The sequence below is a fragment of the Glycine max genome, chromosome 6 (assembly GCF_000004515.6).
Source record: "Glycine max cultivar Williams 82 chromosome 6, Glycine_max_v4.0, whole genome shotgun sequence".
NCBI classification, from domain to species: Eukaryota; Viridiplantae; Streptophyta; class Magnoliopsida; order Fabales; family Fabaceae; genus Glycine; species Glycine max.
The window spans coordinates 25,567,035-25,639,123 of record NC_038242.2 but is presented as its reverse complement, the minus strand read 5'-3'; the positions used below and the strand labels follow the sequence as shown (position 1 = coordinate 25,639,123).

The 72,089-nt window shown below is 35.8% G+C and overlaps 3 protein-coding genes and 1 long non-coding RNA gene across 11 annotated transcripts; 2 read left to right on the top strand and 2 right to left on the bottom strand.

Annotated features, from left to right (window-relative positions):
- Positions 1–36,350: 36,350 nt before the first annotated feature.
- LOC102665746 (uncharacterized) lies at positions 36,351–37,871 on the bottom strand. The gene has a single exon (XM_006582552.1). It carries the CDS (start codon positions 37,869–37,871, stop codon positions 36,351–36,353), a length of 1,521 nt encoding a protein of 506 aa, XP_006582615.1.
- A 1,531-nt stretch (positions 37,872–39,402) lies between these two features.
- On the top strand, positions 39,403–43,083 carry LOC100804564 (transmembrane 9 superfamily member 10). Its single transcript, XM_003527129.5, has 7 exons — positions 39,403–39,660; positions 40,347–40,511; positions 40,596–40,705; positions 40,778–40,886; positions 40,965–41,077; positions 41,331–41,481; positions 41,576–43,083. Exons 1-7 carry the CDS (start codon positions 39,532–39,534, stop codon positions 42,731–42,733), a joined length of 1,935 nt encoding a protein of 644 aa, XP_003527177.1. The 5' UTR covers positions 39,403–39,531; the 3' UTR covers positions 42,734–43,083.
- Positions 43,084–44,546: 1,463 nt separating this feature from the next.
- On the top strand, positions 44,547–49,739 carry LOC102668957 (uncharacterized). 8 transcript variants are annotated; one of them, XR_414818.4, is made up of 12 exons: positions 44,550–44,893; positions 44,968–44,999; positions 45,400–45,437; positions 45,920–46,082; positions 46,397–46,448; positions 46,657–46,732; positions 47,024–47,146; positions 47,262–47,331; positions 47,412–47,556; positions 48,118–48,169; positions 48,723–48,849; positions 49,266–49,739. It is a non-coding gene; the product is annotated as an uncharacterized lncRNA (long non-coding RNA). The 8 variants fall into 8 exon arrangements; XR_001388734.3 differs by having other exon boundaries at positions 44,548–44,893; positions 45,400–46,082; XR_005891879.1 differs by having other exon boundaries at positions 44,548–44,893; positions 44,968–45,437; positions 47,424–47,556.
- Positions 49,740–54,816: 5,077 nt separating this feature from the next.
- LOC102669356 (uncharacterized) lies at positions 54,817–60,025 on the bottom strand. The gene is made up of 5 exons (XM_041016147.1): positions 59,969–60,025; positions 58,549–58,608; positions 58,008–58,121; positions 55,085–57,173; positions 54,817–54,827 (listed from the first exon to the last, which is right to left on the bottom strand). Exons 1-5 carry the CDS (start codon positions 60,023–60,025, stop codon positions 54,817–54,819), a joined length of 2,331 nt encoding a protein of 776 aa, XP_040872081.1.
- Positions 60,026–72,089: the final 12,064 nt, after the last annotated feature.

The window sequence follows — 72,089 nt, the reverse complement described above, 5'->3', positions numbered from 1 at the left end:
GGGGACGTGAGCATTTTCTTGCTACACCCCATTGCCACATCATATAGTCACACTTTATCCATGTCCTTCATGCTTTACATGCCTCATGACACCTAAGCACACTTAGTAGAGAATCTTGGACTTGATCTTGGATTAGTGGGCTGAACCATAGCTAAAATTCACTAATCATAATTAGTGAAATTTTGGCTCCAAAATTTGGCTCCACAAATTCAATTTCAAATTCAAGTGAAATTTTAATAGAAATTCAAATTTCCCTCCAATTTTCTGCGACACTTAGGCTATAAATAGAGGCCATGTGTGTGCATTTTTTTCAACTTTGATCATTTGAAAATTAAAATTCAAAGTTCAGAGCTCTCTTAGAGCACAAAATTTCGTGTTCTTCTCTCCCTCTCCCTTCATTCATCTCCTTCTTCCTCCATGCTCTTATCCATGGCCTCCTATGGTGGTGAGCTTCTTCTAGATTCATCTTCTCCTTGAAGTGGTGTCTCCTCTCAACTTTGATTCTTCTCCATTCCGCTGCCATTCATCTTCCAAGAAGCAAAGGAATCCATTGATGAAGAAGATCCAAGGCAAACAAGCTCCAATGGAGCTTACATCATAATGTCTGAAGAAGTTGATATGAATGAACAAAATGAAGACAAAGCTAGTGTGAATGAAGAACATGTTGATTGTTCTGATGTGTTCAATACTTCTCAGGTATTAATATGATTTATTGTTATTAAAGTAAGTAAATGAATATCCCTTAAAGACTAAACTTGTATGGATTGCATTGTGGGTGTTTGCTACCTGTGATGATGTTCTACATTGGGTCAATCTATTGCTTTGGTTTTGTGGCGGTGATTATGAGGTCAGACACAAATAATGATATTAGAGGAAGGATCTCATTTGTTTTATTTGGTTGTAAAAGGAGTGGTTAGTATATGGCCAAAAAGAAAGATTTGGTAAGAACAGTTACTGGCAGTAGAAAATGTGGGTGTCCGTTTAAGCTGCATGTAAAACCAATGGTGGGAGGCAAAGGATGGATGGTGAAGTTAATGAGTGTGAGTCACAATCATAAATTGGTCAAGTCATTAGTTGTACATCCTTATGTTGGTCGACTAACTAAGGATGAGAAGATCATTGTTGTTGATATGAAAAAGTCAATGGTGAAACCCATAAATATTCTTGTAACATTGAAGGAGCGCAATGCCAATAGTTATACAACAGTCAAGCAAATATACAATGTAAGAAATGCTTACCATTCTTCCATAAGAGGCGGTAATACTGAAATACAATAACTAATGAAGCTTCCTGAACGGGATCAGTATATTCATTGGCATACATTAAAGGATGAAGATGTTGTATATGACATATCTTGGAGTCATCCTGATGCAGTCAAATTAACCAATGCCTGTAATTTGGTATTTTTAATAGATAGTACCTACAAAACAAACAGGTACAGGCTACCGTTACTTGATATTGTTGGTGTGACATCAACAGAGATGACATTCTCTGCTGCTTTTGCCTATTTGGAGGGAGAACGTCTAAATAATGTTGTTTGGGCTCTACAATGGTTTCGAGGTTTTTCCTCAGACGTGATGCACTCCCTGGAGTTATTGTTACTAACAGAGATCTAGCATTGATGAATGCAGTGAAAACTGTATTCCCTGAGGCTACCAATTTGTTGTGTTGGTTTCACATTGATAAGAATGTCAAGGCAAAATGTAAAACCCTGGTTGGTAAAAAAAATGCATGGGATTATGCATGGAAGCCTAGGGGAGTTTGGTGGATTGTCCTTCTGAGCAAGACTTTGATGAGTGCCTTAAGAAGTTTGAAATTGCTTGCTTACCATGGCCAATGATTGTTGACTATGTAAACCAAACATTGATGATACAGTCCTACCCCGCAAGGGCATTGGATAGAAGACTCCAAGAAGATTGGGCCAGAGATGTAGAAGCAAAGCTTCATGGTGAATCAAAAGTGATTCAAAGATGTTTTGATGATAACAATGATGATAACAAAAGATGATGACAAAGGTGATGACAAAAAGCTCAAAGGTCAATCAAAGGATGAGTTCAAGATGTTCAAGAAGGAATCAAGAACAATTCAAGACTCAAGAGGAAAGATTGAAGGACACTTCAAGATTCAAGAGGAAAGTTGAATTCAAGAATCAAGATTCAAGGATCAAGCTTCAAGAATCAAGATCAATATTCAAGATTCAAGGTTCAAGAACTCAAGAGAAGACTTAATCAAGATAAGTATGAAAAGGATTTTTCAAAAACTGAGTAGCAAATGGATTTTTTACAAAACATGTTTACCAAAGAGTTTTTACTCTCTGGTAATCGATTACCAGTAGCAAAATGTTTTTGAAAAAGTTTTCAAATTGAATTTGCAACATTCCAATTAATTTCAAAAAGCTGTAATCGATTACAATGTTTTGGTAATCAATTACCAGTGCATTTGAATGTTGAAATTCAAATTTAAATGTGAAGAGTCACATCGTTTCACATAAAAGCCTTGTGTAATCGATTACACTAATTTGGTAATCAATTACCAGTGACTATTTCTGAATAAATCAAAAGATGTAACTCTTCAAATAGTTTTTTTACTTTTTCAAATTGGTTTTTAAGATTTTCTAAAAGCCACAACTCTTCTAATGGTTGTCTTGACCAGACATGAAGAGTCTATAAAAGCAAGGCTTTGTTTTGCATTTCAAGTATCTTGAACACTTATTCAATCAATCTTTTACAAGCCCTGAATCTCTTTGAACTTCTTCTTCTTCTTTGTACCAAAATCTTTCCAAAGTCTTCTGGTTTTCTAAACCTTGAAAACTTGTGCTATTCATCTTTTCATTCTCTTCTCCCTTTGCCAAAAATAATTCGCCAAGGACTAACCGCCTGAATTCTTTTTGTGTCTCTCTTCTCCCTTTTCCAAAATAACAAAGGACTAACCGCCTAAATTCTTTTGTGTCTCCCTTCTCCCTTGTCAAAGAATTCAAAATGACACAGTCTGAGAATTCTTTTGATTCTTCCCATTCCCTAATACAAAAGTGTTCAAAGGACTAACCGCCTGAGAATTCTTTTGTATCACCATTCACAAAGTATAAATGGTTTAACAGCCTGAGATCTTTGTCTTAACACATTGGAGGGTACATCCTTTGTGGTACAAGTAGAGGGTACATCTACTTGGGTTTGACTGAGAACAAGAGAGGGTACATCTCTTGTGGATCAGTTCTAGTGGAGAGTACATCCACTAGGGTTTCAAAGAGAACAAGGGAGGGTACATCCCTTGTGGATCTTTGCTTGTAAAAGGATTTTTACAAGGTTGAAAGAAATCTCAAGGACCGCAAGTCGCTTGGGGACTAGATGTAGGCACAGGTTGTTGTCAAACCAGTATAAAAACTCTTGTGTGTTTGTCTCCTTCTTCCCTACTCTTTTACTTTCTGTTGTGCATTTTAATTTTCGCTTTTACTTTCTATTAAGTTTCTCTTCTACTCCTTATTCTCTTAACAACTTAGTAAAAGCCTTAGAAGAGTAATTTTTTAATTAGTAAAGGTTTAGGAATAATTAATTCAACCCCCCCTTCTTAATTATTCTGAGGCCACTCGATCCAACAAGAGATGCAAGAGAAGGCCTTAGGGTTCTCATGAGCCTTAGGATAGATTTTGGGCTCGTGGGCTAAGTATGAGCCCGCTTATCTTTGTACAAATTAGATTAAGGTTTCATTATTTTTTGGCCTTGTTTTTAGGGCTCCATAATATAGGCAAGGTACCCTAGAAATGTAGGATTTTTTAGCCCTTGTATTTTAGGTCACCTAGACTAGTTTTGTATTAGGGATAGTTTTGTAATTTCACATGCATTAAGTGAATATTTCATGTGTGTGTTGGAAAATAAATTTAATTGAATTGGGAGAAGCCCATTCAAATTAAATTTTAGAGGGGGGTGAGCATTTGCTTGCTACACCCCATTGCCACATCATATAGTCACACTTTATCTATGTCTTTCATGCTTTACATGCCTCATGACACCTAAGCATACTTAGTGGAGAATCTTGGACTTGACCTTGGATTAGTGGGCTGAACCATAACTAAAATTCACTAATCATAATTAGTGAAATTTTGGCTCCACAAATTCAATTTCAAATCCAAGTGAAATTTGAATAGAAATTCAAATTTCCCTCTAATTTTGTGTGACACTTAGGGTATAAATAGAGGTCATGTGTGTGCTTTTTTCAACTTTGATCATTTGAAAATTAAATTTTAGATTTAAGAGCTCTTTTAGAACACAAAATTGTGTGCTCTTCTCTTCCTCTCCCTTCATTCATCTTCTTCTTCCTCCAAGCTTTTATCCAAGGCCTCCTATGGTGGTGAGCTTCTTCTAGACTCATCTTCTCCTTGAAGTGGCATCTCCTTTCTCTCTTCCTTCTCCATTCTGCTGCCATTCATCTTCCAAGAAGCAAAGGAATCCATTGATGAAGAAGATCCTAGGCCTACAAGCTCCAATGGAGCTTACATCAATTGTTGATTCTCCACAAAGAAAGATGTTTTAAAGCTGAGACACATAAGGAGATGCACTTAAGAAACACAACAACTAACAAGTATGAAAATTGTAAATTTTTGTTATTGTTAGGGTTTAGGATTGAACGGATAAAAATAATTGTGTTTGTTTACTTGCTTGTGTATTTCATATGCAAGGTTGAGTTTGCTTATTGGGCCTTAAATAGACTACTATAGAATAGCGTTGAAGACCTATGTAGAGTTTGGGAAGCCATGAACAACATGATCACACTGCAGTACACTGAAATTAAGGCATCTTTTGAGACAAGTACACATGTGGTTGGACATATTTTAAAGTTACATTATACAAGAGACTACTTCTCATGGTATCAAGGTATGTTTTAAACCATGTTGCTAAGTTTGAGCGTGTACATTATGCTGACAAAAACCCTTCTCATTGTAGATGTATCATGAGAACTACTCATGGTCTTCCATGTGCATGTCAGCTAGCTAGATATGTTGTTGGTACCATACCACTTGAGACGATCCATGTTTGGCGGAGGCTAAGTTTTTCAGACCAAGGGCTATCTGAGCCCGAAGTCAGCATAACCGAAGAGATGGAAATCATATCCAAGTGGTTTGAAGAGCTTGATGTTTATGGCTAAGTTACTCTAAAGAGTAAACTTCGGGAAATTGCATACCTTGATCTAAACTCTATATGTCCTCCTCCAGAAAAGGTGAAAACAAAATATGCTTAGAAGAAACTGACCAAACATCAAAGCTCAACAAAGTGTGATCCATCTTACTGGAGTATGTTGATGTAGTACATTATGTGCAAAATAGTAATTCTTTAGTCAAATGTAGTGCATCATCTCTTGAAATTCTAAGAAGTACCAAGCCAATGTTGGATCAATTTCATCCATGCATTCATGGTTCCATTGAAAACATTGTTGATGTCAAAGTTGATGGTAATTGTGGATATCATGCAATTGTTGCCTTATTAGGTATGGGTGAAGATTCATGGTCTTAGGTGTGCAATCATTTGCTTAAAGAACTGGCAAAATGGTCTAGAGAGTATATCAAACTGCTTGGTGGCATAGATAGATTTGAGTAATTAAAGTGGTCCCTACTTTTTGATGGAGTATCCATGGTATATAAGTTTTTTGTTATGTTTTGTGGGATTACATTTTGTTGGATCGAGTGGCCTCAGAATAATTAAGAAGAGAGAGTTGAATTAATTATTCCTAAACCTTTACCAATTAAAAAATTACTCTTTTAAGGCTTTTACTAAATTGTTAAGAGAATGAGGAGTATAAGAGAAAATTAACAGAAAGTAAAAGCGAAAATTAAATGCACAGCGGAAAATAAAAGAGTAGGGAAGAAGGAAATAAACACACAAGAGTTTTTATACTGGTTCGGCAACAACCCGTGCCTACATCCAGTCCCCAAGCGACCTGCAGTCCTTGAGATTTCTTTCAACCTTGTAAAAATCCTTTTACTAGCAAAGATCCACAAGGGATGTACCCTCCCTTGTTCTCTTTGAACCTAGTGGATGTAGCCTCCACTAGAACTGATCCACAAGAGATGTACCCTCTCTTGTTCTCAGTCAAACCCAAGTAGATGTACCCTCTACTTGTACCACAAAGGATGTACCCTCCAATGTGTTAAGACAAAGATCTCAGGCTGTTAAACCTTTGATACTTTGTGAATGGGGATACAAAAGAATTCCCAGGCGGTTAGTCCTTTGAACACTTTTGTATTAAGGAATGGGAAGAATCAAAAGAATTCTCAGACTGTGTCTTATTGAATTCTTTGACAAGGGAGAAGGGAGACACAAAAGAATTCAGGCGATTAGTCATTTGTTCTTTTGGAAAAGGGAGAAGAGAGACACAAAAAGAATTCAGGCGGTTAGTCCTTGGCGAATTCTTTTTGGCAAAGGGAGAAGAGAATAAAAAGATGAATAGCACAAGTTTTCAAGGTTTGGAAAACCAAAAAACTTCAGAAAGCTTTTGGTACAAAGAAGAAGAAGAAGTTCAAAGAGATTCAAGGCTTGTAAAGGATTGTAATGAAATGATTAGAAAAATATTCAAGATGCTTGAAATGCAAAACAAAGCCTTGCTTTTATAGACTCTTCATGTCTGGTCAAGACAACCATTTAGAAGAGTTATAACTTTTAGAAAAACTTAAAACCAATTTGAAAAAGTCAAAAACCTTTTTGAAGAGTTACATCTTTTGATTTATTCAGAAACAAACACTGGTAATCAATTACCAAATTAGTGTAATCGATTACACAAAGCTTTTAAGTGAAAGGATGTGACTCTTCACATTTGAATTTGAATTTCAACGTTCAAGTGTACTAGTAATCGATTACCAAAACATTGTAATCGATTACAGCTTTTTGAAAATAATTGGAACGTTGTAAATTCAGTTTGAAAACTTTTTCAAACTCATTTTTGATGCAAGCTCCATTGGAGCTTGTAGGCCTAGGATCTTCTTCATCAATGGATTCCTTTGCTTCTTGGAAGATAAATGGCAGCGTAATGGAGAAGGAAGAGAGAGAGGAGACGCCACTTCAAGGAGAAGATGAGTCTAGAAGAAGCTCACCACCATAGGAGGCCATGGATAAGAGCTTGGAGGAAGAAGGAGATGAATGAAGGGAGAGGGAGAGAAGAGCACGAAATTTTGTGCTCAAAAGGAGCTCTGAAATCTGAAGTTAATATTAAAATGATCAAAGTTGAAAAAAATGCACACACATGACCTCTATTTATAGCCTAAGTGTCACACAAAATTGGAGGGAAATTCAAATTTCACTTGAATTTGAAATTGAATTTGTGGAGCCAAACTTTGGGGCCAAAATTTCACTAATTATGATTAGTGAATTTTAGTTATGGTTCAGCCCACTAATCCAAGATCAATTCCAAGATTCTCCACTAAGTGTGCTTAGGTGTCATGAGGCATGAAAAGCATGAAGGACATGCACAAAGTGTGACTATATGATGTGGCAATGGGGTGTAGTAAGCAAATGCTCACCTCCCCCTCTAAAATTTAATTGGATTGGGCTTCTACCAATTCAATTAAATTTATTTCCAACCACACACATCAAATATCCACTTAGTGCATGTGAAATTACAAAACTACCCCTAATACAAAAACTAGTCTAGGTGCCCTAAAATACAAAGGCTGAAAAATCCTATATTTCTAGGGTACCCTACCTACATAATGGAGCCCTAAATACAAGGCCCAAAAATAATGAAACCTTAATCTAATATTTACAAAGATAAGTGGGCTCGTACTTAGCCCATGGGCCCGAAATCTACCCTAAGGCTCATAAGAACCCTAGGGTCTTCTCTTGCATCTCTGGCCCAATCTACTTGGAGTTTTCTATCCAATGCCCTTGCGGGGTAGGATTGCATCATTCCCTCCCCCTTGAAAAGGATTTGACCTCAAATCCCGAGGTTCTTGAAACTCTGGGCTTTTTTCCTCAACACCTGTAAAAAGAACAAAAACATATGTATTAGTGGTGTTTAGTATGTTGAAGTAAGGTAAGGTCTGAAAACTCATTTCCTGGGCATCTTCCCATGAAGGAACATGGTTCCTCACCAACTCAATGAGTGGTGCTACAAGTATAGAAAAATATGGGGCAAACCTTTTGTAAAAGTTTGTTAAGTCTTGGAAGCCCCAAATTTTTCTTACACTTGGTGGAGCGGGCCACTTAGGAATGACCTTTATTCTCTTAGGGTTCATGGGAACCCCTTGATCACAATTTAAAAAATTAAGAAAAGTAAAGCAATAGAACATACCTTTTTCTGTATTTTCATGTTGATTATTCCTACCAAAAAGTATGACAAACCTAAGGTGTCCCATATGAGTGCCTAAGTTTGTATTGAAACTAAAAATAAGAACAAACCTACCTAATGAGTCCCTATGTACACAAATCATGAAGATGTTGGGTGCACAAGTGATTTTACAAAAGAGTGTTGCACCACCCAAAGCATTCATCTCACCACCTATTTTAGGGATTTGGTGCCTAATAATACCTATTTTGGGCACCAACAAAGCACAAGGATTTAAGCTCTTGCGAACCAAACCCTCATCCAACAACTCCTTTACTTGAGGAATAAACTCAAGCCTAAAAGGTGTGGCAACGCTAACAAGTGTCTTTTTACAATGGAAAAAATGTGGAGGTTGTCTAAGAGGGGAAATTTCTTTAGTATTTGTCTTTATTTCAAAATGTCTTTCCTTCTTAGCTAACCTCTTGGAGGAGACACTTACCTCCTTACACTCCTCCTTAACCATTAAAGGTTGTCCTTCCTCTTGGGGGTAGATCTCTTCACTAGATTCTTCCCCTTTTGCTTCTTCACTTTTACTAGAGGAAGGTGAAGTAGTAGCCTCATCTTGGCTACTATAAATGTATTGGCCCCTCATAATTATGGTTTTCTTGGTGGGGCATTGAGAAGTAATGTGTCCTCTTCCAAGACATTTAAAGCACTTCATGGAGCTAGTCTTCTCTTGCATACTAGCCTTAAGGGGTTGCTTTTCTATTGTCTTCCCCTTATCATCTTTGGGCTTAGAAGGTCTCACCCCTAAGATTCCTTGACCTTGGTCTTTCTTTGGATAAGAGTGAGAGCCATAAGATTTTGAAGTAGACTTCCTTTTAAGTTGTTGCTCTACCGTTATTTCCCAATCTAAATTAGCCTCTACATTGTCCTTCCCATGGAAGTATGGGAGGTTAATGTTAGCCTCTTGAGGCTTTCTTTCCTTTTCTCTCTTATGGGAGTGAGGTCTAAGATGTGACCTATGCCTTCCTTCATAATAGTCACGAAGTTCTTCACTTAGGCTCTTGCAAGAGTTATGACTACTATAGGAGGCATGTTTTTCTTTTCTTAACTCTTTGAGTATTTTCCTTCTTTCTTCTTCCCTTATTTTCTCTTTTTCATCTTGACTTATTTCTTCCACTCTTTTTTTCCCTTTTTCTTTTCTCTCTTGTTTTTCTTTCCACAACTTAAAGGATCTCAACTCATATAATATCTTATACAAGGGGTCCTTAGGAGTAGAACCCTCACCATTAACACTAGATGAAGAATGAAGACTCATGTTGGTTCCTAAGTTATGGTTCTTTCTTGTTGGGGGTTTGAAAACAAAAGGTAAAAGAAACTATGGTTGAAACTAGCCAAAATAAACACTAAAAGAGGTGTGAAAGATAAGGTAAAAACTAATCGGTAAAAGGCAAGCTACCTAGGCGGTTTGACAATGGAGAGTAAAGGAAATAAGCCATGAAAGTAAGCAAGAAATTGAAGTGCAAGAAATGCAAACTAGGCGGATCCTAAGAGTGTTTGGATGACCTCATTTAAGGTTCCCAAAAAAACACTCACTATCCTAAGGGAAAATTGCCTAAAATTATTACACACAAATGGAAGTAGGGTGACCTATTGGAGGCTCCCAACTTACTTCCAATGAAAGGCCTTTTTGTTACAAAATTTGAAAGCAAAGCAAATTGCCAATTACAAAATTACAAAAAAAAAGTCCTTAATTGTGGTGGCTATTCTCTCTTTGGTGTTTCACTCAATTTGGAGTGCTTCTTAGTCCAATAGTTCTTAAGGTGGTTGGCCCCTTGCTTCTTGACTCAAATTCTTCAAGGTATGGCATCAATCCTCCTTTCCAATTCCCTATATGGCAACTCACAACCAAGGAAACAAAGAGACAAACAATAACCAAAGACCAAGAAATATGAAATGAAAGCTAAACCAATAGAGTTTTAACAAGACAAATTTCCAAGGATTATTCAACAATTAAAGCAATGAAAAGCACAAAAAAGCAAGCTAGGACTCAAAGAGAAACCTAGAATGGCTCTAGAGTAGAGTAGAAAAACTAAAAAGAAAAAAAGACTCAAGAAAACTCTAGTTTTGGCACTTGTTTTCACAATAATTTTCAATTGAAATTTCAGAACTACGATTGGTATAAAATATGTACCAATTATAGAGCAAATTTTGAGCCAAAACAACAAACACACTTTCCTTTCACTTTTTTTTCCAGGACACTGATTTTTCTGCCAACTTGTGAGATTTTTATTATTTTATCCTTTAATCCAAATTGCTTGATTCTTTTTTTATAATTTTGGTCCAGATGTCTAGAAAATTCAGTAAAACTTTCAGCTCCAAAAACATAGTGACCAATTCCCAGTAATTTATGCAAGTTTGTATGTTCAAGCTGCCAGCACCAGCGATTTCAACCTAGAAATCAAGAGTAGTGTTTATGTTGCTTAAGGCTTGGATAGTTACAATTTGTGTTTGCTTATGCTCAATTATCTTGAATGAAAAAATTCAAGAGAGCTTAAGACTTATTTTGATTCACAAATCCAGCCACAACTCAGCACCACAACTCAACTTCATCATAGGCATCATGTAGGAAACTTAGAAAACAAAAAAAAGTTCAAGAACAAGACTACTTCTAGGAATTGATTTAGAACATGTTATGAACTAAATAACATGCATGAATTAGACACAAAATTCAAAAGATAGGCTAAGAATGACAAGAATACATGAACAAATGTATCTAGAATTCAATCAACAAAATAAAAATTCAACACAAACTTAGAACATAATGTGGCAATTACTATGACTAAACATGACTCTAAGACAACATGGATTAAGTGATTTACACTTAGATTTTTGTGTTTTTTTTTCTAATCAATATTTTGGAAGAAAATTTAGATCTAAGGTTCAGCACAAGAATATTATGAATGAAAAATGATAGAACCTAAAATCAACACAAAAACATGATTCAAGAGTAGATCTACAAAATTTGAACCATAGCAGTGCAAGAACAAGTGTAGATCTAAGATTTAATAGATTTTTTTTTTGAATCTACTCTAAACAGCACCAAACCACAAGACAATGGAGGATATACATGGAGAATAAGATGAAGAACAAGGAATTAAAGAGAATTCACCAAACAAAAAGATAGAGGAAGCAAAATAACATCACCTAGATGAAGATGCTCTGACACCACATGATGCAAGCTCCATTGGAGCTTGTAGGCCTAGGATCTTCTTCATCAATAGATTCCTTTGCTTCTTGGAAGATAAATGGCAGCGGAATGGAGAAGGAAGAGAGAGAGGAGACGCCACTTCAAGGAGAAGATGAGTCTAGAAGAAGCTCACCACCACAGGAGGCCATGGATAAGAGCTTGGAGGAAGAAGGAGATGAATGAAGGGAGAGGGAGAGAAGAGCACGAAATTTTGTGCTCAAAAGGAGCTCTGAAATCTGAAGTTAATATTCGAATGATCAAAGTTGAAAAAAATGCATACACATGACCTCTATTTATAGCCTAAGTGTCACACAAAATTGGAGGGAAATTCAAATTTCACTTGAATTTGAAATTGAATTTGTGGAGCCAAACTTTGGAGCCAAAATTTCACTAATTATGATTAGTGAATTTTAGTTATGGTTCAGCCCACTAATCCAAGATCAATTCCAAGATTCTCCACTAAGTGTGCTTAGGTGTCATGAGGCATGAAAAGCATGAAGGACATGCACAAAGTATGACTATATGATGTGGCAATGGGGTGTAGTAAGCAAATGCTCACCTCCCCCTCTAAAATTTAATTGGATTGGGTTCTACCAATTCAATTAAATTTATTTCCAACCACACGCATCAAATATCCACTTAGTGCATGTGAAATTACAAAACTACCCCTAATACAAAAACTAGTCTAGGTGCCCTAAAATACAAGGGCTGAAAAATCCTATATTTCTAGGGTACCCTACCTACATTATGGAGCCCTAAATACAAGGCCCAAAATTAATGAAACCTTAATCTAATATTTACAAAGATAAGTGGGCTCGTACTTAGCCCATGGGCCCGAAATCTATCCTAAGGCTCATAAGAACCCTAGGGCCTTCTCTTGCATCTCTGGCCCAATCAAATTGGAGTTTTCTATCCAATGCCCTTGCGAGGTAGGATTGCATCAATTTTGCTACTGGTAATCGATTACAACAATATGGTAATCGATTACCAGAGAGTAGAAACTCTTTGGTAAAAGGTTTTGTCAAAAATTCATGTGCTATTCAAAGTTTTGAAGAAACTTTTTAATACTTATCTTGATTGAGTCTTCTCTTTATTCTTGAATCTTGAGTCTTGAATCTTGATCTTGATTCTTGAGATCTTGAACCTTGAATATTGATTCTTGTCTCTTGACTTTCTTCTTGAGTTCTTGAATTCTTCTTGATTCTTATCTTGAACTCTTGAATTGTTCTTGATTCACTTGAGTTGTTCTTTGATTGATCTTTGATCTTTTTGTCATCACCTTTGTCATCATCATTGTTATCATCAAAACACCTTTGAATCACCTTTGATTCACCTAGAAGCTTTCCTTCTACACATTTGCTTTAAATAAATGTAATTATAACTGTTACAAGTAGGTTACCATGCATAAGTGGATGAATATAACCGACATGGGATTTGCGATTGCATTGATATAATGTCATCCTTAGAACAGATTGTCCTGTGCATCGCGTCATATGTATCGATCATCTGTATGACAATCATTTTGTTCAGGTAAAAGCATGATCATCATGTTTGTGTAATTTATTTAAAAAAAATGTTCTGATAATTTGAATGTGTATGTCCCTATGTAACAGGTATTTTTAAGAGACTGTTGTCCCTTACCGCCAATAGCTTTGTTATGGTCTACACATTGTCATTATCAGGCAAAGCAGTGGCCTACACCATACATTAGTAGAATGCAACAGTATGCAAATTTGTCGAGGTTGAAAACATACTTTGTTGATTTAGGTGAAGATTGAACTTTAAACCAAATTACTTATGGGGTTGTCATGCAATACTATAATATACGCATGTTTCATTGGATGTTCATATAATTATGTATTTTACTTACGCTTCAAATGTTATATAATTATTTATGTTTATGTTTTTATTACAAAGTCAAAACCCTAATTAGTGATTAGAAGTCAAAACCCTAATTAGTGATTAGGGTTACTAAACCCTAATTAGTGATTATGGTTGTTGGACTACCTAGGGTCTAGGGTTCACGTGACTAATTAGGGTTTAGGTTTACTATCGTATGTAGGGTTAATGGTTATGTGATTAAAGGGGGTATTGGTTTACCTTACTAGGTAGGGGTTAGGATTGCTTAACTAATTAGGGTTTACGGTTAGCTTACAACTCAGGGTTCAATAATTGTGGTTTATTGTTATCTTTCCAAGTAGGGAAAGTGTTGACGTCCCTGTTTAGGGTTTAGTGTTAACTTTCCAATTAGGGTTTATGGTTATTTCAGTAGTTAGGGTTTAGTTTTACGTGAGTAATTAGGGTGGTTTCACTAATTAGGGTTATTGAAGGTTTAACATAATAATGTAAATTGGTGATTACTTTTAAATTCACATACAACTTAAACAAAAATAATTAAAAACCTTATCAAATAACATTAAATAATAAACATTTTTCAGTCATATTGTATACATAATTCATATAAAACCTAAAGAATAAAAAAATTCTTCATGCGTCTTCCATACGCCGCCTTCGTCTAGATCGAACATATACATTTCGTTGCTTAGTCACACCTCTTGCGATCCTCAAGCAGTCTTCGGTGACAATGTATGCTTCTATTCCTTCAGTCATTATCCTTAGGTTGAACAACCTTTCCAACATTTCAGCTATTTCTTGGCAAGCCTCCTACGACATTGGCAACAAGGAAAAAATGTTGGGGTTAAGACAAGTTCAGATAAAATGAGTAACGGTGACAACTAACAACAAATTTTACCACTACATGTCGAGGCTGCTTTGCATCAGCATATGCATCTACAGGTGCTTCATCCATAGTCGTTGTCACCATCGACTACTGAGCAACATCTGGTTCAACAAATGTGTCATCGTGCACCACATATGGATGTCTAGGAGGATCTTCAGGCCGTGTGGGAGTCATGAAGGGATGAGATATCATCTAAAACCACTCCATGTAGTCTGCTACACACTATCCAAGCACAACATATATCTGACCCACCAGTGCAAGGTATTCAAAAAACTAAATCCATCTATCATCAATATATTTTACAGATAGACATGGAGCAGTAGGGTGTGGTGGAATGTTCTGTACATACCAAAACTATCGCACAACCCTCTCTGGTCGGTGTATGACAATAGATGGATCCAACATATGAGTTTGGAAAATAAAGAGATCGGCTCAAACTCTTTGAATGCAAGGTGGTCACCATAAGGAATCCAGCAGACAACGTCAGACGTCAATCTATCCAAACGCTTATGATACATCGACACTGACAATGTCTTCCCAAACTTCCAACGGCAAGCACGTGGTTTCCTCTCATCATAATCCCCAGTAGCAATAGAAGAAGAAATAGAAGGAAAATGTTGGTAAATGCAACACTTCACATATTTTAAAAACAACAAAACAATGAAAACAATAATCAATATAAACTAAAGAACTAAAAAAAATTAAAAAAAATAAAATTGCCTATATAAGTGTGATATATCCTGCTAGTTGCCTGGCATTGCTCTTTGACGCATCATTCAAATTCTCATACAAATGGACCAATGCAGCAGCTCCCCATGCATAGCTTCCACTCTGCGCCAGGTCATGAAATGTGTCTAAGAATACCACATAAACGTGTATGGCACTCTTGTTTGCAAAGAGTGTGCCACCTAGCAGATGCAACAAATATGCTCTAGCTGCTACAACCCATTATGTTGGGTCACATTTGCTCTGATATATGTCTCACAGTCAGGATAGTCAAACATATACCCCATGGAATTGTACTGTCTTAGCTCTTGCCTCTTCAGAATTCACTTCAAGCAATTCAACTAAGAGGAAGACGACATCGTCCACATGAAGAGCCTCAAAGCTATGGAAGGCGCCTGTAATGGGCAGATGTAGCAACGATGCCACATCATCCAGGGAGATAGTCACCTCTCCTATCGACAAATGGAAACTACTAGGTTCCTTATGTCATCTCTTTGCAAAAGCAGACATAAGTCCCCAATTACCAGTGTCCACCAAACATGTGATCAGAGGACTTAATCCTGTGGCAGCTACTAAGCCTTCAATCTCTGGAGTAGGCCTGTCGAATTTCTATACCTTCCTTCTATGGGAGGACAACTTCAACTCTACACGTACTTGAAAATAAAAATAAAAATCATTTGAATAATAATAACAAATAGTTATGAAAATATTATTAATTTAAAAATATAACTACCTCTCCATTCCAAACTGTCACAACCACATGATGAACATAGTCCATCAAAACTTGTGTCGTGGGGCCCACCTGGAAAACCCTTGGCATCATTAACTACATCATCAACAGGTGCCACTTGAGATTGTTCATAGACCTCTTCAGCAACATGATCCACATGCTCAACTTCCTCGACAACAAGTGCAGCTTCCCGTTGTTGCGGGCCTTCGTCGCTAGGGGCCTTTATCGGCATCACGACTTACTTCTCTACCTAAAGCTCTTCCTATAACCCTGCTTAAAGCCCGACCCAAATCTCTGGTTCTAACCATAATCTACATATTAAAAGCATGATTAACAATTAATTACATCGTTCAAATAATAATCTACACATTAAAAGCATGATTAAATTTTCTTTTAGACTACACATCACTAATTGATGTACACTTAAATATATGATAAAAATCCTACAACAATTTCTTAAATTTCCAATAAATGAGTATTTTTTTACACTAACAAGTATTATTTAAATAAATATTTATTACTATTATTGTTAACAAATTTATATCACTACATCAATAAACAAAATTGTCATTTACATATATAGATTTTCTTGTTACACTAATTTGTACAATATATACTTATAAAAATTAACAATCAATCATATTTAAATATTTTACAAATAAATATTTCAAATTTCAAGTATAATTTAATTTCTTAAAGATAAAAGATTAATTACTTTTTTTGGAATTAATTAATTATTAAAAACCAAATTAAATAAACAAATAAATACATATTAAAAAAATCCAAGAATTTTTTTTATAAAATAAATTTTATAACATCTGAATTATTAAATTATTTTTTTAAAAAATATATATAGATTAACAATCCATATAAATCAATCTATATGGCTTATACGGATTTCCAACAACCAAACATCACCAACAACGCCACAAATCGACTGAGAGGGAAGGGGCACTTACAATGGAGACGTAGAAGACGAAGACAATTGAGTTGCGGTTACTGGCGGCACGAGCAGCCACAACGGCACAGTGACGAAAACAAACGAAGATCAAAGAAGAAGAAGCGTGTATGGAAGGTGTGAAAATAAAATGAGAGGGAAGCATTTTTAAAAATTAAATGAATGGCATTTTTACCATTTCACATATTTTGTTGAGTGTACCAGCATTTCTGGTAGTGTCCAAAGCAATTGTGCCTTTGATGGTTTGCCTATGTTGTAAGCCTATGGTCCAAACTATACAACATTATGGCCCATAATGACAACCGATACCAGGCATAGCATTTTCCCAACTACATGTTTAATTATTTCAATATATATAACTATTGTTGCCAACTGCTCGAGAGTAATATTGATTAATTGTTGATAGCTTGACTTTACATTTTCCAATATCAAGTGATGTTGTAGCCTTCAAATGCATTGAGCCTTGTGAACATTCTGACCTTGTATTTGTATCATTGTTATTGATCATAGTGCTTCATCTTCCCCTGGTTTTCTCTTTTTCATTTTTGTTACTCATTTATCTTCTCTGTTGGTTTTAATTTTCGTCTACTTTCTTAGAAGGATGTTTCCACCTCTTCAATTTCTGATTTGTTAATTTTTTTAGTTTTTATTATCCTTTGTTTTGTCTCTTATTTCCTAATAGTAGGATTTGTTCAAAGTTTTTATTTTAATTTATTTCTCCTCTATATCTCATCTATTTCAGACATTCCTCCACCCGCTCTAGCTTTACAGTACCAAACCATTCAGAATTTGTTTCCCTTTTTGATCGATCTTCATCAGAGTTTAGCATGGGAAGATGCAAAGGTTCCCATATAGGTCCTTCTACTCTTCAAAGATTAGGAGAAGTGATCATATTGCTCGAATTGGTTGTTCCATCAATCACAATGATGGTGGAACTGGTGAGGATCCAATACAAATTGGTGAAGGATTTCATGAGATTTAAAACATCTGGATTTGAAGATTGTGAATCAAATTTTCATGAGGTTGATCTTGAATCGATCTTTGGCCGATGCTTCTTAACTACTCGTTTGCGCTGTATTGGTAGATTTTATCAACTAAATGGTAGGATTAATTTTTTTAGTTGTAAAGGCCCTATTTGGGATTTCTCTATTTTTTATCAGTTAGGTAATGAAATTGATTATTCTACCTTTGAGAATCGTCTTGTGTATCCAACTTTTCACTACAACTCAGATTCTGATGACAATAAGGTTAAGTTCGATATCTTTATTATCTGCCTTATTATACATTTACATATATTTATGTATTTTTATTTAATTTTTATTTTATTTGTATAAAAAGGTGACAAGGTTTCTTTATGGAAGGCATGCTTGATATATATAATTTCGGGTGTAATTTCTCATGTTCTTGAATATTTGGTCTATCTTATTACCTCATGTATTACAATTTTTAAGTTCAATGTTTGGTATGAATTTAGATTTTACCTAGTTGTTGCTTAAATATATAAATACTTTTATTTCACATTTGTTATCTCCACTATTTTTTTTTATAATTATTACGATTCATTCTATTCATAGTATTATTTCTTTTGAAAATTATGCTTGATAACAAGTTGCAATTTATTTTGTTTTGAAACTTTGATTTGTCATAATTTAAATACATTCAAGGCTTAAAGTTTTTCACTCTTAGTAAGCAACTTTGAGATGCACACTGCCATAATTATCATAAGAGTACGATTTTTAAGCTAAAGAATCATTTGATCTTGTTAAGTCAAAAAACATTTATGTCTTTAAGAAGAATTATGACACCTAATTATTTTGATTAGATGCAAATAAATACAAATGATAAAAAGTTATGTTTTGATGTGCTATCAGATTATGCTCTGTATTAATGTGTCTCACAACATTTGGGCTCAGGAATATAGTGCCTTTAGGGCTTTTTATTTGATTGTATTGAAAGACCCCAACGAATTGGGATTTTCCTATTGGGCCACGTCATTTTGGGACAAGTGGATCATTTATGATGAAGAGGATGACATATTCTAGGAGCCCAAATGATGTGATTGAAAAAATTCCTTTAGACGATACATTCATAAGACGATCTGACTTAACATTTAAGTAGTGCATTTAAGACCTTCATTTAATACTCTGTGTTTAAGATTCTTTCATCAAAAGATACACTCTGTTGTTGCAGACCTACTGTCATACCCTAATTTCGTCCGGGGACCTTTGCTTGATGACATGCGACCTTTCTTTGGTCCTTGTGAGGTGCTTGGCACCCATCATTAAGCAATTTGTGAAATTCCAGGACATGCCGGAAAACCAAAAAAATATTGATGCACAATCCGTAAGTTTCCGTGACACACCAGAAATCAAATGGAAGCATCGTTGCATAATTAAGTGAGGTTCCGTAACATTCCGTAAGTCAAAAAGGGGATGATTATGTAATCCGCAAGGTTCCGTAACATTACGGAAAGAAAACAAGTATCGTTACGAAATTCGTAAGTTTCCGTAACTTTACGAAAAAAGAATCACCAAAAAAAAAGCAGAGGGGGTGTACTTAGTAAAAATGGGGGTGCAAATAGCACCCAGGCCCACTTGGGCCCTCCAGAATATTCCTCCAGAAGGCTGTTGCTTCTGGAGGAAGCAACCTGGCTCGCCTGGGCGAGCTGGGCGACAGCCACCTCCCCTATTTTGCTATAAATAGGGGAGGAAGTGAAGAAGAAAAGGGTTCAGCCCCTTAGGCACTTCTCTCTCTTTCGAATTTGCTTGGAAAAATTGTTTCCGTGAAGAAAATCTAAGCCGAGGCGCTTCCGAAACGTTTCCGTAACGTTTTCCGTGAAGAATTTCGCAAAGGTTTCAACTGTTCTTCGACGTTCTTCATTCGTTCTTCATCGTTCTTCGATCTTCAACGGGTAAGTACCTCGAACCAAGCTTTTCGATTCATTCTATGTACCCGTAGTGGTCCACATTGTGTTTCGTGCATTTTTATTCTCGTTTTGTTTACTTTTTATACCCCCTCTTGACGTGCTTAAGCCATTTTACTTAAGTCATTTCTCGGTTAACTTAAAAATAAAATAAATTTCCACCGAACGTTTGAATTGTATTATCCGTTAACTTCGGTTAAAATGAATTTCGACCGTTCGATCATGCCGTAACCACGTTGGAAATAAAAAAAGAGGTAAAAAAATAATATAATAATCAAAAAACATCTTTTAGCAAAATAAAGCGGAAAATCAATCGGACGTTTTCTCTTTGGGATTTCTCATTCTTAATCGAATTGATTAATAACTAAAGTGAAACTAAGGCTAAAATCAACTCGCCTAGTCAAGCTCGTCCATAAAAAATAGGTTTTTGAAGTTTGTCATTTCAATTTCTTACTAAGTAAAATGGATCATTTTCAAGGTCCAACGCCTTAAAATGATCACCTCTTGAGTAAAAAAGAATCACTTGATAAGAAAGAACTACGTAGGTCTGATTTCCTCATCGCAATTGAGGAATACGTAGGAGCAAAGGGAAACACCCTTGTCGACCACAAAAAGAGAAAAATATAAAAAGGATATAAGGACATAAAAGGGAACATAAAAATCAAAGTCATGTTTGCACATTCGATTAAAGGTTGTCGTCCCTTGTGACGGACGTGTGGGGTGCTAATACCTTCCCCGTGCGTAAATACAACTCCCGAACCTTTCACTTAAAAGTTCGTAGATCGCGTCTTTTCCGGTTTTTCCGACGTTTTCCTCAAATAAACATTGGTGGCGACTCCACGCGTATTCCTTTCGTGGAACACGCATCCCGCGAGTCTCGCGTCGCCCTCCCGCCGAAGGGTAGGTTGCGACAATTGGCGACTCCACTGGGGAGTGTTTTTAGAGAGTTAGGCCATTTAATCTTGTGCAATGTTTTACCATGACTTACCCCTTTTGTTGGTTTCCCTTCATTATGTTCTTGTGTATATAAACTCTCTGTTGCTTTTAGTGCGTTTTAAAATGTATGCATGAAGTAGATATTTATTCATTTGATGCACACAAACACCAACACTATTTGCACACACTGTGAGTGAAAAAGGGCCCTATACCCGGGTTCGTGGGAACATAAGGAGTGGAGGTGAATCTGTGATCATGCTAGGTCTCCGACTTGCTTGATTACAGTGAACCCTCATCTAGAGTTTTTCTCTTTGAAAACATATTGTTGCTAGTAGTCCCTACTGCTGCAGTATGTTCTTCGAAGGGGATGATACCTCTAGAAACCATTAAGAGAGATAAGACTACCTTGGGGGTTATTACTAAAAGCCTAGTTAGCTCTCTCCCTTATAGGTCCCTTAAATAGGGGCACGGAGCAAACACGCTGCGTGCCATTTTTCACACTGCCATGCATAAGTATCATATACCCTTTTGCTTATGTTCAGTGAATATTGTCATACTATGTACATTCCCGCATTGCGTCTTTTGCATATGCATCGCATAGGGGTTCTGTCTTGATCCCCTCTATAGACAAATCAATGGAAGGTTCGGGTCACCGTTTTAAATACATACGTTGGGGCACTTTGCTACCCCTAGACGTTGTATCTAAAAAGGAGACAATGTCCCGGGCACCCGCATTCTTAAAGTACAGCTGTGTCATATGCATTTCTTCATGCATTCATCCATTCCACCCATGATAGATGTCGGAGTTTTGATTCGGACTAGATTTTATTTCACTTTAGTAAAACATGGGATCAAGTCAAAAGCCTTCGCTTAAAAAGAGGTTCTATCAAGTCAAAATCAAGAGCTTAGAGGTCACTAGTTTACGAGAGTTGGGGCAATTAATGGGTCAACTTCAACGGCAAGCCTTCCGCAAAGCCTATGGTAAAATTTGGGACCTAGCTAGGGTAGAAGTCTCCATGGAACCGATTGCATCCCTTTCCCAATATTATGACCAGCCCCTAAGGTGCTTCACATTTGAGGACTTCCAGCTAGTGCCGACTGTGAAAGAGTTTGAAGAAATCCTGGGATGCCCACTGGGAGGAAGGAAGCCATATCACCATCTAGGTTCTATCCCTCCACGACAAGAGTTGCCAAGGTAGTGAAAATCTCAACACAAGAGTTGAACCAAGTAAAGCAAAATAGGAATGGGGTAGTCGGAGTATCAAGGAAGTGTTTGGAGGAAAGGGCAAAGGCCTTGGAAAATCAAGGCGAATGGGCTTTCTTTTATTGACATCTTGGCGCTTTTGATCTTTGGAGTTGTCCTCTTTCCGAATATGGAAGGGTTAGTGGACCTAGCAGCGATTGACGCTTTCCTCGCCTTTCATCATGGCAAGGAAAGCCCGGTCGTTGCCATTTTTTCCATGTATGACACGTTCGATCGGGGATGTGAAAAGAGCAGCGCAATAATTGTTTGTTGTGCACTGGCTCTCTATGTGTGGCTGGTTTCACACCTTTTTCTCCAAGAAGGTAGGCCTGTCTATCCGCTACAAGGTCACCGCTCGTGCGTCGAAAAAAAGAAAGACGAATTGGGACCAACTCTTGGCTAGCATAGAGGGGCGTCTGTTAATTGGTTCCCTCGCTAGAAGGAAGGAAGAATCAGGATTCTATCTTCATGCGAAGGATGTCCAAATGTTCCCATGATGGAACAAGGGGTTGTATTAATTATAATCTCGTCCTCGCCATAAGACAGCTTGGCTACCCCATGAGAGGAGTGCCATCAGACGAAAGCATCACGCCTTTCATCACACGGGGTTTCAGTGACCCCAATGCGAGGGTACTCTAAGGAGTTCGCAAGGCATGGGATGCGGCGTGAAGAAAGGACAGAGAGCTTAGGGGAAGCCGTAATGGGATCATCGGCAGCTATCATAAGTGGCTGAGAGTCCGAACACAAGGATTGGATTGGCTCCCAAATCTAAAGACTGTGAGAGACGATGAGGTTAAAGCTTCGGAAGAAAGTGATGAGGTACAAGCCCTAAAGGCAGGGCTTGAAAGAGCCCGGGTAGTCGAAGAGAAGTTCAAGTCCATAGCCATCAAAGTCTGAAAAGAGTATGATGAACTAAGGGACGCCAATATGGCCACCGCTGAAGCCTTGGAACGAGAAACCAAGAAGGCCCGAAAGGAAGAACACGACCAAAGCAAAGTTTTGAGGGGCTTTATAGGGCAGCAATAGTGAGCTCAAGCTCCGAAGAGGTGAAAGGAATCATCACGGGTCAAAGGCATGATCTTGAAGGACGAGCAAAAGGTTTGCCTTAGGTCGAAAAGAAATTTGTCCCAACAGTTAAGCGAGACTGAAGGGAATATGTGGGCCATCATCGATAAGTGCAAAGAGAAGCTAAATCTAGCGGCGACTCACGAGCAAAGGCTAGAGGATGAGTATGCCAAGATATCAGCAGAAAGGGAAGCAAGGGAAAGGGTAATTGATTCATTGCACCAAGAGGCAACAATGTGGACGGACCGATTTGCTCTTACTTTGAACAGGAGTCAAGAACTTCCCCGATTGCTAGCCAAGGCCAAAGCAGTGGCGGACACCTACTCCGCCCCCAAGGAGATCCACGGACTTTTCAGCTATTGTCAGCATATGATAGACTTAATGGACCATATGATTAGAAACCGCTAGGAAGTTTGTATTGTCGCTCAGATCTTGACTAGTTATAACTTTTTGAATAAAATGAGTTTATCCCACGTTTTTACTCCAAAAATCAGTGCGAATCAAGTCACTCCCACATTTTATCTCTAGCATGCATTGTATGTTGGTCTTGTCCTTTGTCACGGGAAGCCGGAAGGTCCATATCACCTTCTTAATTGTACACATGGGGCACTGCGCCCCCAAATGCGCAAGTAAGAAGAGATAATTTTCCGGGCTCTCGTGTCCGTAAATGCATTCATATCATGCATCGCATAAGCATCTCTTCATAACATCATAATGAACATATCGTTCCTGCATTTGTCCGTTATCATATTCCAGCCTCACATTTTGCATGAGTCATGGCATCATCATGCATATGCGTTCAACAAACTTTTTGATCTGCAAAATTGCATACCATTTGTTTTCATGTTTGCTCATCCTTGTGTTTTCCTTTACAAAAACAAAAAAGGGGAAGCGTGAAACTTCACACTACATTCTTAGTTGCATGTGTTAGGCACCATGAGCCAACCATGTTGGGATCATAAACCCATTTCTAAAAAAAAAAAACACACAACAACAAAACAAAATAATTGAACATGGTACCTAATGCATGGTTAACTAGGAAATGGTGTTTCTTCGGGCATCTCAATTTCATAATTACATTTTCCATGCATAGCTTAAAGTATGCCCGAGTCATTCATCCCTATGAGATGTTGTTGAAGTATTGGCGATCAGAATTGCCATTCCTTGGATTATAGGGTTGAACCAAGCTCATGCTTTTATAAAAAGCTTCATCAAGTCAAGTTGAAATATGGAAGTAACCGTCTTGCAAAATTGGGGCAAAAGATGAATCGAGTCATATCACTGCTTCGTCTACTGCCAAACATATTTAGGATTGTTGATGTCCTTGTTACTTCCAGTTTCACCTTGACAAAGATGTCATGGACCATGTTGAAAATCTAAATTGATTCAACCCCATATCCTGCGTAAAAATTCGCAATACTTCAACTGTACATCATTCGCATACATCCATGCTTTTCATTGGTTGCATTGCTCATTGCATTCTTTCCTTGAAAAAGAAAATAAAAATAAATAAATAAATAAAATAAAATAAAAGAGAACTTAATCATTGTTATAAAAAAAAATAAAAAAAAAACACATGCTTTACGGTGCCCTCACCGAACTTGTGCTAGAGCTAGAGTAATGGGTGAAGTAGAGGAGATACAAGAGAAGATGAAGGCCGACATGGAGGCCATTAAAGAGAAAATGGCCACAATGATGGAGGCCATGATGAGCGTGAAGAAGATAATGGAAGCCAATGCGGTTGCAATTGCCGCTACCAGTGTTGTTGCTAAGGTGAACCCGACGTCCCCATCCGGCCTCAAGCAAATGAATCATCCAACCTCAAATATGGTAGGCAAAGATTTAGGAAGTACGGGCGGCCCCCATGATGTGCAAATTCAAAACGAGCACGCCTTCCCGTCATATGGCTTGCCTCTCAACTATACGCCACCCAATGTGGCGTACACTCCCAATAAGAATGTCAATAACTCCACTCCTATACCCATTGAAAGCCAGCAACCCCAAACTGATCATGCACATGTCTCTTAAACCGTGGAAGAGACCCATGAAATTCCCCTTCACAATCTAGCCGACTTCGAGCCTTGGCTCGGATATGCCACTGAAGGGCAAGCAGTTGGTGGTATACCCATACAAAACCCTTTGGAGGGCCCTCAGTATCACCCACAACTGCACCTCTTGCATTCCACAGCGGTTAAAAACCCTCATGACTATGGCAGGAATGAGAAAGTTGGATCATCTAGAGGAAAGGCTCAGGGCCATTGAAGGAGGTGAAGATTATGCCTTTGCTAACCTAGAAGAGTTGTTCCTAATACCCAAACATGGTCATTCCCAAGTTCAAGGTGCCGGACTTTGGCAAGTACAAGGGGACTACTCGCTCCAAGAACCATCTAAAGATGTACTGTCGGAAGATGGGGGCATACGCAAAAGATGAGAAACTGCTGATACATTTTTCCTGAGAAAGTCTTACTAGGACAACTGTCGCCTGGTATACTAACTTAGGAACCTTCTTGAGTCCATTCTTGGAAGGACCTAATGGTTGCCTTCGTTAGGCAGTGTCAGTACAATTCTGATGTGGCTCCGAATAGGATGCAACTACAGAACATGTGCAAAAAGGGGGCACGAATCTTTCAAAGAATACGCCCAAAGATGGAGAGACTTGGCAACTCAAGTAGCACCCCCAATAACAGAGAAAGAGATTATCACAATGACAGTAGACACGTTACCGGTGTTCTACTATGAAAAATGGTGGGTTACACACCTTCGAGTTTTATAGATTTGGTCTTCGCCAACAAAAGGATCGAAGTGGGTCTGAAAAGAGGCAAATTTAATCATCCTGCTAAGACGACTGAGAAAACTGGGGCAAATGAAGAGGGTGAGGAAGAGGGAGAAACCCATGATGTGACTGCCATTCCTATACGGCCAAGTTTCTCACCAACCCAACAATGTCGTTACTCAGCCAATAACAAACCTCCTCCTTACCCACCACCTAGTTATCCACAAAGGCCATCCCTAAATCAACCACAAAGCCTGTCTACCGCACTTCCAATGACGAAGACCACCTTTAGCACAAACCAAAAGAACACCAACAAGAAATGAATTTTGCAGCGAGAAAGCCTGTAGGGTTCACCCCAAATTTCGTTGTCATATGCTAAACTTGATCCCATATCTACTTGATAATTCAATGGTAGCCATAACCCCAGCCAAGGTTCATCAACCTCCATTTCTCCGAGAATACGACTCGAACGCAACGTGTGCTGGTCACAGAGAAGCCCCGAGGCGTTCCATGGAGCATTGTAGGGCTCTGAATCGTAAGGTGCAAGGTCTAATTGATGCGGGCTGGCTGAAATTTGAGGAGAATTGCGTATAAATCCTAACATTGACAAGAGATGCCACACATGGGGCAATTTTTGAAAGCTGTTGTTAGATGTCTCTAATGACTCATCAGGATTTTCAAGTTTGTACCATTATTGTAAACCACAGTTACAATGTTAAATGAAATGGATGAAGTTGATATCTTTGTTCCTCATCCTCTCACAAACGCATCTTTGCTTATTCAACTTTCACCGGAATGTGGGTGCAAGCCATTGGTCTGTTTGCTCAAGCGACCTGTGCTCCTGAGTTTGGACTTCCAAGACCTTTCAATCAGAGATTACTCATCTTGCACGTTGTTGGGAGCGCCGTAAAACAACGAGTAAAGTTCAAAACAAATAAGTTCCAAAATAAAAAAAAAAAGGCTTCAAAAAAAAAAAAGAGCATTTGATTGACTGTGTTTTCAAGACGTTCATGTGACCTCATTCCGGAAAGTCTGTCTTTTTAGAGAGAAGTGGGTTATCCAGAATAGGATGTTGGACAAATAGCCTCAGTTACCTTAAGAAAAAGGGGGGGTTGAATTAAGATACAAAGACTACTCCCCAATTAAACTTTCACTCTCTTTTCGGATTAACAATGCACACAGGGATAACCCTTCCCTTGTGTTCAGGAATCCTCTACAACAAGAGACCCACGGTCTCTTAATCTCTTTTCAGAAATAAGAAGAAGAGAAGAAGAGGTCTCTCGTAAAAGAGGTAGATTGTAAAATGAAGATCAATCAAAATTCCTTATTGAATATGCAAGTGGTTGACCAAGGAATCTTTTTGAGAGGATAAGACATTTCAGTTCAGAAAAACTCTTGATCTTTCGAGAGGATAAAACTGTTTGGGCAATGAAAACTCTCTTTAAAACATTTGAATGGCCGTTCATAAAACATTTGAATAGATATGTCTCTTGGAAATTACTTTTTGAAAATCCCCTCTGGTAATCAATTACAAGACTTATGTAATCGATTACAGGTTTTAAAAATTTGAATTAAAACATTTTCAACTGCTAGTAATCGATTACCAGAGAGCAAATCTCAATTTGAAATGATAGAATTCTTTGGTCAAACCTTTTGTTTGTTTCAATTTGGAAACTTCTTCCTAAAGATTCTAAGAGATCAAACTTGATCATATATCTTGATTTTCTTGGATTCTTGTCTTGAATAAAACTTAGAAGCACTTGATCCTTTAGCATCATCAAGACATCAAAACATCTTGCTTCTACATAGGAGTCATTTGACTTAATCCATCAACTGAAAGATCCTTCAATTATTTCTCGTCCTTGGAAAATTCTTTTTGCAAGAATCAACTGCTTCTTTCATTCTTCCTCACTACGAGGTCGTGAAAACAAGACAACAATTGGTACCTCTAAGCCCTACACTGGGGCAACGAAAGGCACCATGCAAAAACCTCAAGCGAACCTAGGGGCAGATTAGAAGTTTTCACCCAATAGGTTCCCAGCTACAAGGTCATGACGAAAGATAACAATTGGTACCTCAAAGCCTTACACTGGGGCAATGAGGGGCACCGTGCATGAGCCTCAAGTGAACATAGGGGCCGATCAAAAGTTCTCACCCATCAATGTTTTTAACAAAAAAAAAGGGGGGGGGGGGGGGGGACAAACCCTAGGATTTCAATGGCTTGATTAAACATCAAACGACTCCATTGCCGTCACTCCAAAATGGTCAAGTGACTAAATCAAACAGAACATACACTTTGAGGGAGTTCCCGAAGAGATTTGCAGAAAGATAGGATGAGGTTGCATGAATTATCACCTCTTTCAAAAGGACAGTCAATCTGTGTTTCCCAAAAAATCAAATCAAAATCAAAATCACAAAAAAGGGAAAGAATGTCATGAACATTGTACAACTTTCCATTACATTGCATTGTTTCATATGAAGTCCGCATTTACCAAATTTCACGACAAAGGTTGCATGCATCTGCATCCCTAAAAATCATGTTAACTGCATAGATTTCCTACATCTAATGTCCAAATCTTGTGGATTTGGGATGACCGGCCCTCTCGATGAGTCGATCTCTTGCTTTCTCATAAGGGTGGACCCTTGGGTACTTGTACCTATCACCATCAGAGGACTACACGTCCTCACCTCGAGAGGGCTACACGCCCTCACCTTGGGTACTAGTTACCCTCACCGTTGAGAGGACTACACGTCCTCGCCTTGAGAGGACTACACGTCCTCACCATCAGAGGGCTGCACGCCCTCACCTTCAGAGGACTATAGGTCCTTGCCTTGAGAGGGCTACACGCCCTCACCTTGGGTACTAGTTACCCTCACCGTTGAGAGGACTACACATCCTCGCCTTGAGAGGACTACACGTCCTCACCATCAGAGGGCTGCACGCCCTCACCTTCAGAGGACTACACGTCCTCGCCTTGAGAGGGCTACACGCCCTCACCTTGGGTACTAGTTACCCTCACCGTTGAGAGGACTACACGTCCTCGCCTTGAGAGGACTACACGTCCTCACCATCAGAGGGCTGCACGCCCTCACCTTCAGAGGACTACACGTCCTCGCCTTGAGAGGGCTACACGCCCTCACCTTGGGTACTAGTTACCCTCACCGTTGAGAGGACTACACGTCCTCGCCTTGAGAGGACTACACGTCCTCACCATCAGAGGGCTGCACGCCCTCACCTCCAGAGGACTACATGTCCTCGCCTTGAGAGGGCTACACGCCCTCACCTTGGGTACTAGTTACCCTCACCGTCAGAGGACTACACGTCCTCGTCTTGAGAGGACTACACGTCCTCACCACCAGAGGGCTGCACGCCCTCACCTCCAGAGGACTATACGTCCTCGCCTTGAGAGGGCTACACGCCCTCACCTTGGGTACTAGTTACCTTCACCTTCAGAGGACTACACGTCCTCGCCTTCAAAGGGTCATGTACCTTCAACTTCAGAGGACTACACGTCCTCGCCGTCAAAGGGTCATGTGCCTTCACCTTTGTAGGGCGACACGCCCTCACCTTCAGAGGACTACACGTCCTCACCTTTAGAGGACTACACGTCCTCGCCATCAGGGGACTACATGTTCCCCATTTTCAAAGGGGGACATGCCCTCACCTTTAGAGGATTGCACGTCCTTGCCATCATAGGACTACACTCCCTCGCCTTCAAAAGGCGACACGTCCTGAACTTCAGAGGGCTACACGCCCTCGCCTTTAGAGGACTACGCGTCCTCGCTCTCAGGGGGCCCCATATCCACACCTTAAGATAATTTAAGGTCCTCTGCCCTTAAAAGCTTAACCGAGACTCGCGCTCCCGGTTAAGGGGCCAGTAGTTTCCTTTTATCAGTTTTTGGGCTACCCCCCTGATATTGGAGGGCGACCAACTGTGCAAGCACAACCAGAGAGGAAGGCTATCACGCAGCTACTATGCATACCGGGGCAAGATTTCACCCGTGCCGCTGCAAAGAGACGAGTGTGGATCATGCGCACCAACATGACCACTCTTACACAGATATAAATGATGTTGTTACTTAGCAACATTCTGCCCAACGACCGTAATGCCGATCTCCCCCTGCGGAAGTATCAGTTGGTCTGTGTCGTCCCGACATAGGTAGGTATGCATTATTTCCAACTAATTTCTAATGCCATCTACTATTTGCAGGGATCGCGCCCACAAGACACCCAGTGGACCCGGAAAAGTCCAACAGGGCCCTGGGGTTTCCAGCTCTGGTTATGGGCCTCTATCAGTCCTACAGGGTGCCCGTACCCCCCCGGCAAGGTCACGTCATCATAGGTAAGTATGCACCTCCCCCAACTGATTTCTGATTTCATCTATTGTTTGCAGGGATCGCGCCTGCAAGACACCCAGTGGACCCGAAGAAGTCCAACAGGGTCTTGGAGTTGTCAAACTCTAATTACGGGTCTCTGTCAGTTCTACAGAGTACCTGTCACCTCCAGCAAGGGCATCAGGCCCCCTACTAATCGAGCTTTCATCAAGAAGTACTGCGTCTCCAGGCAGGCGCATGGCGAAACACCACAGCAGCCTAGGGATGGCCGGCAGCGGGCAACAGACGCACCGCCATCACCTCTAGAGTTCACCTCTGCTCACCCACAAAAAGGTTTGAGTATTGCCTACACCACATGGCCGACCAATAGGCGACCAAGTCCAAAGCCAAAGGTAAGCAAAGTACTAGGTCAGTGACCGACAAGTCATAAGGCGTCCAGCTCAAGACGTTAAAGAAGCGCTACTAGGAGGCAACCTAGTACCTTTTGAATCTATGCTTGTTATTTGATCACTTTTTATAGTAGGACGCACCTAGTTGCTCATGATCCTGGGAATTTAAGTAAAACAAGCGCAAGCTCGGAAGGTAGTCATACCTCACAAAATATATATATGTATGTTTAGGTAGAAAGATACCTTAGATATGCATGTATGTAAACAAAAAATACTTCACAAAATATATATATGTATGTTTAGGTAGAAAGATACCTTGGATATGCATGTATATAGCAAAAATATCTCACAAAACATATATGTTTAGGTAGCAAGATACCTTAGATATGCATGTATGTAGCAAAAAGATACCTCACAAAATATATATATGTATGTTTAGGTAGCAAGATACCTTGGATATGCATGTATATAGCAAAAATACCTCACAAAAATATACACATGTTTAGGTAGCAAAATACCTCATGAAAAAAAAAGAAAAAAAAACAAACAAGAAAAAGAAATAAACAAATGATAATGATAAAAAAAAAAAGAAGGAGAAAAAAAAGAAAATAAGTTGTCTAGCTGAAAAACCAACATGCTTTTGAAAAGAGATGATTTCCAACTTTTCTTTGAAAAAAAATTCATTGATCATAACCAATTTTTGGAAAATGTGTCTACACCTGAAGGGTGAATGCTGTGAAATTTCCCCGGACGCCCGAAATGGACCCGGATGAATGCACAAATTGATAAAAGAACATATTTTGGAAACATTGGGTTGATTTAAAATAGAGGAAATGAATCCTGAGCCTTAGCATCACATGACCATAAAAATTTGACACTTGAGCGTCCACATAGGTGCATGCATGACCAGTTTTGCATGAAGTTTCCAAATCATCATTTTTGCATTTGTGTCATGGAAATAATGTGGGGCATCCCTTTTATCCTTGAACCAAACCAAACCCTAACATGTACCATGCCTAGCCATTCTACAAGTCTTGAGCCAAAATCCTGACTCACCATAAACCTTGACCCAGGGTGAGAATGTCAATCCTTACCCTCGGAAGCAAAAAAGAAGAGAAGGGAAATTTCCAATCAAAGAAAAAGAGAAGGAAAGTTTCCAATCAAAGGAAAAAAGGAAGCAAGGAAATTCCCAATCAAAGAGAGGGAGAAAGAAAAAAAGAAAAGAAAGAAAATTCCCAACCAAAGAATGGGAGAAAGTAAAGAAAGAAAAGAAGAAAGCTCCTGGTCAAAGAAACCAGAAGAAATGTGCAGAGAGGTCTTTAGACCGGACAATATCTGAACAATACAGAATTGTCACCAAATGAACAAAAAGAAGGAAAGGAAACCATGACCTAAAATGGTCTTCTCCCTTTAATTGCTAACCAGAATCAGTGCGCTAGCGACTTTTTCGCCCCGCACTAAACAAAAACAGAAAAGGAAAAGCCAACAAAAAATCAAAAGCCAAAAACACACAAAAGCCGAAAAACCCACCAAAAGAACCCATTCCCAAGGGAAGTCCTATTGATTCATGATCACGCATGTAATTTTTGATTTGATAGGAAATAATTTGCAAAGTCAAGTCATGACATATCTATGGTTCGGAATTAGGATGAAACACTTACCTGTGCGAGATTGATACACTTTGAGTGATTTTCTTCTATTTTGTCGAACCCAGTGTTTCCTCTAAATGGTCATTTAGAAACGAAATGCTAACATCCAAAATCTCAGTTAAGGTTATGGGGATTTCATCAGCAGACTCTCCTTCCCCGATAAACGCATTGTTTTTCACTCAAAAAAGCATATGCTGCTCTAATCAGTTGGAATATTTATCTCTTTACTAAAGCATGTTTGCATTTTAGCGAAGAAAACACCGAGACTTTTTCAAGTCTCACAAGTTATCCAGAACTACGTAGGTCTGAGTTCCTCATTGGAGGATACGTAGGAGCAAAAGCCTCGCTTTTGTCGACCACACTGCTTTCTGTTACCATGACCCAAGAGCTGGTAGCCCGCGGAGACACCTTACGGTTATCCGCACCTCGAGTGTGATTGATAAGCGGAGGCCAATATGGTAATCTGCGCCCTTTCCAGAGATGTAGGCATCTTCTGGTGGAGACTTTTTCAAGTCTCACAAGTTATCTAGAACTACGTCGGTCTGAGTTCCTCATTGGAGGATACGTAGGAGCAAGAGCCTTGCTTTTGTTGGCCGCCCCATAATCTTTGTCATACTGACCCTGAGGTCATGTGACATGCACCCTTGTGTCATCCAGAGGCGGCGGGCCCGATGACACGCGGAGATACCTTACGGTTATTAGCACCCTTTTGTCATCCAGAGGCGGCGGGCCCAATGACACGCAGAGACAAAATTTGGTCATTCTGCACCCTTGTGTCATCCAGAGGCGGCGGGCCCGATGACATGCAGAGACTGACATAGTCTTCTGCACCTTTTGTTCCTCCGGGAACAACGAGTCATTTACATGCGGAAATTTTACGGTCACCCGCGACTCTCGTCAACCGAGAGGAACGAAATTAGTGTCATACCCTAATTTCGTCCGGGGACCTTTGCTTGATGACATGCGACCTTTTTTTGGTCCTTGTGAGGTGCTTAGCACCCATCATTAGGCAATTTGTGAAATTCCGGGAACAACAAGTCATTTACATGCGGAAATTTTACGGTCACCCGCGACTCTCGTCAACCGAGAGGAACGAAATTAGTGTCATACCCTAATTTCGTCCGGGGACCTTTGCTTGATGACATGCGACCTTTTTTTGGTCCTTGTGAGGTGCTTAGCACCCATCATTAGGCAATTTGTGAAATTCCGGGAACAACAAGTCATTTACATGCGGAAATTTTACGGTCACCCGCGACTCTCGTCAACCGAGAGGAACGAAATTAGTGTCATACCCTAATTTTGTCCGGGGACCTTTGCTTGATGACATGCGACCTTTTTTTGGTCCTTGTGAGGTGCTTAGCACCCATCATTAGGCAATTTGTGAAATTCCGGGAACAACAAGTCATTTGCATGTGGAGATTTTATGGTCACCCGCGACTCTCGTCAAATCGAGAGGAACGAAATTAGTGTCTTATCTTTACTTTCCTTTTATCTCCAATAAAAGACAAGTAAAGAGGGGCAACTGTCATACCCTAATTTCGTCCGGGGACCTTTGCTTGATGACATGCGACCTTTCTTTGGTCCTTGTGAGGTGCTTGGCACCCATCATTAAGCAATTTGTGAAATTCCAGGACATGCCGGAAAACCAAAAAAATATTGATGCACAATCCGTAAGTTTCCGTGACACACCGGAAATCAAATGGAAGCATCGTTGCATAATTAAGTGAGGTTCCGTAACATTCCGTAAGTCAAAAAGGGGATGATTATGTAATCCGCAAGGTTCCGTAACATTACGGAAAGAAAACAAGTATCGTTACGAAATTAGTAAGTTTCCGTAACTTTACGAAAAAAGAATCACCAAAAAAAAGCAGAGGGGGTGTACTTAGTAAAAATGGGGGTGCAAATAGCACCCAGGCCCACTTGGGCCCTCCAGAATATTCCTCCAGAAGGCTGTTGCTTCTGGAGGAAGCAACCTGGCTCGCCTGGGCGAGCTGGGCGGCAACCACCTCCCCTATTTTGCTATAAATAGGAGAGGAAGTGAAGAAGAAAAGGGTTCAGCCCCTTAGGCACTTCTCTCTCTTTCGAATTTGCTTGGAAAAATTGTTTCCGTGAAGAAAATCTAAGCCGAGGTGCTTCCGAAACGTTTCCGTAACGTTTTCCGTGAAGAATTTCGCAAAGGTTTCAACCGTTCTTCGACGTTCTTCATTCGTTCTTCGATCTTCAACGGGTAAGTACCTCGAACCAAGCTTTTCGATTCATTCTATGTACCCGTAGTGGTCCACATTGTGTTTCGTGCATTTTTATTCTCGTTTTGTTTACTTTTTATACCCCCTCTTGACGTGCTTAAGCCATTTTACTTAAGTCATTTCTCGTTTAACTTAAAAATAAAATAAATTTCCATCGAACGTTTGAATTGTATTATCCGTTAACTTCGGTTAAAATGAGTTCCGACCGTTCGGTCGTGCCGTAACCACGTTGGAAATCAAAAAAGAGGTAAAAAAATAATATAATAATCAAAAAACATATTTTAGCAAAATAAAGCGGAAAATCAATCGGACGTTTTCTCTTTGGGATTTCTCATTCTTAATCGAATTGATTAATAACTAAAGTGAAACTAAGGCTAAAATCAACTCGCCTAGTCAAGCTCGTCCATAAAAAATAGGTTTTTGAAGTTTGTCATTTCAATTTCTTACTAAGTAAAATGGATCATTTTCAAGGTCCAACGCCTTAAAATGATCACCTCTTGAGTAAAAAAGAATCACTTGATAAGAAAGAACTACGTAGGTCTGATTTCCTCATCGCAATTGAGGAATACGTAGGAGCAAAGGGAAACACCCTTGTCGACCACAAAAAGAGAAAAATATAAAAAGGATATAAGGACATAAAAGGGAACATAAAAATCAAAGTCATGTTTGCACATTCGATTAAAGGCTGTCATCCCTTGTGACGGACGTGTGGGGTGCTAATACCTTCCCCGTGCGTAAATACAACTCCCGAACCTTTCACTTAAAAGTTCGTAGATCGCGTCTTTTCCGGTTTTTCCGACGTTTTCCTCAAATAAACGTTGGTGGCGACTCCGCGCGTATTCCTTTCGTGGAACACGCATCCCGCGAGTCTCGCGTCGCCCTCCCGCCGAAGGGTAGGTTGCGACACCTACTATGATGAAAGAAGTGACTTTCCTACTACAGTACAAGACACATTAACCTAACATACATTTAACTATTGTAAGACACACATTAACCTATCAACAAGACACATTAAATGCTCCAATGAGCCCTAGACTTCAGATAAAGAACATATTGAAAAATTCAACTATTGTGAGACAACAAATACTTGAAGAAGAATGTTATATATAGAAGAAGTTTTAAAGAAACAAGACACAAATCATCTACCCAAATATGTTATTTCATTATTTCTTGTAAAGCTTTCTGTAAATCTTTGTATGGATACTAAACTCTCAACACTTTATATACCTTGAGAAAAAAGAATAAAAGTGTTGAGTGAATTAACTGTTTCTAATACGATTACAACTTAATCATTGTTTAAACTTCCAACAAATCTTGTTGAATTGTTTAAAGTCAGCAGTGGCTTGATAGGACAAAGAATATTGGGTTTAAGTCAAGCATGAAGTAGAACTTGCATGTGTAAGAGTCAAAAGTGACAGTAAAAAATACTTGTAACTTTGATAAGTTAGTAAAAACTTGGTGGATTGTCAAGAATTGAACGTAGTCTCAAGTTTGAGATGAATCGATATAATTCTTTATGTACTTCCTTTTATTGCTTTAACTAACAAAGAGTTTGAATTTATTTTTAGATTTTATATCTTGTTTTGATCATAAAGAAAACTGTTTTTTCTCATCATCTGATAGAACTATTATCAAAATATTCTTTGTTTGTTTTTAGGTTTATCTACATTAAATGATAAATATGTTTTCATCTTAGTAGAAAATTTATATTTCTAAAAATACAATACAATCCCCTTTTTATGTTATTTGCTTCTACAAATCTCTGGACAACTTGTGTGTAGTCTTGTGAATTAAAAGTTTGACTTTATACTTTAAGTATAGTCTTATCATTTTGGATTTTCTCTTTTCATAGCTCTAGTAAAATTGATTTTGTGTATCATTAGATTTATTTTTGAATTTGTGCATTGTGTTTTAAACTAAAATCTAAAAATGCAATTCTTATTGCGCATGGGTCCTATACTCTTTTTAGCTTTGTATTTTTTGAACTATATGTGAAGACAAAAAACTTTTTTTTAATATAAAAAATACTTTATTAAATTCAAAAAAAAAATCAATAGATACAAAGCGATCCCATTTGGATCCAGCTATCACCCAGCACCCAATAGACTAAAAAACGTGGCAGACAAATAAATAAAACCTATATGCTATCCCCTTCTAGCATTAAGATATCTATATATTTCCTAAGCCTTTTATTATTCCACCCTCTATTCACCAATGTATTTATTATTTTCTTTCCTACTGTATTGATATCAATAGCTTGGCCAAAAATTTTGTTGTTCCGAATATTCCAAATCTCATAAATGGTTTCAGCAATCGCCATTTTGAGAACAGCCGCTCGAGTCCCTTTCCCTTTGGTGTGATGTGTGAGCCAATGTAATTCATTAGGCCAATCACTTGGATCATGGCGAATTTGCACCCATTGTAAAACTTCCATCCAAACACGCTTACTGTTATCACACACAAAGAATAGATGATTCATCGATTCCTCTTCTGAACAGAAACAACAACTTTTATCATCAATCATTCCATACTTGCACAATCTATCCTTGGTTGATAATCTACCATGGCACGCAAGCCACAATATAAAGTTTGCACGGGGCCTCGCGGTGTTTCCGTATAACAAATTCTTCCATTCCTTTCTTTGTCCACAATCTTGCAGTTTACGATATAATTTACCCATATTGATGCTGCCTCGTATCATGAGTTCTTCCATATTGTCTATTTTTTCCAGATCTTCTCGCTGCTTTAGTATGGCTTTCATGATCCAAGAATCGGTGTTTTTCATCTCAATATGCATCAGCTCGCTTCTCTTTACATAATATGCTTGTATCCACTTCACCCATAAGGAGTCTTCTTTGCTGCTCAAATTCCAAAGTAATTTCATCAAGTTAGCTTTATTCCAAATGTCTATGTCAATGATATTCAGACCACCACAGCTTCGCGGACTGCAGATTTGCTTCCAAGCTACCGGAGATTTACGGCTTCCTTCAAATCCCCCGGTCCATAGGAAAATCCGGCAGATTGCTTCAATTTTCTGTAGCACACTTTTGGGAAAAGGAAAACAGTTTAACCAATAGTTAGTAAGTGCAAACATAACGCTATTGACAAGCTGTAACCTTCCTGCATAAGATAAGAGTCGTGCTGTCCAGTGCTTGATTTTGCCTACAATTTTATCAATCAAAGGTGAATAATGGATGGTAGATAACTTTTTACTAGTCACCGGAACGCCTAAATATTTAAACGGTAATTGCCCTTCTTGGAAACCCGATACCTCTAGAATCTCCCTTTTGGTCACAGCATCAATACCAGCACATAACAGGCTGCATTTCTGTGGATTCACCAACAGACCTGTTGCCTTCGAGAAACTTTCATAGGCCCTCATCATCATACCAACTGAGATCTTGTCACCCCTGGAAAAAAGCAGTAAGTCATCCGCAAAACAAAGGTTTGTAATCTTCAATTTATCACATTTTGGATGATAATTAAAGTCTCCATCCTTTTGCATTTTGTACAAGTATCTATTGAGGCATTCCATGACAATAACAAAGAGCATAGGTGATATTGGGTCGCCTTGTCGGAGGCCCCTTCTCGCTCCCATGATCTCAGTCTTGTACCCATTGACGTTGAATCTATAGGATACAGTCGATACCGCAATCATTATCCAATTCGTAAATTGCCGAGGACAACCCACCTCATTCAAGATTTTTTCAAGCGCATTTCAATCCACTGTATCGTAGGCTTTTTGAATATCCATCTGCATAAAACATCTCGGAGAAATTCTCTTTCTTTCATATCCCTTTGAATCCACACTTTTTAATTTATTTGAAACACCCAAATAAAACTTGGTTAATATTTAAAATTTTAACTAATACATAATACTCAACATACGGTTAAATGATACAAATTAATTTATATTTTAAATTATATTTTAGCATATTAAATTTTATGTATTTAAAGAAAACAAAATTACTCTGGCATCGGCGGATTGGGATAGTAGTATATAACCATCCGTGTGAATGTACGGTCAACTTTTTCCCGCCTATTCGGAATAGACGCGTTTATATAGTTCATTAATTATTTTCGATTTTGTTTTTTGGAATTTGATTATTATAGAGATTTATATTGAATTCATTAAAATAGGACACAAAATATATGTTGAAGTGTAGATGCAGCCACATCGAACTTATATAAATTAAACACTCTTTTACCAATAACTGGTGCCAACTAACTACTTAACTTCCTTTCCAAAAAAACAAAAATAACTATTTAACTACGGATTCCGCTATTAATGAAATAAAATTATACAACTACACAAATCGAACCCACTGTTAAAACTGTGTATACAATCTCCAACGCACATCATCATTCATCAATTTCGTTTTTTTGGCACTACTTGATTAATGCATGGGAGGCATTTTCACTGAAATGACGCATGACTGGCTTAAGTTTTTCTAAAAGCATTAGGAGAAGAAAATATGGAAAAAAATGAAACAAAATTTTCCATATGACCCCTGTATTAGTTAACTATTAGTTAATTTATAGATATTTTCTTATCTTTTATAAAAATTATATGAGAGAACTTTTAGAAACTAATGAAGATATATTTTAACTTATACAAAAATTTATCTCATTTTATTTTTATTTTTTTCTTTAAGTGTTTCTAAAAAGATTATCCAAACAAAAATCTTCCCTATAAAAACTATGGGAGGTAGAGGAATGGAAAATAAAAAAGAAAAAAAGGTATATTCCATACTTAAAAAGAAAACAAACTATATCCTAACAATATAAAATAATTTATATCATCATTGAATTACAATCTATAGGTTTATTATCTTTTTCAATAACTATGTACTTAAAAGTCATAAAATTATAATTTTTAAATGATTGAAAATGCATAAAATTAAATAGTAATAATACATGGTCATTAAACTGATATCTTTCTCTAAAAAAAAATGATATCTAAAATGAGTTAATTGGACTCACCAAACATTTCGTTACATCTATTTCAAATTCGTGGAAAATTTAATTTAATATTATAATGTTAATGGTTAATTCTTAATAAGACAAGAAGACCTAAAGAATAATATGCTGATATTTATGGCTCTAGATACCAGAAATATGTAGTTATTACGTTATGATAGAAAAATGTACCAACCGACACATGATTTTGGTCCAACAACAACTACAATATCATTTATGTAACGAACAAAGAAAGAAAACTTGAAAGAAAAACTAGTGGGAGGAACGAGAGGAAGAAGAAGAGGAGAGAGGGAAGAGAGAAGAGAGAAGTGTTCGTTGATCTACGTTGTTTGGAAACCATGGCAAGAGTTCTTCTCGCACGTAATAACCTGTGTCTGTGGATCCATGTGTATTTTTTGTTACTTGTTCATCTCCATGTTGGAACTAGTTTTTACCTTCCTGGTGTTGCACCGGAGGATTTCCACAAGGTCATTCCCTTTTTCTTTCAAAATGTGGTTGTGTCATTGTTGCATTTTTCATGTCATGTTCATCCTTTCTTTGAATTTCGAGTCAGATCAATAATTTTGTCTTCTTGATTTTCTGGTATGTCCTTCCTTCCATCCTTTCTTTCTTTCTTTGGATTTGTTGGTTTGAGATATAAGATCCTTACTCTGGTTTACAATTTGGGTAATGATTGTAATTATTTTGGTTTGATGCCAAATTCTAATTGGGTTTGTGAAATCCGAGCATTATGATATTCTAGGTATGAAATTCTTGCTAATATGAACTTAACGTGTTCCAGTGGCAATCTTTTATACTTAGATTTACCAAGGGACTAAAGAATCTAAATTTTGCAGTTCATGTGATGGTATTTTGATTAGTGTTAAAGGTGATGAGATAGTGTGTGCATGAATATTTCAACCGCATTTCTGATTTATCACGAAGGAGGGAAATATAGGAATTTAGTCATGTGTTTTTTTTTTCATACCTGGTGGATAAGGCTATCGTTGATGTATTTTCCTTTTCAAAACTGTTTTACACATTTTATTTTCCAAAGTCATGTTGACATAAATGACACTTCCACAATTTATTAATTATTGTTTGATTGATCTAGAATAGCTTTTTTCTTAAATTTACATTAACTGTCTTATCTTATGTTGTTCATTGGTGACAGGGGGATCTGTTGAGGGTGAAAGTGAACAAACTATCTTCCACAAAAACACAGCTTCCTTACTCCTACTATTCACTGCCTTACTGTCATCCAGGTCACATTGTTGACAGTGCTGAGAATCTTGGGGAAGTCCTGAGGGGTGACCGCATAGAAAACTCTCCTTACGTGGTTGGTTAAATTTTTGCATCATTCTTCTTTCTTCCATTTAGTATGTTCAATTACAAAAATACTAAAACAGTTTGATTCTTCAAGTTTAAAATGAGAGAACCCCAGATGTGCAATGTTGTTTGTCGGCTAACTCTCAATGCAAAAACAGCCAAAGAGTTCAAGGAAAAGATAGATGATGAATATCGTGTGAACATGTAAGTCACTTATGTTACAAAGCCCTTTTGACAAAAAATTTAGTATTCTATTCTATCCTTGCATTGTTGCAGGATTTTAGACAATCTTCCTTTGGTTGTTCCACTACGGCGACCAGATCGTGAGTCATCCTTGGTGTATCTGCATGGCTTCCTAGTTGGTCTTAAAGGACAGTATGCAGGAGTAAGTGCCAGCTTAATGACCTTTGTTTCTGTCATTGATTTGCATTTGTTTTGACATCGTATACACAAATGTTGACAGAACAAGGATGAAAAGCATTTTGTCCACAACCACTTAACATTTATAGTTAAGTATCACAGAGATCCCGTGACAGAAATGTCAAGAATTGTAGGATTTGAGGTTAAGCCTTTCAGGTTGTATTATAATTCTTTCCTTCTTGGTTGTATACATAGTTTGGTTTGAGAAAATGTTCTCTCCTATCACTTTGTTTCCTATTTTCTAAAGTTTATACAGGAAAACATAAAAACAAAAACAATACAAAGTTGTTTTCACTTTTCCTCATACAAACTTTTGAAAATAAGAACAAAATGTAGACAGAAAACATTTTCTCAAACCAAACGCCTAGTTGATAATACTTCTAACTTGAAATTATTCCTATGAATTCAGTGTCAAGCATGAATATGATGGTGGATGGGATAATACCACACGCTTAACTACATGTGATCCTCATGCAAAAAAGTTAGTCTCAGGCTCTGAGCCTCCTCAAGAGGTTGAAGACAAGAAGGAGATAATTTTTACCTATGATGTTGAGTTCCAGGTTAGTTTCATTATTCGTGGTAATGGAATAAGGGTGCATCTGAGAATTGGGTTTTGATGTTCATTTATTTTTTAAATCTCCAAACATTTTGTAGGAGAGTAATGTGAAGTGGGCATCTCGCTGGGATTCCTATCTCCTAATGGCTGATGACCAAATTCACTGGTTTTCAATTATTAATTCTTTATTGATTGTACTTTTTCTATCGGGCATGGTGGCTATGATAATGTTGAGGACACTTTACCGTGATATTTCCAAGTACAATCAATTAGAGACTCAGGAGGAAGCTCAGGAAGAGTCAGGGTGGAAACTTGTCCATGGAGATGTTTTCAGGCCTCCTTCAAACTCGGATTTACTCTGTGTATATGTTGGAACTGGTGTTCAGTTTTTTGGGATGATTCTTGTCACCATGATTTTTGCTGCACTTGGATTCCTCTCCCCCTCAAATAGAGGGGGGTTGATGACTGCCATGCTCTTGCTCTGGGTCCTTATGGGACTGTATGGTGGCTACTCTTCGGCACGTCTTTATAAGATGTTAAAGGGAACAGAATGGAAAAGAATTGCTCTCAAGACAGCCTTTATGTTTCCTGCCACTGCCTTTGCAATTTTCTTTGTGTTAAATGCACTAATCTGGGGCCAGAGGTCTTCTGGGGCTGTGCCATTTGGTACAATGTTTGCTCTTGTTTTCTTATGGTTTTGCATCTCAGTTCCACTTGTGTTTCTTGGTGGTCATTTTGGTTATAAAAAGCCAGTGACTGAGGATCCTGTAAAGACCAACAAGATAGCCAGGCAGATCCCAGAGCAGCCTTGGTACATGAACTCACTCTTCTCTATTCTAATAGGAGGCATACTCCCATTTGGTGCTGTCTTCATTGAGCTTTTCTTCATTCTCACATCTATCTGGTTGCATCAATTTTATTATATATTTGGTTTCCTCTTCATTGTGTTCCTCATCCTCATTGTTACTTGTGCTGAGATCACAATAGTTCTCTGCTACTTCCAGTTGTGTAGCGAGGACTACCGTTGGTGGTGGAGGTCTTATCTCACTTCAGGTTCCTCTGCACTCTACCTTTTCCTCTATGCTGCATTTTACTTCTTCACAAAGCTTGAGATCACAAAACCAGTTTCTGGAGTCTTGTATTTTGGGTACATGCTGCTTCTTTCATATGGTTTCTTTGTGGTCACTGGTACCATTGGTTTCTATTCATGCTTCTGGTTCATAAAGCTAATCTACGCGTCAGTGAAAATTGACTGATCCATGGCTTGTCAAGGAAATGGGTGGATTGCTAAATCATTTTAGTATAGGTTGCTTTGATGCTATGATTTTATTCAAATATATTTTTCCAGGTATCATATTTGGTATCCTTGTATTCTTTTCCTCTTGATTCACCTTTTCTAATTGAATATGGTCATTGTTTTGTCTGACATACTCATGAGGACCATTATCTTGCTGTCCTCAATGTCTATCTAGAACATATCAGTCGTAAATGTATACCAATATAGATCATGGAAAACAAAAGCAGTTTTTTGTCAGTGAGGACAAATGTGCTATAAATCTTGTTACAACTATGCATTTTAACTTGAGTTTTCTGATACCTTTTTTCATTGAAATGGAGCATGGATTCCTATATGTGTATATATATATATAGTCTTGGGTGAAATCAAATATGAGGCTATGAACGAAGGTGAGTAATGCAAGAGTGGCATCTTGCAGAATTTCGACTCTTGCTTTTACTTTGCTGTAACTAAAGTTCCAAGGAAAACACATTTACCACTGTACTGCTTCGCTTTGGATAATAATCAGCAATGTATCAACACTTATAATGTTCGTCATTAGTGTTACTTCTGCACTAAGCTATCTGTACAGTGGAACAAATGGAAGAAAAACGATAAGTTGATGAATGCAAGCAAATAATAAAATTGCAGCTAAATATTGCAAATTTCAGACCGTACATGATTAAAAATTGGCTTACCGTGATGATCTTCTTAGACGTAGGTTGTTAATTAATACGGAAACGAGAACATTAGTGAACGTCGTGATTAGGAACCAAAAGGAAAAAAAAAAAAGAAAACCATCAAGACCCAACATATAGGAGGCAAGCATCGAGAAAGCCCGTGACGATTGGAGTGACCAAACCAAACAGGGTAGGGAACACGTCAAAAAAGTCATGACAGCTAGGAAGTGGTGATAATTACGATAATGAAAGAAAAGATTCAATGGATGTGACTAAATTTATGTTTGGATTAAAATTGGTAAATATATATATATATATATATATATATATATAAAATTATAAATAATTTCTAATAAAAATTTATATATTTTAAATATTCATAAAAAAATAATCATAAAAAATGTTTAGTCGTGCATGACGTGGTTCATACACTTTATATATATATATATATATATATATATATATATATATATATGATAGACTATGATTTTAAAAGTAGAATTTGTAAAAAAATGAATTAAACATTATGAACTAAAAATAATAAGAATTGTGTGTTACATATCAATCCTGTATCATAAAGTATAATTTTTTTAAAAAAATTATTAATATTCGTGTGCAATATAGTGTGGTTGAAGATCCCATTAACTATTATTATTATTATTAAAATAAAACTTGGGAGAAAATAAAATATTACAGTTAAAAATATTATTAATATTTCATATATATATATATATATAATATTATAATATAAAATTTTATTTTATTTAATTTTGTTATCACTTTCCTTTTTCTATTTCCTTAAAATTAGTTGTTCATCACTTAAGAAATTAAATTTTCAATAAATAATATGTTTTTATGCTTTATTTACATTCTGTAACTTTAGGCCAATTTTTATAGCTAACTATTTATCTATATATCTATATCTATAAATCTATATATTATATATTAAAAGAGAAGGCCAGGAAAATTACTAATGTACCCTTACCTAGAAGCTTGACACGTGTATGCTTCTAGTTGACAAAGTTGGAATTTTGAAAAAAATAAAACAGCAACACCTGTTTCAACAGCGACACGTGAACACAAATCTAAACACACTTGCTTTTTAATACTGGCTTTCACGCTCCCCTAGCTTTTGTTTGTGTTTTTGCTTTGCCCCTTCTCTTTCTTCAGTTCTTCTTCCTTTTCACTCTCCTCTCTCTAAATGCTAAATTGAACCAAAGCTTGCAACTTGGTAAAGACAAAATCACTTGCAAAAATGAGGGGTCCTTTGGGTGCAATAATAGGAAGGTACCCATTAAGTGAGTGTTCGAGGAAACCGACGAAACCAATTGCAGTACACATGAAAACCTTGGAGAATTCTAAAATACAAATAAAAAATCAGAAAAATAAGGATCCACCACTCAGAGATTTGAATTGAAGTGGAAGGGAGGAAGGAGAATTGGGATTCAACGCTTCACGAGGTAACTTTTTTATCCTAAAATCTCATATCTGATATTTTTTCTTCTTTTTTTTTCTTACATTTTTATCTTTTCAGGTTGTAGATCTGGTGGAATTTGCGTAGATTTGGTATGTTCTTAGATGTGGTTTAATGTTGATGACTCAAATGGTTTCCCTGAATTAGGGAAGAATTACAGCTATATAATAATTGCTCGGCTCTTGCTGTATGGAAGAGTGAGTTTTTAATTTCTGAAATTGGAGGCTCTATGCCTTGGATTAGGAGGAGACATCTCTATAGCTTGGAGTTGAAGCTCATGATCATGATCTTACAACCTCCTATTGATTTGATTGAAACAAATATATAATTCTATATTATCTTAGGTTTTTTGGTGTGTTATCATGATGCATGTGTGCCCCAGATGATAAATCCTCTTTTGACATGCCTCTTCCCATTGTCTGCAGGATTATTTTTAGTGCTCATAGTTATGCATTTTCTGATCATGTTCATTAGGACATTTATTGGTTGTAGGTTATGTGTTCGATCAAATGTCAAGATGATATTTTTGGGTATGTTTTCGTATTTCTTATTTTAATTTTAAATTTGTGGCACTTTTAAAATTATTTATTTTTCACATGAGATATATTTTCATTCCAGCATTTTAATAGATTTGTATTTAGAATTGTATATTTATATGTATATAGTTTCTTTTTTAAATAACATTGATATTCAAACACTATGAATATGTGTGTGTGTGTGTGTGTGTGTGTGTGTGTGTGTGTGTGTGTGTGTGTAGAACAATCCAAAGAGGAGAAGAAGAAGGGATTGAATAAAAGTGCAAAAGCATAATCACCGGAAACTATAACCATCAAACCATGTGGCACAACCATGCATAAGATTCTAAAAAACTCACAGCCGAAAATGCAGAACAATCCAAAGAGGAGAAGAAGAAGTGATCGAATAAAAGTGCAAAAGCATAATACCCGGAAACGTGGCACAACAAAGGATTATTATTATTATTATTATTATTATTATTATTATTATTATGTAGGCTGCCAAGGCGTAGACCAAACCACAGGAAATGAGGAAGGCAGAGAGGAAGTTCAGAGGGGTGCTGCACATGGTGCATTTTGGTTCGTTTTTCTTGCGACCCATTTGAGGATTTGGAAAGAAGAAGAATAAGGACACCACCCAGAAAATGGAATCGTGTAATGGTAAGTGAAGATGAAAATATAATAATAAGTGTGGGTGTTGATTGTGTATGTGAGAAATTAAAAAGGGTGGCCACAGTTCTATATTTACTTTTAATATTTTTATCATTTGATTTAAAATGCAAATCCATCAATAATCATTGAAACAAATACACAAAATGAATGTAAATTAAAATATGATCTCTCAAAATCCATGAATTGTTATAAATTAAAATAGAAAAAGAACAAAATATGATAAACAAAAAGCTTCTATTATTATTATTATTATTATTATTATTATTATTATTATTATTATTATTATTATGTGTACTATGCAGAGTATCATCTCAGGTAGCTCAAGGCAAAAATAACAAATACGAGTTAAATGTGGTAAGTTGAATTTTGATGTTTCAATTGTGAAATTCGTGTTATTGTTGTTGCTACAGAGAGACGCTTCTTTTTCTTTTTCTTTTTTGCAAGTTTTTTGTGTGCCTTATTTTTTGTTCTCTGTTTTTTTTTTCCTGGATGCGCGAACACATCCTTTGCTTGTGTTGATTTTTTTTGTATTTTTCTTTTTTGGTTTGAATATTTTCTGAAGGTCATGGTAAGCAGGGTGCCTGGCATGGAACTCATATTTCTGATATTGTTCAGAGTTTTACGGGACAGTCTATGAGGTAAGCTATAATTTTTATACATTTTACTCAGTGCTTTCAAGTTTTCCTTTCATTTGACTGATTTCTTCAGCGGCACATAGGGTTTTGTTACATGCATGCTTACTGTGTTTTAGAACAAAAGTTGTTTAATTTTTGTCAGCTGGAATATTGTTTCATTTCCTGCATGTTGGTTGCTTATGGAAGCTTTTCTATGGTGTTGTTTATTTTCACAATAAAGGTGTCATTTTTATTTTCATGTATGTTGCCGCCTTGCTCGATTTTGATTGTATTTATATTTTGTTTAATTTAAAGGGATTTATGAGGCCTTTGAATTGAGAGATGGGGCAGTTTCTTGCCATTCATGACGTTTCTTATCTCAACTGGAGCAGTTTACCACAAGGCTTTATTTTCGGGTCAACATCCTCAGCATATCAGGTACATTATATCATATTAATTTCTCAATCAATTTTAACAATCTTCCAATTTTGTTTATTGCTGTCAATTACCATTTATGTATTCAGAATCTAAGATACATAATTTTGCTATGTAGTATGAAGGTGTTGCAAGGGAAGGTGAAAAAAGACCAAGTATATGGGATACTTTCGCTCATAAATACCCAGGTATATGTATATCTCTCCTCCAATAGTACTTTTTAATATTTTTTACTTTGGTTTTCAAATAAGAGTAAATATTATCATAGAGTGTAACTCAGTTGACAACAAAGAGTGAACTTGGGGGAGGGGGAGGACCGGAGTTTGATTTTCGCATAATACACATTCATGGAGAAGAAGAGAGAATGTGTACTAGTCCCCATAGGAACTCAACTAAAGAGCAAATTTGAGAAGGTAAACTAACAACTGTCTTGGCCCTAGCAATTTCCTTGAAATGTTAAGTGAAAGAAAGAGGAATATATTAAACATTGCTTCTTTTTTGAGATGCATAATTGCTTTTGTTAGATCCAGAACAAGCCATATATGATATGATTCTTTTTTGAGACACATAAATCAAACTGCAAGTGATTTTAATAATTGTAGATGTTTCATTTTGAATCAAACTGTAAGTTTTCAATCATTTTGAAGTTTAATTTGAGCCCCCACTTATTAGATGCCCCATGAGTTGATAAGTCCAACTGCAAGTGATTTAAATAATTCAAATTGTGTTATGAGTTTTCAATTGTTTTGAAATTTCATTGAATTGAACTGCTGCCTGCTTATTTTCAAAAAGTAGAAATTTATTATTATTATTATTATTATTATTATTATTATTATTATTATTATTATTATTATTATTATTATTATTATTATTATTATTATGTAGGCTCAAACTGAATGTCATTTTTTATGTTGTGATTATTATTATTATTATTATTATTATTAAAATTATTATTATTATTATTATTTGTGCAGAGTATCATCTCAGGTAACTCAAGGCAAAAATAGCAAATACGAGTTAAATGAGGTAAGTTGAATTTTGATGTTTCAATTGTGAAATTCGTGTTATTGTTGCTGTTGCACAGAGACGTTTATTTTTCTTTTTCTTTTTTGCAAGTTTTTTGTGTGCCTTATTTTTTGTTCTCTGTTTTTCTTTTCCTGGATGCGCAAACATATCCTTTGCTTGTGTTGATTTTTTTGTATTTTTCTTTTTTGGTTTGAATATTTTCTGAAGATCATGGTAAGCAGGGTGGCAGGCATGAAACTCATATTTATGATATTGTTCATCCTGAAACTCATATTTATGATATTGTTTAGAGTTTTACGAGATAGTCTATGAGGTAAGCTATAATTTTTATGCATTTTACTCAGTGCTTTCAAGTTTTCCTTTCATTTGACTGCTTTTTAAACCCGCAATGAATCTTTGTGTCCTAAAATTTAATGATACTTGAACTTTTCTAATAAAAGGATCAAAGAGTACAGAAGCCACATGTAATTTCTATTTGGTGAAAGACCATAATTTATTTTCATGTAAAATTATTGACTGCTATTAGTAATTAAATTGACAAAATATTTAAAAGTGTGTATGCAGGCATCTCAAAAGGGTTTAATAGGGATTACCTTGAATTCTGACTGGTATGTGCTGGTTTCTAAAGAGAAATGTTATCGAGACGCTGCATGTAGGGGCCTTGACTTCATGTTTGGATGGTAAGTTTATACTCAACATTCATAGCTTGAAGGGAAGGAAAATTGACAGAGACAATATTTATTTTTGCAAATAAGATCATGTAGTGACTGATGCTATACTACATTTAGTAAGAAAAATAAGGGTCAACATTATTGATCGCTATTAGTTAACGATGCCACTTAGATTGATGTGTTAGTACCTTTTCTTATCTGTGGGGTGATTTGTGTTTACTCAAAGTATATGTCATCTCATAAACCTGTGTAAAATTGAAGGTAGATTACATATGAATTCATATTGACTCCACTTGAGTTTAAAATAAACATTCTTAAGTCTAACCAACTGGATTCAATTGTAGTGATGTGTAATTTGTGCTGTTAGGAAATTAGAAAAGAGTGTTTCAGTACTTCTTATGGATTGCATTTGCATTTCTGGTTAGGTATATGGGCCCACTCATAAAAGGTGAGTATTCAAAAACCATGCGATCTATGTTGGGAAACCGGCTACCAGAGTTCTCCAAAGAAGAAGCCAGGCAACTTAAAGGATCATTACTGCAACACAATATCACTACAAGGAAAATGACTTATACCTACAGTCAAAATCTGTCACTAGAAGTCCAAAATCCGTAGGTAGATGTATAAAGGACTTTGTCCTACAGACGTTTTTTGCGTCAACTTTGAGGGGGTATACAGTGACAACTAATAGTCTGTCACTATAGGCTTTACCTACGGATATATTTTTACCTACAGTCAAATTTAACTATCACTATAGGTAACACCTACTATTTTAAATGTGTAGGTAAAAGATATTAATGTATACCTATAATCTCTAACTGTAGGTAAAAGTCAATTTACTTGTACCTATGGTCTTCTGTAGGTAAATGTCATATAATAATAAAACTAGTTCCTAATTACATTATTTTTTTATTATAATTTTTAATTAAATATACATGAGCTTAATTAAATTTGAAAAGTTACAACAACTTGCTACATACAATTAAATTTTTGTTAGCCTAATTTGTGATTGTTGTAACTAGATTGTGAGCTTTGAATGGAAGAAATCCAAACATATCTTTAGTGGTTGACCTCAGAATTTATTTGCTCTCAATTTGAAATTCAAATTAAATGTATATGCTGTGTGCTAATCACGTGGAGTTATGACTAATGACTAACATATTAACATCACTTTTGCCTAGAAAAAGGTTACAGTGGCAAGATTTAAGAACAAAAAAGGGAATGTTTTTAGAACATGGTTCTTCTATATGTAATATCATGGAACAAAAAAGAGCCCAGTAGTATTAAAATGTTGCATGTGCAGCAATTAATTTGGAATCTTGTTTTAACTAGCTGTTTCTTCCATCATAAGCTTGGCATGCTCCTACCTTTTTCTCTCAGAAGCAACAAATTATAGCAACTCCATGAAGCCTGTTTCACAGCAAGAAAGATATTTGTTCTTAGCTTTTAGTTTTACTAGATATGGCATACTTCAAAGGGCTACATGACAACTATAATTAAGATGACCCTAAAGCCAAATTGATTGTGTTTTCTGTTGAAAGTTCAAAAAGATTACTTTATCTAGCATACTTCTGCACAACTAATTAATTACATCAACTTATAATTAATTAGAAATTGTTGAAGGGTTACATTTTATGAAGTTGATATGCAGATGAGAATAATTAAAACCTAGGAAGGACATGGAATGGTCATACAAAATGAGTATGCAACAATAATAGCCAAGCATTCACATGAAAATAAGGTTGCTTTTCTGCTTCACATTTTTCCCACCCTCATTCCAATTGTAAAATACTCTTGCTTTAGCATAGGTCTTTCAAGTATGTATTTAACAAGTATATATCACCCAATAACATATACAAGAAAACAAACCTCAAAAAAGAAAAATGGGACGTGTAAATTTAACAATATATTATCACAAGCTGGTCCAGTTAATCAATAATTCATTTAGGTGATCCCATCCAGAAAAGATCAATTAGATGACCCAATTATATATTTATAGTGGGGACACAAACAGAATAATCATGTGGTTGATGCTGCCATCATCTTTTCCTTGACCGTGAGAGCCTAAAGAAGGGTCCAATTGCACGAGGGCTTTCCAAATCATCATTCAAGTAAAAGGAACAAGACTGAAGCATAAATTATAACATTCAATTGCTATTAAAATAACATAATGATGATATATTCTATATATATATATAGTTAAAATATAGTACTATATTTCAACTCACCTCTAGCTAAGATTGTTTGTAGTTTGATGATCTTTACCGGTAGAATCATTTGTAGGTACCTAAATTAAAAGAACGTTTTTCTTTGTAAAGTATCATATCATAGTTAAATCGTTGAATAAGTAGAATTATAAATTCATACCTCTTGATCTATAGCTTCTAAGACTTGATTAATTTGTGGATCTTCTGCAAATCGTACTTTAAGCACAGCTACAAGGTTTCCAAGCAAATTCTCCAACTTTTGAATTCTATTGTTTGTATAAGAGTTTTGAGATGAACTTGCTTGATGTGGAAGCTTGCCAAGACAACGCACACGTCCTCTTTTTTCAGGTCCTTTGACTTTTGAATATATATCATTTGTCCAATCAGTAGAATCTTGCGTGCTTTGTAAATTTTGCGAACTCTCTGCTTCAACCATTTTCTTTTTTAGTTCATCCTACATAAATACACCTTATAAATACACCTTATAAATTATTATCATACATCAATATCCTGAATACTTCAATATCACTAAACAAAACTCATCTCCACATTAGTTACTCCCCCTCACCCCATAACCTTCTATTAGAAAATTGAGCAAAACAAAGAAAAAGTATTGAAATAAAAATTAAAATTCTTACAATTACAATAGCAGCCTTTTCAGTAACAATGCTTCCATCTTTTCGAGTTCGAGTGTCAATATAAATTTCTGCCCTAGAAGGTTGCACTCCCTTAGCCTTTGTAGTCTAACATTAGTTAAAAAGATCAATCATCCTATTTGTATTAAGCAATTTAAAAATAAAAAAATATAAAAAAGGCAAACCATCTCATGAATCCGTCTTGGAAGATTATTGGTTCCCATGCAATGCAAGTCCTCATATTTTGAGCGGCTCCTTTTGTTGATTTTGCTTATTTTCTATAACCAACAAATATAAAAAGTCAATAATAAAAATAAACATATAATATATAATTGTTATGTTAGCAAAAGGTTGGTGACATTGTCATGTATACCTGCCCTTTCTCAGAACACCAATAATGTACTAAATCACGATATTGAGAAGGATCAACCCTTGGATCTGGGATGTGAGCAATCATTTCCTCCTTAGTTTTGCTCTCATCATATCCTTTTGATTTCAGTTCATATTTAAATTGCCTCCATTTCAGACTCATGTCATCAATCAATATTTTCTTTGTTTGTTCAGTTAATTCAGGAACAAATCGAAACTTACTCTATTATGAGTATCATTAACAAACAAAAAAGATCATTTTGTTAGACATTAGAAGACATAAAATTTTACAAGAAGCAAGATGAAACAACACTTATAAAGTTTTATACCAGACCTGAATTAATTCAACCATGTCAGTAATATAGTCCTTAGGCATGTCTTTCCAGCTAAGAAAATTGATAGGAGCACATTGGTGTCTCCTTACCAAGCTCCCAATTGCATTCAGTAGAGTTTTCCCTTCCCAACCCATAGGATTGCCCCAATGATCTACTTCAAAAAGTATGAATTCTCCATCTGGCAAGTCCCACACATCTAGCATATGTGTATAACCTCTGGTTCTCTTTTTATCTAAATCATTCATGGATATGACATTTATCAAACACACACACACACAGATTTGAACTATATGGAAAAAAGAAACTCACTAGTAAATTTAATCTTATCATATTCTAAAAGATATTCAACTCAAACAGAATTGTACATATAATTCTAAGCCAAAAAAGCATATGTGTATAAATACCTTTAGTTGAACTTTCATTTGCACTTTCAAGAGAAGTATGAGACTGAACATGACTATCTTCTTGTATGTGTTGTTCTGTTTGTGATTGTTGATTTAGTTAATAAACAATTGTGTTATAAATAATTTAATATAAAATAAAGAAATTAAGTTAATAAAATCTTTATACCTCCTTCAAATTGTGCATTTTCTTCAAGTATAGAGTTGTTATTTTGGTTCACTTCAGTAGAGCTTTCAATTGATTGCTCTTTTGCTTGTGATTGACCATCATTTTGAATGATATTCAACTTTCTGCGCTTTCCCATAGTATGCTGAATAAATCAATCCAAAAAATAAAATAAAATAAAAATTAGATATAACTACATTATTGACTATGATTTTTTTAAACACCATGCCAAAAAATAAAAGAAGAATAAAGTAATTACCTAAAAGGCAAATTTAGATTGCTTGTAAGCTATTTTTTCACCAATCTCCAATCACAAAGAATCAAACTATTGAGGAAACAACGAAACAAATTTTGATAAAAAACGGATAACATCATTATATTGTGAGTGATTTTTATACATAACAAAAAATAAACACAAGAGTAATGAATAATAAGAACAAAAAACTAAAGAAAGGAATAAGAGTATATAAATGTGACAAAATGTTCAATACATGTATACTCAAACTATAACCAAATGTTCAAATAGAACAAATAAAAACAAATCAAAAGAAGTCTGCATCGCTCTCATCATCATCTATATAATTATCATCCTTGTCATGTGGTAAAATGTTCTCCATAGGTATTGTAACTTCAATGATATCATCACTATCATCGGCTTCTGGTCTGATCAAATCATTATGATTTATCTCTTGTAAGACTTGTTCATTCCCTTGATCCGTGTCATTGGATTTCTCATCACCCATATCATATACATCTCTGATTTTAGCATGCACAACAACAAGCCAACCATTTTGTGTTTTATTCTCCACATAGAATACTTTCTTAGCTTGAGATGCAAAAACAAATGGATCGTCACATATATCATTCCCTGTATGTTGCAAATAATTGAAATTCACTAATGTCATACCGAAGTTATCAATTTTGCAACCCCTGTTTATATCAACCCAATCACACTTGAAAAGTATAGCCTTATATTTTCCAGAATAATCCAATTGAATTATATCTGTTAGTGCACCATAGTAGTGGATTTCTCCCTCCTTTGGGTTTTTATCTCTTGAACTGGCATAACTTAATGTCTTAACAGTTACAACAATGCCACTGTTTTGAGTCTTCAAGCACCTTTCACGTGTCTTTGTATGAAATCTAACTCCATTAACAATGTACCCGCTATATCTTCTCACTATTTCTAGTGGACCACGAGCTAACCACTTGATATCATTTGCCACTAGAGTGCTGTCTTGCTCTTCCAATCGAGCAACCTACCACAATTTTATTTCAAATGGTTAAAATTTTAAATGAATTCAAAATTTAATATTATTGATTCTTCCTAAACTTACTCTTTCACGGAACCAATCTGGAAATTCTTTACTATGAATTTTGTCAACTTCATATGGAGATAATCGACGATTTTGTCTCTTGATAAGATCAGTATGGGCTCTATGTAAAAAAGGTTAGAAAAAGTAAGCATTATCATTGATAGAAAGATATTATACAAATATTCAATAAATAAATGAACATGAAAAAAATTGTATTACTTTCGAAAGTGGTCAACATTGTTGCTATTGAAAAGCACATATCTATGTGCTTGAACCAATGCTTTCTTATCAAGAGAAATCCGAGAAGCTCTTTTTCTCTTCTTCACATTGAATCCAACTTGCTTCTTTCTCCCCAATGGTCTACCTCTAGGATTTAAAACACTTACATTTTCCACAAAACATGAGTCATCATTTCGAGCAAATTGATTAAAATGAGTCTCCACCCTAGATAGATATCTTGAACAAAATATCAAGCATTCATGAGCTAAATATCCTTCTACAATAGATCCTTCTGGATGTGCTCGATTACGAACAAATGACTTTAGAGTCAAAAGGAACCTAAAAAGAAAATTTTAGGTTACAAATTAAGATAATATCATTTTACTTTATAACTCTAGAATGTTTTAAAATGATTAAAAAGTATTCATACCTTTCAATAGGATACATCCATCGGTAATGTACAGGTCCTCCAACTCTTGCTTCATGTGCCAAATGGATTACCAAATGTACCATTACGATGAAAAAAGATGGAGGAAAAATCTGTTCTAATTGGCATAATGTTAGAGCTACTTGATGCTCTAGGTGCTCTAAATTACTCTCATTAAGCACCTTGCCACACAACTCCTTGAAGAAACAACAAAGATCGGATATAGCTAAACTCACTTTGTCTGGCAAACAACCTTTCATAGCTATAGGAAGAAACTCTTGCATTAAAAGATGACAATCATAACTTTTGAGACCGGATATTTTGTGTTCCTTCACTTGCACACATCTTGAAATATTAGACAAATATTCATCAGGAGCTTTTATTGTTTTGAGAACTTCCAAAAATGTTTCTTTCTCTTTTGAAGTCATTTGGTAACAAGCTCTAGGAAAATATTGTTTGCCTTTACTTGGGTGCATCTTTGGATGTAATTGGCTTCTAATATTCATATCAACAAGATCATAGCGTGCCTTATCATTGTCCTTTGGCTTACCTTCTAATTGTAACAACATCCCAATAATGTTATCACACACATTCTTTTCTATGTGCATAACATCAAGATTATGACGGAGCACACTATGTTGCCAATAAGGCAATGTGAACAAAATACTTCTCTTTTTCCATGGTGACCAATCCCCAACTCCATGATATTCCATCTGTCTCAAAGAAAAAGCTCCACTAGGTAGATCAGGTGGAGCTCTAAACTCCTGGGTTCCATCAAAATCTCTTTTATTGTATATCCACTTATGATCGGGCTCTAACCAACGACGATGACACATATAGCAAAACTTTCTACCATAACGCAACCACTTTGAGCCAATCTCAAAACCACAACATGGACAAGCATATTGGCCTCTAGTGCTCCAACCAGACAAATTTGCATAAGCAGGAAAATCATTAATAGTCCACATAATTGCAGCACGCATTTGGAATGACTCTTTTTTACATGCATCAAACGTTTTTACCCCAATTTCCCATAATTCCTTTAATTCTTCCACAAGAGGCTGCATATAAACATCAAGGTTCATACCTGGACCTTTTGGACCAGGAATAAGCAATGAAAGTATAAAATTAGGTTGCTTCATACACATCCATGGAGGAAGATTGTACAGAATCAAGATAACAGGCCAAGTGCTATGGGAAATTGCCATAGTTTTGAAAGGATTAAAGCCATCAGTAGCCAAACCTAGTCGAACATTACGAGCGTCACAAGCAAAATCAGGATACTGACAATCAAAATTCTTCCAAGCAAATGAATCAGCTGGATGCCTCAGGAGTCCATCTTTAGTTCGACCAACCTCATGCCATATCATAGAACAAGCTGTTTTTGGTGATACAAAAAGTCTTTGCAATCTAGGTATAAGAGGGAACCAACGAAGAATCTTTGCAGGTATCTTTTTTCTACATTCAACATCATCAGAGTTATATTTCCATCTTGACAAATTGCATTTAGGGCAAATTTCAGCATCAGCCAAATCCTTCCTATACAATATGCATTCATTGGGACAAACATGAATTTTTTCATAAGATAGACCCAACCCTGAAATAATCTTCTTTGTATCATAAAATGATTTGGGCAAAGTATTTTCCTCTGGTAATGCATCACTTAACAGCTCTAACAACATCGAAAAACTTTTATCAGTCCACCCATTTAGACACTTTAAGTGATACAAATGTACAAGGAATGACAATTTTGTAAACTTCTTACAACCTTTATAAAGACTTTGCTCTGCCTCCCTTAACATTTGATATAACTTTTCTGAATTATTATTGTCTTCAGATTGTTGAACACTAGGTCCATTCATAAATTCTCTAGAATCTCCATCCTCCATATTTATATCTGTGTCATTACTCTCATTAGTTGCATGCATTGTGAATGCATCATGAACCAATGTATCCATGTCATGATCAAACTCCCCTTCCACTTGGGATGTATCTAAAGAACTAGATGGGCCAACTTGTTCACCATGAAAGATCCAAGTAACATATCCTTTTAGAAATCCATTACTAATAATGTGCTCATAAACATTCATCCGAGAGCGCCACTTGCAATTGACACATTTGGTACAAGGGCATAAAATTTTTCCATCCTTTGACGATTTCGCAAATGCAAAATCTAGAAAGTTTAAAACTCCTCTAATATACTTCTCTTTATTAAGAAAATTGTAGTCTATCCAACTCTTATCCATTTGATAAAATAACTGAAAAAGTAGAATAAAATAGACATAATAAATTAGTGCTTAATATAACTAAAATATCCAGGTATAAGTCAATCACAACCGTGTTAGCAACTATAAAATTAATAATGTTAGCAGTGAAAAGGACAAATTATTTTAATTGCCTAGCTGGAAACAAAATATGAAAAATAAAACACAAGAATACAAGCATAGCATATATATGTTAACAAGATTAATTTAATGACAATTAAAAAAATCTAACATGATGACAAGTAATTTTGAAGAACCAAATTGAGAGTACTAATTCTGCATTAATGAACCAAAACAATAACTTTGACTCTTGTGAGAATTTTAACTAATAACTAAATGTCTAATGCACTGGAAGCCTACAACCACCAATATATTAGCAGTTGAATCATTGATTCGGTTAAAATAAAAAAATTGCATTGATCATTGATTCGGTTAGCATATTGGCGCTTAACAAGCTACTGGTCAATCAATAAATTAATAGTATATTCTTTCCTTAATGATTACTTCATTTGATCTCATAAGAAAAAATCACATGTTTATTTATTTTTACGATAAATCACATGTTTGTTGAGATTATGTTTTCGGTGATCCTTTTTTATTATTAACTAATTTATTTTATTTAATGACATTATCACCTAAATATTTTCATTTAATTGAGATTGTGTTTTCAATGATTTTTTTTTAAATTTTTAATATCAAATTCTAATGAAAGATAAATTATCTTAAAATTATCTTTTGTTCTCACGAATAAAAAAAACTAACAAATAATAATAGATAATCTTCTAAATTTTTTTATTTAGATGGAAAGACCATAATTTTGAAAAGTACCTGAAATATGATGAGCCCAATGAGGACTGACTGTGTATCAAACCCAAAGCTTCGATACAGATCAACTGAATTTTGCACTAGTGTATATCCTCCAAATTGTAGAAGTGTAAGAATCTACAACAATATATCAAAGCATTACAAATAATCTCATAGTCAAATATTGCAATGCCTTTTTCCGTTAAATAGCAGAAGGAAAGACACTTGCAGTCTATATTAATCATGTTATTGAAGCTTGGGAAGTATAGTGAATTAGTGATTAGGACTTAGGAGAATGGCTTCAACTAGAATTACAACTTTATTGGTAGAGCATATATATGTATCTTGGCATAGACAGCAACATCTGGCACTATCCATCTTTAGCTATCAATAAGAAATAATTTATGCACTAAGCTATGGGCCAATTATAAGATTCTTTCATGGTATATACAAAGTTTTTATCAACTTTCTTTAAATTCTTAACCTTCTCTCATATCTTTAGTTCAAATTAAATAGGAATGTAGGAATGTAGGAATGGCCAAAATTTCATTTGGATCCAACTTACCAGGTCAACAACTTTGACAGCTGCTTTATCATATCTTGCCTTGATCTCCTCTGCCAATGCCTGTAATTAAAAATATATTAAAAAATCACATCTAACAATCACATACTTCTAACAAGCCAAAAAACAACAAAATAAGACACACCTACTAATCAAGTATACATTTCGATCAAACTTAATATCATTATGTTCCGGTTGTGTGATTATAATTAAGTACCCAAAACTAGATGGAAAATTAGGTAGGCAGGCTACCTCAATCCACAAAAAAAATGTGCTATATCTTTTCTTCCTTAATTTCTTTATTAAAATCATAAATATCCTCTACTTGTTTGAGTAAAAACATTTATGTGATAATTTATTTTTACTAATATCTTGATTGTGTGATATGATGGACAAATAATTATATTTTTTAAATACGTGGTCAAAAGTTTATTCTCATAAATAAATATTCCTATTTTATAAGATTAATCTCTGTATGTCTGAAACATAATTAAAAGGAAGAAACATATACAAGAAATTAAAAGACAAAAGTCACCTTCCAATTGAATTTCAAAGAATGACCAAATGTGTCTGTTACAATCACACTAATAATTTGGTTTTGAAAGACGTGTTGAAGATAAAACCACTGCAGAAGCATGTTTATATAATTGAAGCTGGGTAAGACGTACACGTATATAAAAAAATGCACGTAATTAAAAGTTCCAAACATGCGATATTAAGTTCTATCACCTTTTAAGCTTGTCTCACTCCAGTTAACAGCTGGAATGAATCTTCTCTAACAGCTGGAGACATCAATTTAACAGTTTCCCATATAACTTATTAATAAAGAATTGTTATAACAAACTCAAATAACGTGATTGGTAAAAAGTTGAAAAACCAATTAAACATAAAAGTTTCCAGTTTATGCGATAATTGAGAATCCAATTCCATGTTAGAAAGTCTGAGATTATTTAAAATAAAGACACAGAAATAAAATCAAGAAGCAATAAGATTAAAAAGGAAGAGAATCTTAGCCACAGTCTTCCAAGCATGTTAGGTAAAATTGTCACCAAACTAAACCATAAGATGCTTTCATTGTAAAAGTTAGTAACTGAGAACCGAAAATTCACAGAGAAAATACCCTGCCCACTTTTTTATTTTTTTTTACTATGAACCCAATAGCAGCAGCAAAAGTGCTAGCTGTCAATTTGTTTCTCCTAAGTGCTTGCCAGTTTTTAAACCAGTGTTGAAGGCAGCTTGCTTGAAGGACTGAATAAGTTTCAACAGATGTGTATTTTAACATACCACCAAGTGAGCCCAATTTTCTAGAGGGGTTATTTGAAGCTATTGGTCTTAGGTTCTCTAATAACCAGCTCAAAGGCATTAATACTAAAGTTTCTCTTATTACTTAGACATGCAACAAGTGCATCCACATAACAGCTACTTTGGTGCCAGAAACATTGCAACCAAACAAGAGAGAATGAAGAAGCAATTTCACCATTGTTAAAGAAGTGATAAATTGTCACTTGAACTGTATATATAAGCTAGGCACCAACTGAATAGGAAAATGGCATTTAAAAGACAACAGCGTAGGTAATCGTGGCAATGGTGAGTTTTCTATGAACATTGAACATGTATATGGTTTCATTCCATGTAAGCGAAGAACTAGTTGTAGAAAGCTCGATCTTTGAAATTCTAAAAATCAAAACAACTTTCTACATTACAGTTCAGAGGAATTCTATAGTTTGTGATGGTTGTGGCATTTCATCAAACATAACGACACAAAGATTCACAAACCCACAGAAACAGAACAGACCTAATGTGAAGTTAGAGGTAGAAGAACATGGAAGCCGTGTTGATGAGAGAAAGAAAGAGGTGCAAGATGGCTTTTACCAAGAGTGACGAAGTTGATGATGGATATGGTGTCCTGAAAGAGTCATGGAGTTGATGGACAGAGAGAAAGAGAGAGAGTGAGGACTGGAGAAACATCCAAGTGTTAACAACAGTTAGATAGATGAAGTGCATGTCTGGATCAGAGTCCAGAACGTGAGTAATTGGACTAAATCACCTTGGATTGCTTTATTTTCTTAATTTCAAAACTACATGGATTTCATTCTCACCTTAAGTTAACTATATATAAGCAATCATGTAATCTAACTTTGACATAATAATAAACTAATAATAGGTCTGTACAAAGCCGAATCCCAATATTCAACTTCATAGAGATCTAACAGAGTACAAAGTAAGATTCTCACAAAATAATAATTAATTCAATCATACAGAGTGTAGTCTATATGGGAAACTTGGACCAATAGAAACAATGTGAATTGAATAGGTTTTCAAAAAAGCCATGAACAGAGGTTCAGGCAACTAACATATCTCCTACAACACAGTTTAGTGACTTAAATCCCCAACTGAATTCAAATTAACTTAGGGGCTTAGGGCAAATGATTCAACCCCATTCCCTTAGAAACAATCTTTTCCAATTAAAATGCTTTAAATTCTATCAAATTTTAAGTACATACAACGATGCGAAATTGTTGAACAGAACAAATACTAAGTAACATTGCAATCCAAGGCCAAGTTTCCAATCCCTTTTTTTTTTCCTTCCTAACCTAAAGTCACATACAAGTCCCTTAGCTCAACGCTTCGAAGAAAGCCGAGAATGGAGTTCTGAAGAAACCGGGGAAAGAGTGAGTTTTAGGTTAAAGAAAAATAAAAAAGAGTGTGAGAAAGAAAAACGTACAATAGTAGTAACCTCTGAATGGAAAGAGAGTTACAGATTAAAGCATTAACACGGGGCCGTGGAGGATGAGAGCTCGAAGAGAGAGGAAGAGAGAAGATGAGAGCTCGAAGAGAGAGGAAGAGAGAGGATGAGAGCTCGAAGAGTGATCTTTACGCGTGAACAAATATTAAAGCTCATGCCTCTTGTTTTTTCTGTAAAAGATTATTTGTCATTTTCTCACTGGAATTTAAAAATCTCTCGTCGCGTAATCTCTTTTAAGAAACCAATCAGGCTTTTTATCCCCATTTTTGTTTCTTGGCTGTTACTTCTTGAAATCAAAATGTTATCTAGCATAATTGACATTAATTTTGGTTAGTTATAGAAACACATTATGAAAGAGAAGCCAACGCGTAATGGAAAACCAAAGTATCTCAGTAGCGGGACAAAAGTGGAATTCATGTTGAAATCCATACTAAACAAATCGTTTGGATATTGATTATTATCTTATCCTAAAACATGGTTAAAGTTTTAATTTTATATTTACGTCTGAAGACCACGGCTATGTAAATTAAACAAGGAAACATTAGTGGTACAAAGTATACATTTTTCATCATCCAATTGTCATTTTTTAAATTTTAGGTAGAAACACTCAAGAACTGGTGCGAAATTTAAGATTGTAAAATAATGGTGATGGATTTGGTACTTTAAATTGAAAGCTAAGATATATTTTTTTGCCATTACATTTTTTATTATATTCAATTTGACCATTTATTTTTTTAATAGTTCAATTTATTCTTATATATTTTTAAAGTGAGTTTAAAAATTATTTATGAGTGGAACTTTTCAATTTTTGTACTAGATTTTGAAAATTATTTTTTGAGATTGAGTATTTACTAAAAAAAACAAGAGACTAGTATTCAAATTCAAATAGTCTTAAAGAGTTTTACCTACACCAACAATCATAGGTATAAGGCTTTTGAGGTTATACCTACATCAACTAATTATAGACATAGATTTTGTGAAATTTTATCTACATCACGTAGTTGTAGGTATAAGTTTTTTAAAATTTTGCCTACACTGTGCTTCTGTAGGTAGTAATTCTTTTGAGTTTTATCTACACTAATCACTCATAGGCCCAAGTTTTTTGGAGTTTTACCTACATAACATAGTTGTAGGTAGAAGTATTTTTTTAGTTTTAATGAATTTGCCTACACCAAATAATGGTTGGTATAAGTGGTTGAGTTTTACCTACATTAGTTAGTTGTAGGTAAAAGTATTTTTGAGATTTACCTACACTAGTGTATGTCTGTAGCAAAAAAACGTCTGTAGGCATAGGTTATTTTTCTTGTAGTGTATACAATATATACAACAGGAAGGTAACTAGAAATTCCAACTAGACCTCCATCATGATGAGTATGGAATATTTTACTGAAATTGTTTTATGCATTCAAATGGGGGATATTAGAGGAGTGTTAGCAATACACTCTCTAACACCTCTACGATGGTTAATTAATGAAAACCACAACACAATATTAGAGTTAGCTCTTGCATCTTTTTTTTCTTAGAATGCTGCTCCTTCATTTCTCCTTCTTTTTACCCTGTTCTAGCCTTCTAGGTTATATTTATTTATAAATCTTTGGATTACTTAATTTTGATGAGACCTTATATGGTTATTACAGGCAATAGACGATGCTGGCCATGACAAAGCAAGCATCCTCAAAGTCAAAGCATTAGAAGCTGTAGATAAAAGCCTTGGGATAGCTGGAAAGGCTTCTATGGGTAGCAGAATCAACAGGAAAATTTCAGTTTTTCCTTTGTGTAAGAGGAGATCACTCTACTCCAGTAGAATATGGAGATCATAGCTTTGAATCAGTCCCGTTTGCAATTTGCTGGTTAAGAGACTTTGTTGGTGCAATTGGGGAATCCACTATTTCCAAATCTTCTCTTGACCCATTTCCTATTGTTTGCTTTGTATTTTATGGGTTTTAAAACAATGTTTTGCTAATTTAGTTCTTGAACAATGGTTTAGTTATTAATATTCAACTTTTTAGTTTTGTTAAAATTACTCAAGCCATGGTCGCTGCTCCTCAACCCCTGGCAAGTTAACATTACTTACATTAACACCCTCAATGAAATTTATCAACTTTTCATAAATTGATGGAAACCCAATTTTAATATTAATTTTACTTTTCTTTTATCTGTAGAAACTGCCACCATCTACGGAAATATCTCTTAATGCTTGTGGCCATCACATGATAGTATTAAGACGATTTAGCCCTCCATTGCAATGGCCTCTTGAAACTCTCAACCCTGGAATTGCTCCTAAAGCCATTGCTCAACCATGGTATGATTTTCTTGCAGAAAGTGACTTTGATCATGGAGATGAAGTCTCCTTTTATTATAGACGTTTTGACAAAGTATGAGAAATTGTAATTAGAAGACAAAAGAATTGGAATGATAGTGACACTGATTAAACTACCTTTTGTAGTTTATAATTTTTGAGAAATATTTTCTGAATGATGTAGTTTTAATAATTAGTTAATTATAAATATTAACTTTGTTCATAACTCACTTCTGAATTTAATTTTAACTCTTTATTGCAATTAAAAAAAGCTTGTAAAGTAACTTAATAAACAACCCGTGCATGTGATTGGGTTGCACTAGTAATTTTAATAACGTTAACTATATGACGTGACGTGTATCTTTAAAAGAAAAAATAAAGATACTGCAATAAGCGCAAAATTACTAACCAAGCAAATAGCCTGGAAATTTTTACCGAAGCAATAAGCAGGGTGAGTGAAGGGAAAGACATTGAATGGAACTGATCCACTAAATGTCACTTTTGTACCAAGTTGAAAATTCAACTTAAAGGAATGACGTATTGACCGATATTAATCCATATTTGCAACAGAAAATTTTGACAAAAGATAAACATTCCCTTTAAATAATTCCTTTTCAAATTTGTATATATACTCTTCTAATTGAAGCGTCAATTTTGGTATCCTGGAAAGAAGAAAAAAAAAACGTGTATTAAAAGTGAGTATAAAATAAATAATAACTTGCATATATAAAGACATATATAACCATGTAAAAAAAAAGACATAAAATTACAACATGTCATTGGTGTCCATCAACACCATTTTAAGGGAAAGTGATATTTTTTTGTACATGGCATCAAAGACTCTCGCCACATCCTTAAAACTCGCACAAGTATAGTGCAGTTCTGATTTTTTTGGTGAGCAGAATCCAAGTCGTATTTCGGAACCATTTGAAATGAATTTGTAGATGAGAACAATGATGAGTTAATTAGGAAGAAATAAAAGCAAGAGAGCAATGAAAATTGTTAAACAGATTATCCATTTAAATAGCAAAGTAAATAGGGTTTGATAATTATGACAAATAGATATAATTATGGTAAACTGAAATTATTTTCTTTTAAAACTACAATTACTATCGATCAGTATTAATTTTTTTTTTATAATTGATTTTCTCTGCAAATTAAAATATAATATGTACACACGTAATTAATTCGTTCACAAAAATATTGGTGATATCAATTTTTTATTTTTTTTTACGGAAAGTTTTATAGTTTATAAATTTTAATATTTTTTTCTATATTCACCCTTATTTAAAAATCGATATTAAAATTATTTAAAATAATTAGTACCATACTTAACGCCAATTTAAAAAGTATTTCAATAAAAAATACAGTAAATATACAAACGTATTAAGAAATACATTACCAGTAAATTCCTCTAATTGCTATAATATAGATACAACTTGACTGATCAATAATAATTATATGTTCTACAATTTATCCAAAACAAACTTTTTTTTGCTATAATTGCTCTATTTACTTTTTTTTTATAATTGATAAGTTCTACATTTGAAATTGATATGTTCCACATTTTAAATTTTATAATTGCAGTAAAATGAGATTATAGATTTTTTTTCAATATATCAATTTATTCCACAAAAATATTGATGATTTAGATTTTTTATTTTTTTATGGAAGGTTTTTTATTTTAGAATTATTGGTGTTTTATAAATTTTAAATTTTAATAATTTTTTCTATATTGACCCTTATTTAACAATTTTTTTTAAAATTATTTAAAATAATTAGTACTAAAGCCAATTTAAAAAGTATTTCAATAAAAAATACAGTAAATATACAAGCGTATTAATAGGTATATTAACATTAAATTCTTCTAATTGCTATTGCTATAATACATTATCCATATTAATAGATATACAAATGTATAATACAAACGCATTTAGTAATTAGAAGCAAAATTAATTAACAAAGGTTGTGAGGAAGTCATTTGCTAAGTTTTCTTTTTGAAATTTTGTATATGTGACATCTGTGAATATAACTTTCAATCTAATGATGAGTTTTAAGAAAATATTATTTAGCAAATGACTTGTGTAAAGAATGCTTGTAACTGGTGTGAAGTTAGTGGAACTTGGTGTTTTTTTTCCAAGAACTAAACATAGTCTCAGTGGTAGAGACAAACCAGTATATAAATTCTCGCATATGATCTTTTTTGTTTTCATTTAAAGTTTTAAACCGACCAAAGGGTGTGAATTTGTTTTTAGTTTTTGTGTTTTCTAAAAATGTGCTTACATCATCTAATAAGTTTTCAGAAATATCTTCTATGTGTTTTCTACAAAGTGTTATCAGCCCTAGTTCTTGTGATATTTGCATTTACAGTCCTTTTTCCTAACCAATAGGATTGGGTACGAATATGTATTGGTGCTGGGAATGATGATTCCCTCTTCAAGCATGTCTTTGATAAAAGTTAAGATGACTTTCATTTATGAGTGAGGGTGGTGGTATGGTTTTAAGTTTATGGGTGAAGCATTAATAACTATATGGTGGTTGTGAGGTTGACAGAAAGCGGGGGGGGGGGGGGGGGTTGAATTAAGATTTCACAAACTATTTCCCAATTAAAATTTCTAATTAGTTTTTAACCCAATTCCCAAGATTCCTTTTAAAATGAATTACTAAATAAAAATTCAAATTAAACTTACTGAATAGAAATGATAAACAACAATAAGTAAAAGAGTTTGAGGGAAGAGAGAATGCAAACTCAATTTTATACTGGTTCGACAAAGTCCGTTGCCTACGTCTAGTCCCCAAGAAACCTGCTTGGGAGTTCCACTATCTTGTAAATCCTTTACAACTTTTGAAACACACAAGGACAACCCTTCCTTTGTGTTCAAATGCTTTACAACAAGAGACTCTCAGTCTCTTAGCCCTTTGATTAGAAAGAGAGGAAGAAGAAGATAATCTCTCTTGAAAGAGATAGATGTTCACAATGAAGCACTCAATTCCTTATTGAATCTCACAAGTGTTTCGCCAAAGAATGTTTGAAGATAAGATGATTTGTATTTGAGAGGATAAGAACTTTGAAATCAGTGAAAAACTCTCTTAATCATTTGAGAGGATAAGACTTTTTAGGCAATCAAAAACTCTCAATCTTTTGAGAGGATAAGACATTTTGGGCAATGAAAAACTCTCATAATCTTTTGAGAGGATAAGACATTTTGGACAAGCAAAACTCTCATCATCTTTTGAGAGGATAAGACATTTTGGACAAGCAAAACTCTCAACCAATTTCGTTCCCAAGTCACTAATTTATAGGCCTTTGATAACCTTTCAAAATTCAAATGAAAAGCTATGATTGTTGGGAATATTTTTTGAAACTACTCACTGGTAATCGATTACAATCTTGGTGTAATCGATTTCACAGTTATATTTCTTGAAAAGTTGTGACTCTTAATTTAAAATTTGAATTACCAACGTTCAGAATCTCTGGTAATCCGATTACAAGGTTTGTGTAATTGATTACATGGTTTCAAAAATCTTTTAAAACATTTTAAAGCACTGGTAATTGATTATATGTTAAAAAAATCCTTTTAAATTATTTTGAAGGCATTTTAAATGTTTTAAGCCTCTGGTAATCAATTACAATATGTTGATAATCGATTACACATTTTGAAAACCTTTGAAAAAATGTTTGAAATGATTTTCAGAAAGCTTTTGTGCTTCTGGTAATCGATTACAGTCTTTGGTAATCGATTATCAAAGAGAAAACTTTAAAATCATTTGTTCTGAAAGAAAAATAACTTGGCCAAATCTTTGTGCTTTCAAATCTAACTTATAAATCTAACTTAAGAATCTATCTAGTCAATCTTACTTAAATATCTTGGATTGCTTGATGTTTACTTGAATTATCCATGAAGACAAATCTTTCTTGAAATCAAAATCTTCTTGAGTTGGTCTTGGATATGCTTGACTATTGGCATCATCAAAATCTTCTTGAAGCCTTGCTTCTACAAGGAGACATGAGGTTGTGTTTTAAATCACACCCATGGTCTAGCCTTAGTAAGAGTTGGGGGGCCATGGTGGACGACGCCATCAAGTTCTTATGGGTTAGTTAGAGTTTGTCTCTATGCTTTTCACATGAGTGTTTTCCCCTATCCCTCTAAGTTATTTTCTTCTTTATTTTTTTATGTAAGTATTTTATCTTATCTTAGAAACTTGATATCTTATCTTAGTTTAGGAGAATGATATGGAAACCAAGAGATGTGAACAAACTAACCTGAAATGTGATATTAATATGAATATAGAGTTATAAAGATTACCAAATTAGGCTAAGATGTCTTCATAAGAAATGTAGCCCTAGATGTAATATAACAAATGGCTTTGATTGCACCTGATTTGGTCCTATGTAACTCTATATATGGAATAATTAGTAAGCAAAGGTCAAACTGTCATAATTGTGCAATTAGTTCACGTTCTTCCTAATTTTAGGCATCATATATGATTAAACTAGCCTTTTACGTATACATAAAAGTTGTAGACAATTATCTCAGATTTAAAACAAGATAACAATCAACTTTATAATGTTAGTATAACTCTAAATATTGTGTCTATACCTCACAAAGGTCTAAGACACATAACATAAAGTGATATAAGTAATACTCAAATCTCATCATACAAAGTAAATAAATATTGAAATTGATGTGTGACATAGGGTTAAGAGGTATTTTAGGTACATGACTTGATTGCTTGATGACGTTGAATACATGTGCGCTGTTGAGGTTTAAATGGTGATTTTTGAGTGTTGTGGAATCATTAAATGTTTTATTTTACCTTGAAAGTGTGAATTGTAATGTATGATGTTCATGTGTACATGGTGAATCAAGTTATGTCGTGACAATGTTTTGAAAAGAATTATATTCAGCCTTAGTTCATGTGGAGTAGGGACCACCATGTTATTATGAGTTATGGTTAAATGCCATTGAGACGGGTGACCTAGCCTATGTGAGGCGAGAATGAGCCCAAGTGGTATTTTGACCGTGAGTTACCTAGCCTACGTGGAGTGAGAATGGACCCCCTAAATGTGATGTGAGGTTCAATAAAACCACTTGTGCTTGAATGTTTGAGACATGCATTATAAATGTGCATATTTTTAAGTCGGGAGATGTGGTAAAGCTTAATCAGGGGGGGGGGGGGAGGGGTATGAATGAGTTAAAGTATGAACCTATCTAATTTGGAATCTTTGTGTGGCTCATGTTGATCCCATGGGTTGGAGTATCCTTGCAAGACTGGGTAACCCTGACGTGCCACCGGCAGTCTCATCTCAGTGAGAGTGTAGTAATGTGATCATGTGGGTTCATTACTGATGCAATCCTACCCCGCAAGGGCATTGGATAGAAGACTCCAAGTAGATTGGGCCAGAGATCCAAGGGAAGGCCCTAGGGTTCTCATGAGCCTTAGGGTAGATTTCGAGCCCATGGGCTAAGTATAAGCCCGCTTATCTATGTAAATATTAGAATAGGTTTTTACTTCGTTTGGGCCTTGTATTTTGGCCATTCTAGTAGTATAGGGTTTTAGCCTTGTATTTCGGGGCATTTTGAGTAGTCTTTGTAGTAAGGACTTTTTTTTTGTATTTTCATGTTTTTTTGTCATGGGGGTGAGCTTAGCCATTATAGGGGGTGTGTAGCTAAGTTCTAGCTTCTCATCTCAAGGAGGTGAGCTTAGCTATTAGAGAGGTATGTGATGCAATCCTCCCTAGGAAGGGACCAATCATTAGAACCATGAGCAAGAGGCTCCAAGAAGATTGGGCTAGAGCTGCTGAAGAAGGCCCTAGGGTTCTCATGAACCTTAGGGTAGATTTCTGAGCCCATGGGCCAAGGTTGGGTCCAATTATCTTTGTACATATTAGACTAGGATGTCATTATATTTGGTCCTTGTATATAGGGCTCCATATTGTAGGTAGGGTACCCTAGAAATATAGGATTTTTCAGCCCTTGTATTTTTGGGCACCTAGACTAGTTTTTGTATTAGGGGTAGTTTTGTAATTTCACATGCACTAAGTGGATATTTGATGTGTGTGGTTGGAAATAAATTTAATTGAATTGGTAGAAGCCCAATCCAATTAAATTTTAGAGGGGGAGGTGAGCATTTGCTTACTACACCCCATTGCCACATCATATAGTCACACTTTGTGCATGTCCTTCATGCTTTTCATGCCTCATGACACCTAAGCACACTTAGTGGAGAATCTTGGAATTGATCTTGGATTAGTGGGCTGAACCATAACTAAAATTCACTAATCATAATTAGTGAAATTTTGGCTCCAAAGTTTGGCTCCACAAATTCAATTTCAAATTCAAGTGAAATTTGAATTTCCCTCCAATTTTGTGTGACACTTAGGCTATAAATAGAGGTCATGTGTGTGTATTTTTTTAAACTTTGATCATTTGAATATTAACTTCAGATTTCAGAGCTCCTTTTGAGCACAAAATTTCGTGCTCTTCTCTCTCTCTCCCTTCATTCATCTCCTTCTTCCTCCAAGCTCTTATCCATGGCCTCCTATGGTGGTGAGCTTCTTCTAGACTCATCTTCTCCTTGAAGTGGCGTCTCCTCTCTCTCTTCCTTCTCCATTCCGCTGCCATTTATCTTCCAAGAAGCAAAGGAATCCATTGGTGAAGAAGATCCTAGGCCTACAAGCTCCAATGGAGCTTGCATCAGTATGTGTAGCTAAGCTCTAGCTTCTTTAGGAATCTTCTTAAGGAAGCTTCTCAAGGAGGTGAACTTAGTTATGAGAGGGGTGTGTGTAGCTAAGCTCTAGCTTCTCAAGGAAGTTTTCTCAAAGAAGCTTCTCAAGGAAGTTTTCTCAAGAAAGCTTCTCAAGGAAGCTACCTAGTCTATAAATAGAAGCATGTGTAACACTTGTTGTAACTTTGATGAATGAGAGTCTTATGAGACATACTTCAAAGTTCCACTTCTCTCCCTCTTTTATTCCTTCAATTTCGTGCTCCCCCCTCTCTCTTTCTCTCCCTCTTTCTTTTCCTCCATTGAAGCATCCTTCCAAGCTTCTTATCCAAGGCTCATCTTGGTGGTGAAGCTCCTTCTTCCATGGCTTATTCCCTAGTGGATGGCGCCTCCTCTCACCTCTTCTCCTTTGTCTTCCGCTGCATCTCCATGGTGGAAAATCACCATTAAAGGACCTCATTGAAGCTCAAAGATCCAGCCTCCATAGAAGCCCCACAAGCAAGCTTCCATCAATTACTACATGTAGCTTCTTTTGCAAAATGTTTTTCTGGTACCATATGTATATGAAAAAGAGAAAATAACATCGCATTGCATAGTGCATTATTGTGAGTTGGTCTGATTTGTGTGATTGATGATGTGGATGCCTGAATGCCTTAGGTTGTTGTTGTGTTATGTATGAATGGTTCCATCCTTAGTTATGATATTTTGTGATATGAAACTATTGTGATGACTTGGAACGGATGAGATGTGACTCTTTAAGAGCATAGAGAGAGATCTATCTAGAATGACACTATGTGAGCATAAGCTAGATTGTATATTGCTTGTGCGCATAGATTGAAGCAAGGTTAGTGTTTAAGAGTAAAGCCCGAGTAAGGAAAGTGGAGTTACCACAACAGGGAGATTTAGTGTGGTAAGTTGAGTATGATCCCACTAAGAGTAAATCTCAAGATATTAGTAAAGACGAACTAGTGTAGTAAGTGAGTATAAGGCATAAGTTTGAGGCAAGAGCTTATGATTGGATGGATGTAGACCTAACCATAGAGGTAGTATAATTTCATAAATTCCATGTGAGGGTAAAGCCATGAGAAATAAATGAACAATGGAGTGTTTGGGTAGAAGAGAACTCATTGAAACATTATGTCTTACCCCTTTAAGCTCCCATATTTTTAGGAAACAGGTGATGGCGTGTGTTGTGGAGCATGGAGCCTCATCATGTAAGATGTAACTTAGTTATTTTATAATTTATGTATTTTCTTATATGTTGTATGATGTGAATGCTACAAGAAATAAGTTGTATTTATTTTACATATGGATTCAAGTTGCAATATTTATATGTTCACTTTTGCATGTTAACATCATATAAATGTTTTTTTCCACATTCTAGAAAAATAAGCACAACTGTGGTAATACCCTTAGGATGTTGCATTTGTAAGAAAAGAAAGGAATTTGGGCAATGAACATTTATGGCTCGTGTGAAATTTTTCATCACAATAATAGCAAAGACCAATGGCCTTGCGCTTATGCAATTGGGCTTGAGAGTTACATCTTAGAAGGAGGGTAGGTGAGGATGCAATGATAGATTATTATTAGTGAATGGTTTGGAGAGAAGGCAAAGGGGATAGGGAAACTGACTAGGAGGGTGTGTGACTGTAAGAGTTGTGGAAAATTTTGGGCTTGGAATCCTTGATTTTGGATTCAACCAGTTTGGCAAGTTCAATAACATTGAATATGGTTATGGGTTGATGAATTGCCAGTTCATGCCTATGCAATAGA

Bases quoted from the DNA above. Each gene is read 5' to 3' on its own strand.
- LOC102669356 (XM_041016147.1), bottom strand. From the start codon at position 60,025: ATGGTGAAATTGCTTCTTCATTCTCTCTTGTTTGGTTGCAATGTTTCT. The intron at 58,609-59,968 runs GTAGCTGTTATG...TTTTAATTACAG, and splicing joins GCAATGTTTCTGGCACCAAA to GCATTGGCAGAGGAGATCAA. The intron at 57,174-58,007 runs GTACTTTTCAAA...CTACTTTTTCAG, and splicing joins TTGGGCTCATCATATTTCAG to TTATTTTATCAAATGGATAA.
- LOC102665746 (XM_006582552.1), bottom strand. From the start codon at position 37,871: ATGATTGCGGTATCGACTGTATCCTATAGATTCAACGTCAATGGGTAC.
- LOC100804564 (XM_003527129.5), top strand. From the start codon at position 39,532: ATGGCAAGAGTTCTTCTCGCACGTAATAACCTGTGTCTGTGGATCCAT. The intron at 41,078-41,330 runs GTTGTATTATAA...CTATGAATTCAG, and splicing joins TTTGAGGTTAAGCCTTTCAG to TGTCAAGCATGAATATGATG. The intron at 41,482-41,575 runs GTTAGTTTCATT...AACATTTTGTAG, and splicing joins CCTATGATGTTGAGTTCCAG to GAGAGTAATGTGAAGTGGGC.